The sequence below is a fragment of the Rutidosis leptorrhynchoides genome, chromosome 4 (genome assembly GCF_046630445.1).
Source record: "Rutidosis leptorrhynchoides isolate AG116_Rl617_1_P2 chromosome 4, CSIRO_AGI_Rlap_v1, whole genome shotgun sequence".
NCBI classification, from domain to species: domain Eukaryota; kingdom Viridiplantae; phylum Streptophyta; class Magnoliopsida; order Asterales; family Asteraceae; genus Rutidosis; species Rutidosis leptorrhynchoides.
Genome location: NC_092336.1, coordinates 120,910,821 through 120,982,909, shown reverse-complemented (window position 1 = coordinate 120,982,909; position 72,089 = coordinate 120,910,821). Strand labels below are relative to the sequence as shown.

Below are 72,089 nucleotides of genomic sequence, written 5' to 3'. Positions count from 1 at the left end.
CCTTCGTTCGACATGGCAATTATGTAATCTCTAATGATTTAGAGATCATGTAATCAAGTGCCAACAATAAATCAAATGAGTATAATATTCTATTGACTCATTAAATTCATAATTACATCCGAAGAAAATATATATGCAAATATATTTTCATAAAGATTGTAATTAAAACTTCTATCGTACAAACTGTTAATGATGAGAATATTTAAACGGGTGGGTAGTACCCGAGGAATATTTAGAATTCACATTAATAAGTTACATTGTACATTCTTCGAATCTGATTCAACGATCATATACTATCCTACTTACAACTATCGATATACGTATCCGTTCATCACAGAATAACCATTTTCATTCAAATTTCATATTCGGATTTTGACCTATCAGAATCCAACAAGTGGCATAAAGAAGAAAACATTGGATAAAATAAAATTTGTTAGAAACAGACGAATTAACTAAATTGTAATATTGTTAGGAATCCACGCTAACTGTTCCGGCTAACTGTTCCCAGCTAACTGATTAACATTTAATTTATCGCAATTTTACATTCTCGCAATTTTATTTATCGTCATTTAATTTCTGTTATTTACTTTTACGCACTATAAATAACGGGACACGTATGCAAGGTTTTGATTTATCATATCGACCCATCTATATATATATTTCGGAACAACCGTAGACACTCTATATGTGAAGGTGGGAGTTGGCTATACAGGGTTGGAGTTGATTCCAAAATATATATATACTTTGAGTTGTGATCGACACCGAGACCGGTACACGGGTCACGATACGTATTATTTAATTCGAATATTATATATTAAATTATATATGAATCATTGAACCATCGGACTATTGGACTGCTAACTTTGGACAATTAAAATGAATTAAATTAAAATATTGATTATAACATATGAAACTAAATAATTCTTCAAGCTTGCCACTTGATTTCATCTTAAACCTCATTTGTATCTCGACAATTACAATGCGTGTTCAAATCATTCATGATTCTTGAAAACCCCTCAATCGAGAGGATGAACCAACCGCGTTTTATCTACGGAAGAAAAGACTTATGCTCCTGTAAGACTCTCGGAGACTGAGTCAACATTTAACACGCAGCAGTGTTAATTTCTTTAGTGTTATTATTACCCAAAATAACTTTGCAATCCCTTTTCAAATTAGCCAATTTTGTCACAGCTCCAGCAAGTTAACCTCGACTTCTCAGAAAGGTTAGTTTCGATATATATACACGTTATTCTTTCGCTGTCATTACCGGAGAATCTTTTATATTCCATCATCAGCGTTTAACCATCTAAAAACACAATTCTCCTGGAACCACCTTAGTTTGATAACCGATGACCCAGATCCGTTAACTTTGAGAATGCTGACGAAGCAGCATGTTGTAGATGGTCTTAATAGCCAAAAGTTGATGATAAAGAACGGAGTATTGGAAACACTCAATAAAAAAAAATTAGTATTAAAAAGCGGATTATGCGAAACTATGAAGTAAGCCGTGGACAAATCACAAAGAATAAGTTTGACTTCAAAGAATTTAAAAGATTCAGTGCCTGCGGAAATCCTTAGTACATACCCTACTCCTTACTCTAAAACCTTTGCTGACACTATTCTTCATCATCATCCTTCGGCATTTGAAGTTCCAAGATATTATCATATCTTTCATTATAAATATCCTCAATGTTTCTGAAGATATTTTTATAACTATTCTTATCGGAAATCATCTATCTTCTCGCGCTATATGTATCATATCATAAAAGAAACTGTGTTAGTTTCTAAATTCTGAAACCTTCAAATTTAAAATATGAATGTTTTGAAAGTAGTGTTAGGAACTGATGCATGAATTAGTATAATATAATGAAACTTGATCAACTTCATTATATTACAGTAAGTCATGTTAAGTTTCTAATGGAATGTGATGATCCACAGTACCATCATCATATGCCATGTTACACGGCTCATACATTCTATCCAATCTCTAAACATATCAAGAAAATATTCTTTTGATGATTCGGTCTTTTCCAAGATATTCTGGTAATTTAACAAATCAAAACTGTGTCATTACCATTACCTTCTAAGAGAATTAGCTATGTTCATTCTGAATTTCATACCTACGAATTCCGGACTATTACAAAAGATGCTTAGTTGAAGAGGGGGGAAAAGAAAAAGAATGAAGCTCTGAAATAAAAATGGTAGTAAAAATCGCAGCAACTAGGGAAGAACATTAACTGTGGATAACAATGATTATAGAAAACAAAAGCAAGGACATCGAAGTATAAGGAAAGATATAAAACCCAACAACCACCCAGAAACTACAAACCATGTATATCAATACGTATTGCAACGCAATGACACGGGAGAATTAGAAACAATATAATTCCAAGGAAATCATAAAAGTGAATAGATTCTTCTGGCGGCAGATGAAAAAGAAGAATAAAGGATATGAAAGTTAGAAGTATGATAAGAATTAGGATTGGATGAAGCATATTAAGGAATAAGTAGAGAAATAAGGAATAGAAGGTGTGGAGAATAAGAAAACGAAGGGGGTGAATTTATAGAAAAATGTTCGACAGAGAAATCGAAACAGATTGCCACATTAAATCAGAGAAGATCCTGATCACCGAAGAACCAAATCTTATTACGTAAGATTTTCTTTAGATCCCTTAAATTCCGGAAATTAATCCTAATCACGTCATCGGTAAAAACAATTCCATATTACTCATTTCACTCTTTTTGTGATAGCTTCACTCGTATGCTTCACATGATCGAATCGTTTTATCCATATCTTCCGATAATGATAAAACTCTATTATTACCTCATATTCGTCATGAAAACATTCCTATTGTTAATTATGACAACCTCTACCAAATTTCGGGGACGAAATTTCTTTAACGGGTGGGTATTGTAACGACCCGGAAATTTCCGACCAAATTTAAACCCTAATCTCTATATGTTTCCGACACGATAAGCAAAAACCCTAATGCTGAGTCTAGAAAGTTTGAAATCTACATTCGAATAATCAATTACCCTTTGACCATGCCTGACGATTCACGAACAATTATGTGAATTAGATATATAATATTTTACATGAATGTATTTTGTTTTCATTAACAAGACTAAATGATAATATAATCAGATATTTTGTATTACGGCTTTAAAATATAATTGTTATATTAATGATATTATTATTTCCATTACTATTATTAACATTAATAATAATATCATTACTTGTCAAATTGTTAATTTTAGTATATATATATATATATATATATATATATATATATATATATATATATATATATATATATATATATATATATGTATGAAAATTTATACAATTAATATCTTATGGTTACTAATATTTTTATATGATTAATTTTATAACAAAATTTTGATTTAGGTTATCATTAGAATTACTATCATTATTATATTTATAATTATCATTATCATTAAAAATCATTAGTAAAATTATAAATACTATGATAGAAATAATACAATTTATCATTATTATTAATAATATCACTCTTAATTATTGTTAATAATTACTATTATCATTGTTATTTATATAATTATTATCTTTATTAGTATTATTAGTATACTTAATTATTTATTTATATTAATCATATAGAATACAGATTTATACAATTAAACATCGAATATATATGGGTTTGGATTTATCTGTTTAGCTATATCCTTTAGAATCGGATAAAATCACAGATTCAAACAAATCTGTAACAATCATATACAATATACAGGCTTATCTTTATTTATTTATTTATTTTTTATTATTCTGTCATTGTATCTGATTAACTCAAAATCCATTATATAATAAATCGATTTTTGAGTTAGGATATTCATACAACATCCTTTCATCGACTAACAGCTATACACTAATCTTAGCAGATATAATTCACTCGAATTTAAAGGAATAAACCAAAAACAACCACGGTGCCTCTGTTCTTGAACGTTTCCGGTAACAACACAATTCTAAATGAAATTTCAAAATCCTTAAATACAATTTTGTTAGGAACTGATCAATCAATCTATCTGCAAAAGCTCAATATCAAATTCTTTATATCCAATTCCAATTTCGAGGATCAAACCTTAATTACAAAAGTCAATTAAATTGTTTTTGAGAGAAATTGGAATTCGTTTTTAGTATTCAAGATAAATTGATGGGTGATAAAGGTTCTAGATGTGAATTAAAACCTACTTCGTATTATAGGATTGGTCTAAAACGATCTCTAGTTCAAAAGCACGGTTTATTTTTTTTGTTTTATGTCGCTACTGCAGTAGCAGTTTACTTATATATATATATTTTTTTTCTGTTTTCTTTTTAATACAAACATTTGATGTTGATTAATTATGATTATTTATGGTATCTAAATTAGTGTTGTGATGGTTTAAAGAGTTTGGGTCGATTTTGGTATTGAAAGGAAGGAGATGAAGAAAAACAGAAAAGTGTCGATATATAATTAAGTAGGTGGACATAAAATCAGTAAAAAATGAATTGGAGGGATGGTTAAGCGAGTGTGTTGGGTTTCGAGAGATCTCGAGTTCAATCCTTGCTAGTGGAATTCTTTTTGAGATAACCTTATAAGGTAGTTAATTATCATCCATTATTTTTATTATTAATATTTATATAGTTATTATTATTATTATTATAAAAATTATTAACCCTAAAACTTATTTATGACTTAAATGAATTATAAATATCATTATTATTAATATTATCATAAGTATTAGTATTAGTAATAATATTAGTAGTATCATTATCATAAGATATTATTAACATTATTAAAAACATCATTTTTAATATTATTATCATTATTATTATTATCTTAATATTATTATAACAATTAGTTATGTAAAACTATATTTAATACATATAACATAACTATATTTTTATATATATTCAAAATACATAAAATGAATATAAACACATAAGTCATTAATATAAAAATTGACATCACCAATAAAGATATAAATACGTAAATTTGTTCTATTTCAATTATGTGTTTTAATAGATATACAAATGATATAGGTTCGTGAACCCGAGGCCAACCCTACATTTGATCAATGATGTTATATGTATTTTTACTACAAAATACATTAGGTGAGTATATAGATCCCTTTTAAACTCTAAATATTTTTGGGCTGAGAATACATGCGCTGCTTTTATAAATGATTTACGTTATGGACACAAGTAACTGAAAAATATATTCTACGTTGAGTTGTACCACTGGCATACTTCCCTGTAGCTTGGTAACTATTATTTACAGCGGTATTGTAAACGCGAATCCTGTTGATAGATCTATCGGGCCTGACAACCCCAACCGGACTGGACTACCAGTATTCAACGGTTGCACAGTACTTCGTTTTTGTGACTACACTTAGTACGGTGTAGTAAGATTTCATATTAAAGGGAATATGCGACGTGATTAAATGTTAAGTATGGTTACCAAGTGCTCAACCACTTAGAATATTTTTATTAAATGATTATATACGAAATCTTGTGGTCCATTGTTATAACGCTGCTAGCATCAAACCTATATATCTCACCAACTATATGTTGACGTTTTAAAGCATGTTATTCTCAGGTCTTGAAAGAAATCTTCCGCTGTGCATTAACTCATATTAAAGATATTATTTGGAGTCGATCATCGCAATGGGACCAACTGTTGAAGACTTCGTCCGGGAGGATTAGGACGGGTTGTTAAAGTAACCATCTTCCCCTTTCCCTTGCCCTTACCTTGGTTGGCGGGTCCTTTCCTCTTAGCCGCCTTTGGCTTAGAAGTGTTATTGTTTTTGGACCCGCCTTCATTGATCGTAAACACGGGTGAAGCCCTTTTACCCATGCTTGCTTCTGCCGTCTTAAGCATGGCATGTAATTCGCCAATGATTTTATCTCAACCATTCATGTTGTAATTCATTACAAATGTGTCAAAACTTTTTGACAATGAGTTGAGAATAAGGTCCGTGGCTAATTCATTAGATACGTTGCAATTTAGACGGTTTTCTCAATCAATAAGGCTTTTCATCTTAAGGACATAAGATGAAACGGATTGGGAGTTGTCCATCCGACATGCATGTAGTGCTCGGACAGTTTCAAAGCACTCGACACGAGCTTGTTGAAGGAACATCTCCTTCAACTGTGTGATCATGTCATATGCACTATGATGCTTAAAATTCTTTTGGAGTTCGGGTATCATAGTCCCAAGCATGAGGCAAGAAACTTGCAACGAATCGGTGCAATATTTCTCCCAATAAGCCATGCCTTCCGTATCATCCTCGTCTGGTTGATCGGGAATGGAGTTTTCCAACACATACGCCCTATCCTCTAGTTTGAGGACTATTCTTAGATTGCGGAACCAATCCATGAAGTTCATATGGTTGAGTTTTTCCTTTTCGAGGATTGACCTCAACGATAGGTTATTAAAGTTGATAGGTGCGTTAGGAATGTTGTTGTTATTGGTGGCCATCTACAAAATTTAACAAAGTTGTATAAGTATTATTTTTAATTTAACAATCAATACCCTTTAAATCCAATTGATATTTATTAAATTTTAGAATCCAACGGTAAACCAAATTTCGGTTAGGTGACCTTTATCCCGTCATTTGATTTAGCTAGGTAGTCATTATATGACAATTGCAATCCTTTTGCAATTTTTAAGTTATGGGATCATGCAATCCTTTTGCATGGCATATTATCCCATCAACGCCTATTTGTTCATCATGCTTCGGTGACCCTAAGTTCATGATTTCCAAATCAAGTCGTCCTACTTGTGTAAACGTGTAAACTTAACATACAAGTGGTTAGGTGACCTTTATCCCACAAGCATGCGAATTTCACCTTAATCATATTAGTTTATTCATGATGGTTAGGTGACCTTTAACCCATCATGAGTTCCCTAATATGTCTAAGTGTCATACAAAAGGATGGCGTTTAACTTGTTTACCTTGTTGTTAAAGGGATTTTAAGTTTTCATTATTTCTAGTTTAAGAAAACTTTTATGCCATACACCAACATGCATTTAGTGTATGGTTCACTTGAAATCCATTTTCATGTCTTGTAATTTTAGCCAATTACATGATATAAACCATTTTATATATATGATCCTTATCATGTTCTTAATGTACTTTTAGCCATTTCAATTTAACCGATTAAATTGTGGTTTGGTAAATTTTATGTTGTTAATAATTTAACCAATTAAATTTTAGTTTTGCTTGTTGTTAACTTGTGTGATAACTTGTTGTAGTAACATACACAATCCACAATCATACAAGAAATTAAAACAACCACGCATGCAAAACAAATGTTCACAATCAAGCCTTTTGGTAGACATTTTGTTTAGCCGAAAACAAAATGCCACCGGTCAATGGGTAAAACACAAAGTAAGAGGTTTTAACCTCCCACTTAACCTTGCATCCACATGCTTCTTGTGTTCTTCCTTGTGATCTTCATGCATCTTCATTTTGTTACAAAATATATCCTAATACATTTTGTCTAGAAAATGAAAATACAACCTAATCTACTTTACATACCAAATATAAAATAAATTACATAACCAAATGAATGAATATTACAACCAAATGAATAAATTAATTATTACATACCAAATGAATAATACATATCATTCAAACACACATGCATTCAAACATAAGGTCAAGGCATTGATTGTGAACTACAACATATGAACAAACATGACCAATTTGCAAGTTCTAAACCCTCTTGGAACCTCCAAGAATTCGGCCAACCTTACAAACCCACCCAAACCCGAACATTTTTACATTCCATATTCATGCATGTGCATGGAATGCAAATATAGTGGGTTTAAAGACCATAAAAGAAGCATAATCCATAGACTTCGGCTCTAGATACCATTGATGGAATTCAATGAGTTCATAAAACATGTCAATAAGTTTAACATAGATACAAAACCAACTTGTACTTGTTAAGAAAGCGGAAGCAAGATTATCAATAAAACAAGTTTATATGATTAACCATTTATAATGAATTCCATATAGTCATCAAGCCATGAATGTATGCTTACATAAAATAGCAAGGAAGTAAGATTATACCTCCTATATGATGAGTTAAGAGCTGAATTTGGACAGCAGCAAGTTTGGAAAGATGATGATGAAAGCAAGCTCCAAAACTATGAAACATCAAGAGATAATACCCCAAGCCAACCTCCAACACCTAGTACTTTGGTTAGGATTTAATGATACTTGATTATCACTTGAAAAACCAAGCTTTTGAACCCTTTTTTTCTGCTCAAAATCACGACAGCAGTAGGCTCCAATAAGGCAGTTTTTTTGCTTGGTTTTATCTATGGAATATGTCTAATTGCATGTCTTGAAAGAGCACTAGATGTATATCTCTAAGTACATAGGAACTAACCATGCTTTTGACCAACAAAGAGCATGCTTACACCCACTTCCAAAGCCATTAGCAATGTTATAATATAGTTTATAAAAGGAAAAACTAATTTTATAAAATCAGTTTTTATAAACTTGATTTTATAAAACACATTTTATAAACTTGTATATTATTAGTTATGTATATTTTATAAAACCAATTTTATAAAATGTAACATAACTTAATCAATTATTTAACCTATAAATAATTAAATCTTTGTTATATAAATTATTCCATAACTTATATTACACATATCAAGTAATATCATTTAAGAAACTTTTTCCTTAAAATTCAAGTGTCGCGTATTTAATCAACGATCCATTCGCTAGGATTAAATACGAATAAGGTGTCGGTAAGCTTGTTATTGGATATGACCCGACTTGGATCATAACATGTTAGCCACATTAATTTAATATGTCTCTCGGGCACACGAAATACTTTCAAAATCGATCTAAAACTCCACTGCCCTAGTTGGCGGTAATCCAGGAAATTCTTCTGGGAAGACATCGGAAAATTCATTCACAATTCGTACATCCTCCATGCTCTTTACCTCGGTTTCTAACGTTTTCACATGTGCTAGAACAACAAGACATCCTTTCTTCATGATCTTTTGCACCTTCATGTAACTAATGAGATTCAGTTTTGAGCTACGTCTCTCTCCGTAAATAATCAGTGGCTCACCATCTCCTTGTGGTATACGGAGAGCTTTGTCTCCACAAATAATGTCGGCCCTTACCTTGGTCAACCAATCCATACCGACAATCACGTCAAAACTTCCCAATTTGATGGGTATCAAGTCAATCTCGAAATCTAAACCAGCTATGTTGATAATAGCTCCTCGGCCAATTTGGTCAACTTTCTCAAGTTTCCCATTGGCTACCTCAACAAGCATACTCTCTTTTAAAGGAACTAACGACCAATTTATCTTAGACCAAAAATGTCTACATACATAACTTCTATCGACACCAGTATCAAATAGGACAGAAGCTAATAGATTGTTGATAGTGAATATACATGTGACCAAGTCGGGGTTCTCACGGGCATCCTTTGCGTTTACATTGAAAGCTCTTCCACGCGGTGGTCCGCCGTCCTTTCGCTTGTTGGGACACTCATTTCTGAAGTGGCCCGTCTGTCCGCATTCATAGCACTTTCTCGGTCCAGTAGGGTTTGTCTTCACATTCAGGGTGGTGATCTTGCAGTCTTTGCCAATATGCCCAGTCCTTTTACATTTTTCGTAGACCACGTTGCAGTACCCGGTGTGATGCTTGTAGCATCTCTTGCACTGCGGCAGACTACCCTTGTAGTTAGAGTTTGAGCTAGTGTTTAGGTTGGGGTTCCTCCCATCGTTGTGCCTCTTAGCGGGGGTTTGATCATAGGCTCTCCCCTTGTTGTTGTCCCACTTACGCTTCTCACTGTTAACCCCCGATTCGGATTTTGCCTTTTCCGGTTCATCGCTGATAATTTGGTTCATTAAGGTGTGCGCCACGCGCATTGCTTCTGGGTAATTAGGTGGCTTAGAAGAGGTGACATTTCCCTTAATGGTCTTAGGAAGTCCCCACAAATACCTTTCCATACGCTTAAACTCTGGGGTAACCATGGTAGGACACATCAGGGCTAATTCCAGATACCTACGATTGTAACCATCGAGATCGTTTCCCACAACCTTCAACTGCCAAAACTCGGCCTCCATTTTCTGTATCTATGTCCTGGGGCAATATTCCTCAATCATGGCCCCTTTGAATTCCTCCCATGGGGTAGCATATGCCTCATCAATACCCTTTGCTTAAGCCAGTGTGTTCTACCAGGTTAGTGCGCCATCTGATAGCGTACAAGAGGCATACTTGGTTTTGTTCGTCTCTAAGCAGTTGCTAACTCGGAACACAGATTCTAATTTCTCAAACCACCTAGTCAATCCTACTGGCCCCTCAGTACCACTAAAGTTGTGGGGCTTGCAGCTTTGAAACTCTTTGTATGTGCACCCGTTACGAATGGGCTGGTTAACTGGTAGAGATTGGGGGTTCATTTCCGCTAAAGCTGCAGCTACTCGTTCAGTGATCATTTCTTCGATCTGTGCTGCTGTGGGCGTTGATCTTCCGTTTGCCATTGATGTTCTAAACAAAATTTTTGACTTAAGTCAAAATCCAGCATTCAATAATAATACAGTATATGGTAACCAATATGGAATTAAAACAGCACATGTTAATTAAGTAATGCAACTAGATACAGATACCACGAAATCATCATACAGTTAAATAGAACACCGTGCAAGAATTAAACAACACAAAGTTTCATTCATTAATAATAAGTTGCATACATCCGCATAGGTTCGTACACTACATAAGTAATACATGAAACTACAAACGAGATTACATAATGAAATCTACTACAAATGTCCTATGGTGAAGGTGGGCGTAGGATGTCCATTATGTGGGACATCTGGTCCTCGAGCTCAGTTACCCGAGCATGGAGGATCTCCACTTCCCTCATCAGTTCCTCGACAGAGGGAGATGGTGGGACAGGCGGTGCGAATGGTACAGGTGGTGCCGGTGGCGCAGATGGTCTAGCACTAGAAGTAGATGGTGCATAACGGTAAGCCTTATGCATGAAAGGATCAACAGGGTAAGGCACAACCCGCTTACGGGCGGTGACCCTAGTCCTCAGTCCGTGTGTGTTAACGAATGGTCGACCTCCGTTAATCCCTGGAATAACGGTACCATCGAAACGATACCGCTTCTTCAGTGGGGTGGAGGGTGGCTGCACGGGTGCCTCATCAGGGTCCTCATCGGAATCCTCGTCGCTGGAGTCGTTGGAGGATGAGTCGTCGGATGATGAGTCATCGGAATCATCTGGGGGTGGCTGCACGGGTGGCTCTGCTCAGCCGGCTGTCATCAGTTGGTATCTGAAAGGCGGGATCGGCACGACACGTCCATCAGGAAGGCGTCTGCACCAATGGTTATGCTCATTACGGAACGGACCCTCCCCATCCTCCCTGGGAATCACAGCACCACCGGAATGGTGATGTGGCTCCGAGGGTCCTGGGGCAAGTGGAGTTGGAATCTCCTGTAGGTCCTCGGCTCCGTCTGAGGTGATCACTGGGTTGGGTGCATGGCTACTGGCTCCAGAGGACGAAGTGCCAGAGTCACTGGATGGTGTCGATGACGGGATATGAGAATCGAAAACAATGGCAGGCGAGGTGGCAGATGAGTCTGAGTCGCTCTCCAAAATGACAACGAGCGGGATATCCGACATCTGAACAAGGAAAAATAACTTTTTCCATGTCAGTAAGTCATAAAGCAAGCACGTATTAGGCAAAGTAACTACGACAGTCTAGATCATCTATAGTAGTAAGTAGCATGGCAATAACGACAAGTATCATGCAATCGAAAGCAGATAGTATTATGCAGTAGTGAAAGCAAGTAACAGTATATGGCTTATAGCAGTAAAAGTAAACAGCAGCATGCAACAAGTTCCGCAGAAACAAGTAAACTAGCAAGTTGTAGATTAGTCCTATTAGTGAATCCTACTCGGTCCGGTCCAGACTCACTAATGCAACCTAATTCCCTACAACCAATGCTCTGATACCAAATGTGACGTCCCGTACTAAATCAATGTGTACGGACCATCATCAACAGGATCATTACAAGGTCAAACACTATATGTTGTTTCAAAAAGAGTTTCCATTCATGATAAAAGGTGACGTTTTAACCAACGTCAAATGTTTAACATCCGAAAGTATGCTTCTACGAATAGCAAGCAAAAATAATAGTACGTGACCCATAGGTCATTACAAATACATTGTTTCAAAAATAACATTGTTTGAATGCAAATTAAACGTTTCATGCGGTGACATCTCTAATAAGCGCAGCGGGAGTCTACAAAGCATGACAACTACAGCGGAAGCAAGCAAACCTTAAGCACCTGAGAAAAATATGCTTAAAAACGTCAACACAAAGGTTGGTGAGCTATAGTTTAAGTATAACAGTAATGTAAGGTAGGCTACGAGATTTCAGTACTTCAAACAGCGTTTCAAAATAGTATGAAAAGTATATGTTCAACCGTGGGCACTTGGTAACTAACTTAACGTTTATAACCCCCTAAAAGTACACTTGGCGAGTGCGTATGTTTACGAAGTATTAAATACTCATTAAATGCTAGTGCTACTAGCCCGAGTGGGGATTTCAAACCCTATGGATCCATATCTAAGATTCGCGTTCACCGGTTCAAAAACCAATGACTAAACGTTACCAAGCTAAGGGGAAAGTTTATGCCGTTGTATAACCCACATATATATATATATATATATATATATATATATATATATATATATATATATATATATATATATATATATATATATATATAAAGTTTAAGTACTCATGCCTAGTATGTAAAACGTAAAAAAAAACGAATGTATTCTCAGTCCCAAAATAGTTAAAGTAAAAAGGGATGCTATAACTCACAGGGGAAAGTAGTAAAAGTCAATACGCGGAAATAGTAAGCAAGTGGTTGGTCCGGAAGGTCCTCAACCTAAGTCAAAAGTTACTAAGTCAGTAAATTGTTCCTAAAGGTTTAAAAGTATGTAAATTAGGTCTTAAGTATCATCATCATTCATCATTTATCAAAAAGGGTAAAGTAAGTTTTCAATCAAAACTAGGGTTTGAAATAAGGGCTGACTTCGTTCAGTCTCCACGACCTCTATACAAACTAAAATGGGGTGAGACCAGTGGCCATGGTTCTGTATGTGAGTCCCCTAGGTACTGACCAATTTACAGAACCAAACTCGTCTTCGTTTGACCATGGTGATGGTTTAAGTGCGAGTAGGTCAGAAATTTCAGCACAACGTTAATAGGGTGTAGTGACTTTCGGGAGGCCATAGATCCTAAACTATAACTCGGATTAAGACGAGGTCTAAATGGAAAATCATCTAATCGAACTAAACTAACTAAAAATCAACTTTCTAGTAGCCCAGGTGGTATGATCAGTTCCAGAAAACAGAAATAAAGGTGTTCCGGTGGGTTCTTGGTGCTCATCACGGTTCTCATCCTTGATGCGTATAGCTTCAAGTGTACAACTCGTTGATGGGCTTGCATCATCTTAACCAAGGTTTGACCATTATAACACTAGTGTAAGTCTAAGATAAGTAGCACAACTCAATTAAGGGTTGTAAGTAGTTTGATGAACCAAAGTTACATCAAGATCTTAGATCCGACACATACATGAGTTCTAATACTAATATTAAGCTACAAACTTGAAGGTAAACTAATTAAACAAGTTCTTAAGTTGTAGAACTTAGATCTTAGCTAGATCTTAAAGATCTTAGACTAGAAAGTTTAGATCTAGTATTCTTAAGTTAGATCCTAAGTTACAAAACTTGGATCTACACTTTAATGAAACCATAAGTTATGAAACTTAGATTTTCAACTTGTAAAGTGTATGTAAGCTTGTAAGCTCTTATTTACAACAAAATTAGAAGACCATAAGCTATAGAAACTTAAATCTATCATAAGTATATGAAGTTATAACTAGAAAGTTACACTTCCATGTTCTTGAACTTACAAAGTTAACTTTAGTTTCAAGAAGTATGAGATCAAGTTTTAACTAGTAATACTTGACCATGAATAACCAATCACGAATTTAAATTAAATAAAATGAAGAAATAAACTAGGTCTACAAGTATTAAGTTCATGTTTGTTTCATACTTAAGAAGATTCAAATCAAAGTTTGGATCTTAGGATTTAAGTCTACAAAACATGAACACAAAGAAGATCATCAAGTTTATGAACTTTAGATCTTGAAAACATTTAAGTATAGGACCATAAACTAACAAGTTTAGGTTCTTGTTCTTGACTTCATCAAACAAAGATGAAAGTAACAAGATCTCATGAAGATACAAGCTAGGTAACTTGATCTTTAACAACAACAAACAACAATAATCAAACAAGTAGCAAAACAAGAAGAATGATGATGTATTATTTCGGTTTTTAGAGGAGAAAAGAAGAAGAATTTAAAGCTTGTTACTTACAAGTTTGAGAGAGAATATTGAGAGAAAATGAAGTGTTGTATATATGTGTGTGTAAAGGAAGTGAAATACAAGTAAATAAGTAACAAAGTTTAAAAAAAAAAAGAACTCCCTTGCCATCCCCAAATGCCGACGGTCACAAGGCACAAAAGAGGAAGTCAACTAGCAACTTTCTTGTGTTGCAGCTTGGTGTATGCTAGGATAAGTAATAAGGTTAAATGTATGGAGAAAGATGCTAGCATGCTTGAAGTGTTTTGTCTCCAAATTAAGTTAATTAACCCTGATTATTCTTAATGTAATACTAGCATGAAAGATGGGCTCACTAGTCCATTAAGTGTGTAGGGTGGGCTTACTAGTCCACGTAATAAAAGACCAAGTCCAAGTAACCAACAAATAAATAAAAGGCCCAAGTAATTAACTACTAACATTAGTTAATTAAAAATGATTAATATTAATTAAACATGAATGTAAATAATATTCAAAAATATTATTCGTGAAAAGTACGTGTGTCACAAAGACAAGTCGGGCATTGGAAAGTCAATTACGATAACAAGTAAATGTATAAAAAAAATACATTTATTAAAACGCAAGTATTAATAATAAATATTAATAATTATATGTTGGAAAATTTTGGGTTGTTACAATTAATATTAGGTATGATGAATCCTAGGGTTATTAGTATTATTATTATTATTATCATTATCAATTATTGTTATTATTACTAGTATTATAAATATTAATACTATAATTATTACTAATATATGTATTATTATTATTATTAATATTATTAGGATTATTATTAGTATTATGGTGAAAGTAATAAAAGTTACTATTACTTATATTAATATCAGTATTAGTATTATTGTTAATATAAATATTTGTATTATTATTATTATTATAATTATAATTAATATTACTATGAACATAATAAAATTTATTGTTATTTCATTAATACTAGTATTAGAATCATTTTATAATTATTAGAATGAGTATTCATTATTAACTTAAGTATTATTAAAATTATCATTTGTAATAAAATTGTTATAATTAAATATTAGGTATTATTATCGAAATTATTATTCTCATTACAATTATTATTAAGTTTATCATTTTTATTTAAAACTACTGTTTATTATTAAAACTATCATTTATATTAATAGAATTATTAATAATATTATCATTAATATTAGTACTATTATTATTATAACTACTTCTGATAAAATTATACTAGTATTATTATAACTACTGTCATGATAAGCAAAAGATATATATATATATATATATATATATATATATATATATATATATATATATATATATATATATATATATCAATATATTTAATACATATAACCTAACAAAATTAATATTCTTAAGTATTTAAAATATATAAAATGAATATATAAGCACATATATATATTATTAATATAAAAATAACATAATTAATAAAATTATATCTATATAATTTTGGTCAATTACAGTTATGTTTATTAATAAATATCCAAATGATATAGGTTCGTGAATCCGAGGCCAACCCTACATTGTTCAGTTGTTCAATGTCGTCATATGTATTTTTACTACAAAATATAGTATTGTGAGTTTCATTTGCTCCCTTTTTAAATGCTTTTGCAATATATATTTTTGGGACTGAGAATACATGCGCTGTTTTTATAAATGCTTTACGAAATAGACACAAGTACTCAAAACTACATTATATGGTTGGATTATCTAATCGAATATCACCCCTTTTAGCTTGGTAACCTAAGAATTAGGGAACAGACACCCTAATTGACGCGAATCCTAAAGGTAGATCTACGGGCACTAACTCCTCCCATACTGGAAAATGGTATGCTTTAGTACTTCGAGTTTATATTATACAGATGGATTTCTGTTTTGGGGATATTTTATATGCATCTTGTTAATGTCGGTTACCAGGTGTTCAATCCATATGAATGAATTTTATAGCAGTGAGCAGACCTGCACCTTGAAATGAAAATGAAATCTTGTGGTCTATTAAAATAATGGAAATGATTGTTTATGATAAACTAATGAACTCTCCAACCTTTTGGTTGACACTTTAAAGCATGTTTTTTCTCAGGTATGAAAGAAATCTTCCGCTGTGCCTTTGCTCATATTAAAGATAGTACTTGGAGTCATTCATGACATATTTCAAAAGACGTTGCATTCCAGTCATCGAGTTCTTCAAGATTATTACTAAGTCAATTATAGTTGGATATATTATAAAATGGTATGCATGTCGTCAACTTTTGATGAAATGAAAGTTTGTCTTTTAAAAACGAATACAATGTTTGTAAAATGTACCATATAGAGGTCAAGAACCTCGCGATGTAATCAACTATTATGAATCGTTTGTAATCGATATGGACTTCGTCCAGATGGATTAGTGTAGCGACCCGACCAAATCGTCATTGACGGCGCCGTCTACTTAGGTCCCGTTACGTGGTCATAAGTCTTTAAAACAACGTTTGACCAAAAGATATGTCGCATTCATTTCAAATGTAAAGGTTGTTCAAGTTTACAAGAATAGTTCCACCACAAGTTACGATACAAAGTTTTAAGTACAAATGAAACTTATGCGACACAATTTAAAAGTATCCAAAAGACGCTCCATGTATGCATATATACTCGACATCCAATGCAAGTATCAAAATAATGAGCGGAAGCATGTATCATGTATCGTTCAAGGACCTGAGAAAAACATAGAAATCTGTCAACGAAAACGTTGGTGAAATCATAGGTTTAAGTAAGTAAGTACAAGTGAACCACAAGATTTGCATCAATGAAATAATAGTAATACATTCCAAAAGTTTGTTTCACGAGCACCCAATTATCAATGCTTAACGTTTCCTTCCATTGAACCCCATCACTTAGTGCTAGAACATACACTGTTTCTCGAAAATATATTTCATTCGTAAACGGTAGCGAACCGTTTGAATGAGGGTTTGTCAAACCCATATGGATCCATACAACATAAGTTCTCGCTTACACCCGGCAAGTGTAACTAATGATAATCGAATTGAGGATTTTGTTCTAAACTCGTATGTAGAATGTTTGTTTTCCTGTACTTGTGTTCACTTAGTAAAAGAAATGTTTATGTTTTCTCATCCCAAATGTAAGTTCAAAAGAGTAAAAGTGGGACTATGATCTCACCTTGAGTGCACGAGTAGTAAAGTACTTCAACAAGTAAACGTGTGCAAAGAACAATGCTAGTCTTGACCTAAACAATAGGTTGTATCAATAACGGTAAACACGATAGGTCAAATATGTTCAATTAGTCCTATGGCTCGTTAAGACTCGATCATAATAGCATGTGAATCAAATTGTCATGTTTCATGCAAGGTACAAGTATAAAAACATGTTAGAACGATTGCACAAATATTTGGTTAAGTTTGATTAAAAGTCAAACTTTGGTCGGTCAAAGTCAACAAAAGTCAACACGTTCGGGTCGGGTTCCGAACTATTTTTCTGAGGTTTTTATTCATATATAAGCATGTTAGAACAAGTCTCATGTGAATCGGAGGTCCGTAGTATGCCAAACATTTTTCGTATTTTGGACATGGAGGTCAGAACCTGACCCCCTTATATGTCGCGCCGCGATATGAAACGGTCGCGCCGCGGCAAAGGCCGGGTGCTGGTGCCTGGCCAGTCCCAAATGTTCAAGTCTCAATCCAAAACCTTTTTGTGCATAAAACACAAACCGCTAACACTTAGGACTCGCACCTTATATCGTTGGAAAGCTCTTTTGACGTAGAATGCAACTAAACACAATTCATCAATCAAAAACCTCATTTGTAACAACCGAGTTTTCAAACCAAGTGATCATTCAATGCACACATTAATGCTTCAAACTCACCAATGCACATTTAATGATTTAGGCATTCAATGCATACATATGACATGCCATTTTGTAGGTAATTGAGCATACAATACAACTAACAACTTACTAACAACAAATCATGGCAATCAATGCATCAAATAATCATTTCAAGTTCATTAAACCCTAGCTCAATTCCACCAAAAATCACTAATCAAGTTTATGGAGTTTTCTCAAGCAACCTACACATCAATTTGAAGCTAGTGATACTAGGAACACAATTAAAACATGAACTTTTAACATCTAACAACATATGATCATCCAAAATTCAAGAACAACACACCAAAATTCAAGTTCATGCTAGTTATACTAAAACAACGAGATCGAGCATACAAATTACATACACGACATCACAATGAGCCATAGACACTAACTAACACCATTTCAAGCCAAAAACACGAATTTAGAGAAATCTAGAGTTTTAGAAATGTTACCCAAACGAGATGAAGTTGGTACCAAAATGAAGAGGATGAAGAGAGGATCACGAATATGTAATTTATTTTGTTGTAAGCCTCCTAGATCGAATTTAGATGATGATTGAATGAATTTAGTTTTGGGTGTGTGTTCTTGCTAGAGAGAAAGAGAGAGATGGAGATGAAAGTGAATGGGTGAAAGGGGTTTGACCCTTTGACCTAGTCAAGGGTTTGATCCCTTGTCAAGTTTAGTCCCTCAACTTTCGTTCGGGTGCGGGAATTACCTAAACGAGATAATTTAAAACGCGTATCAACGGGAGATGTTATAAACATATAACGGACTTTATATTAGTATAACGGAAAAGTAAATGAAAAAAGGCGGGATGTTACATTACCTACTCCTTAAAAGAAATTTCGTCCCGAAATTTAAGTAGGCGTAGTAGTCGTTGTTTCTTCCTCGAGATCTTGCGTTTCTGAATTCACAAATAGATGAGGATACTTCCTTCGCATTTGATCTTGTCTTTCCCAAGTAAACTCGGGTCCCCTTTTGGCGTTCCAACGGACTTTAACAATCGGGATTCGGCTTTGTTTCAATGTCTTGACGGAGGTGTCCACAATTTCAACCGGTTCCTCCACAAAATGAAGTTTGTCATCAATAGTAAGTTCTTCGAGAGGGATGATGATATCGGGTTCGGCAAGACACTTTTTCAAGTTAGATACATGGAAGGTAGGATGAACGGAGTTCAATTGAGGCGGAAGATCTAAACGATAAGCAACGGTTCCAATACGCTCCAAGATTTCGAAAGGACCAATATACCGGGGATTTAGCTTCCCGCGTTTCCCAAAACGGATTACACCCTTCCAAGGTGCGACTTTTAACATTACTCGGTCTCCGACTTGAAATTCAAGATCGTTGCGTCGTTTGTCGGTATAGCTCTTTTGACGACTTCGGGCCGTCCTAAGCCTATCTCGGATTTTAACGATTTTCTCGGTGGTTTCGTGAATGAGTTCGGGTCCGGTGATTTGCACGTCGCCTACCTCAGCCCAACAAAGAGGTGAACGACATTTTCGGCCGTATAGTGCTTCAAAAGGTGCGGCTTTAATACTCGCGTGATAACTATTGTTGTAAGAGAACTCGGCGAGAGGTAAGTGCTTGTCCCAAGCTTTTCCGAAATCAACCACGCAAGCTCGTAACATGTCCTCTAAGGTTTGAATCGTACGTTCGCTTTGTCCATCGGTTTGAGGATGATATGCGGTGCTCATGTCTAAACGCGTTCCCAACGCTTCTTGCAATGTACGCCAAAATCTAGAAACGAAACGGCCATCTCGGTCGGAGATAATCGATAAAGGTACACCGTGTCGGGCTACGATTTCCTTAATGTAAAGTTGTGCAAGTTTCTCCATTTTGTCCGTTTCTTTCATGGCAAGGAAGTGTGCGGATTTGGTGAGACGGTCAACAATAACCCAAATGGTATCATAACCGCCCGTTGTTTTTGGTAGTTTGGTGATAAAATCCATCGTTATTCTTTCCCACTTCCATTGCGGGATCTCGGGTTGTTGAAGTAGTCCGGACGGTCTTTGGTGTTCGGCTTTGACTTTGGAACATGTCAAACACTTGGAAACATAAGTAGCTACGTCCCTTTTGATGTTCGGCCACCAATATAGCTGTTTAAGGTCGTGGTACATCTTATTGGCACCGGGGTGAATCGAGTATCGTGACTTATGGGCTTCATCTAAAATAAGGCTTCGTAGGTCCCCATAACTAGGCACCCAAATCCTTCCGGCGTAATATCGGAGTCCGGTCTCCCTAATTTCGAATCGAGAGACGAGAATGTTCAAGAGCTCGTGTGAAAGGTTTTCATCCTTGAGAGCCTCATCTTGGGCTACCCGAATTTGGCTATTAAGGTTTGTGTGGATGGTGATGTTTAAGGCTCGGACACGAAGAGGCACCGCTCTTTCTTTTCGACTTAAGGCATCGGCTACTACATTTGCCTTCCCGGGATGGTAACGAAGCTCGCAATCGTAATCGTTTAAGGTTTCAATCCACCTTCGTTGTCTCATGTTTAGTTGCTTTTGATCGAAAATGTGTTGAAGGCTTTTGTGATCGGTAAAGATAGTACTCTTGGTTCCATAAAGATAGTGTCTCCACATTTTAAGTGCAAAGACAACGGCTCCGAGTTCGAGATCATGTGTCGTATAGTTTCGTTCATGAATTTTGAGTTGTCGAGAAGCATAAGCAATGACTTTCGTTCGTTGCATCAATACACACCCAAAACCATGTTTCGAGGCATCACAATATACAACAAAGTCATCATTGCCTTCGGGAAGTGACAAGATAGGAGCGGTGGTTAGCTTCGTTTTCAAGATTTGGAATGCGGATTCATGTTCGGTCGCCCAAATGAATTTCTTTCCCTTGTGAGTCAATGCAGTTAGAGGACGTGCAACCAAAGAGAAGTTTTCGATGAATCTACGGTAGTACCCGGCGAGACCCAAGAATTGACGAATGTGAGTAGGAGTAGTAGGAGTATCCCATTTACTAATGGCTTCGATTTTCGTGGGATCGACTTTAATACCTTGATCACTTACAACATGACCAAGAAATTGAACTTCCTTCAACCAAAATTCACACTTGGAGAATTTGGCATAAAGTCGTTCTTGTCTCAAGAGTTCAAGCACAAGTCGGAGATGTTGTTCGTGCTCTTCTTCATTTTTAGAATAGATCAATATATCATCGATGAACACAATAACGAATTTATCGAGATACGGTTTGCACACGCGGTTCATAAGATCCATGAACACCGCCGGGGCGTTAGTGAGACCAAATGGCATGACGAGGAATTCATAACTACCATAACGAGTCCGGAAAGCGGTTTTGGAGACATCTTCCCCCTTAACCCTTAATTGATGATAACCCGAGCGGAGATCGATTTTCGAATATACACAAGACCCTTGTAGTTGATCAAAGAGGTCATCGATGCGAGGAAGAGGATATCGGTTCTTAACCGTCAATTTATTTAGTTCACGATAATCAATGCACATTCGTAGGGATCCGTCTTTCTTTTTAACAAACAAAATCGGAGCGCCCCAAGGTGAATGGCTAGGTTGGATAAAACCTCGATCAAGTAGTTCTTGGATTTGACTTTGCAATTCTTGCATTTCAGATGGAGCGAGTCTATATGGTGCACGTGCTACGGGTGCGGCTCCCGGAATAAGATCGATTTGGAATTCAACCGGTCGATGCGGCGGAAGACCCGGCAATTCGTCGGGAAATACATCGGAATAGTCACTAACAATTGGCACATCATCGATGTGCTTCTCATCGGACTCGACTTTCTTAACGTGAGCAAGGATCGCAAAACAACCCTTACGGAGTAGTTTTCTAACTTTAACACACGAAACGAGGTTGAGTCCGGTGCAACTCTTATCGCCATAGACGATCAAAGGTTCACCATTCTCGATAGGAATTCGGATTGCGTTAAGATCACAAAGAATGTGAGATTTCGTTTTGACTAACCAATTCATACCGATTATTACATCAAAGCTTCCTAGTTCCATGGGTATCAAATCAATTTCAAATTCCTTACCCAAAATGTTTATCGTACACCCCCGGTAATATGTGTCGGCACTTAATAGTTTCCCGTTAGCCACTTCAATGGTATAAGTGGTATCTAATGGAAGAGGTGGAGTGCTAAAAGAATGAGTCAAAGTCTTGGATACAAAGCATTTATCGGCACCTGAATCGAATAAGCAAGAGACATGAGAATTGTTGAGAAGAAACGTACCCGTGACTAGTTCAGTGTCATCCCGGGCTTCCTCAGTGTTGATGTTAAAAGCTCGGCCGCGCGTATTGGGGTTATCTTTCTTCTTTGGGCATGCATTTCTATAATGACCCGTTTGGCCACATTCGTAACAAGTGCCCGTCTTTGGTGCATTGGGCCACTTTCGAGCGACGGGAGTGGCACTTTTACAATCGTTGGCCTTATGACCAACTCCTTGGCACCGGTGGCAAATTATCTTACTACATTCGCCAAAGTGATGTTTGTTGCATTTGTTGCAAAGAGGTAGGTTCCCGGCATAACCCTTCTTACCGTCGGAGGTGTAAGGCTTCTTAGCAAAGTTGTTGTTGTTTGATTGGGAGGGTTCCCATTTTCTTTTGTTGCCGCCCGATTTATCCTCGGCCTTAGGTGCCGGAACTACGATTTCGTCAACCGTTTCTATCAGTTGGCGAGCCATGTTCATAGCGGCTTGATGAGTAGTGGGTTTGGATGACATCACCCCTTGTTTGATGCTTTTTGGAAGACCGAGCATGTAGAGCTCAATCCTTTGAGATTCGGGGTTAACAAGATTAGGGCACATCAAGGATAGTTCGGCGAAGCGTTGATTATAAGCTTTAAGATCGTTTCCGACCGCTTTCAAAGCTCTTAGTTCTTCCTCAAGCTTTCGGGTTTCTTCGCACGGAAAATATTCAACAATCATCTTTTCCTTTAGATCGGCCCAAGAGAGGGCATGAGCTTCATCGGTACCCACCGATTGAACATAGGTGTTCCACCATGTTAGAGCAATTCCGGAGAAAGTGTGAGTGGAGTATTTGACCTTGTCTTGGTCCCGACAACCGCTTATGCTAAAGACGGCTTCCGTTTGCTCAAACCATCGGGTGAGCACGACCGGTCCCCCGGTTCCATCAAAAGTGTGAGGTTTGCACCCCATGAAAGCTTTATAGGAGCATCCCTCGTTTGAGTTTCCGGCTCCATTGTTGTTGTTGTTGTTGTTGTTGTTGTGGTTGTTATTATTATTGTTGTTGGATGAGTGACCGGCCATGGCCGCATCTACGGCGGTAGCTATCATCCGTTCGAGAGCTTGTTCGGGAGTTTCATTGCGGCGTACACGACGAGGAGCCATTGTTCCTTCAAGACACAAGAATATCATTGATTAGTATTCTCAATAATACTAACCGTGATATAGAATAAAGATAAAGAGAAGTTTTTCCTCGACTCGCCTTAAATTCTTTATGTCATAATGTCGGAACGTTCATATGAGTCACCGTAATATAATCCCGGAAATTATATTACCCTGATTCATATGTGCATTCGACATCATTTCATATAGTCAAGGTGGCGCGTCAACCAAATTAAACAACGTGAGATTAAGATGAACTAAGAGTAGATATGAGTAGAAGCGTTCGAGTATAAATGCACAAGTAGTCAAGTAATTCCTACTTCAAGTCTATATGCCGGTTGTAGTCTAGACTCACCAATGTACCCTATGACTCGGGGTTGACACTAATGAACTCTAAATCCCTACAACCAACGCTCTGATACCATCTGTAGCGACCCGACCAAATCGTCATTGACGGCGCCGTCTACTTAGGTCCCGTTACGTGGTCATAAGTCTTTAAAACAACGTTTGACCAAAAGATATGTCGCATTCATTTCAAATGTAAAGGTTGTTCAAGTTTACAAGAATAGTTCCACCACAAGTTACGATACAAAGTTTTAAGTACAAATGAAACTTATGCGACACAATTTAAAAGTATCCAAAAGACGCTCCATGTATGCATATATACTCGACATCCAATGCAAGTATCAAAATAATGAGCGGAAGCATGTATCATGTATCGTTCAAGGACCTGAGAAAAACATAGAAATCTGTCAACGAAAACGTTGGTGAAATCATAGGTTTAAGTAAGTAAGTACAAGTGAACCACAAGATTTGCATCAATGAAATAATAGTAATACATTCCAAAAGTTTGTTTCACGAGCACCCAATTATCAATGCTTAACGTTTCCTTCCATTGAACCCCATCACTTAGTGCTAGAACATACACTGTTTCTCGAAAATATATTTCATTCGTAAACGGTAGCGAACCGTTTGAATGAGGGTTTGTCAAACCCATATGGATCCATACAACATAAGTTCTCGCTTACACCCGGCAAGTGTAACTAATGATAATCGAATTGAGGATTTTGTTCTAAACTCGTATGTAGAATGTTTGTTTTCCTGTACTTGTGTTCACTTAGTAAAAGAAATGTTTATGTTTTCTCATCCCAAATGTAAGTTCAAAAGAGTAAAAGTGGGACTATGATCTCACCTTGAGTGCACGAGTAGTAAAGTACTTCAACAAGTAAACGTGTGCAAAGAACAATGCTAGTCTTGACCTAAACAATAGGTTGTATCAATAACGGTAAACACGATAGGTCAAAGATGTTCAATTAGTCCTATGGCTCGTTAAGACTCGATCATAATAGCATGTGAATCAAATTGTCATGTTTCATGAAAGGTACAAGTATAAAAACATGTTAGAACGATTGCACAAATATTTGGTTAAGTTTGATTAAAAGTCAAACTTTGGTCGGTCAAAGTCAACGAAAGTCAACACATTCGGGTCGGGTTCCGAACTATTTTTCTGAGGTTTTTATTCATATATAAGCATGTTAGAACAAGTCTCATGTGAATCGGAGGTCCGTAGTATGCCAAACATTTTTCGTATTTTGGACATGGAGGTCAGAACCTGACCCCCTTATATGTCGCGCCGCGATATGAAACGGCCGCGCCGCGGCAAAGGCCGGGTGCTGGTGCCTGGCCAGTCCCAAATGTTCAAGTCTCAATCCAAAACCTTTTTGTGCATAAAACACAAACCGCTAACACTTAGGACTCGCACCTTATATCGTTGGAAAGCTCTTTTGACGTAGAATGCAACTAAACACAATTCATCAATCAAAAACCTCATTTGTAACAACCGAGTTTTCAAACCAAGTGATCATTCAATGCACACATTAATGCTTCAAACTCACCAATGCACATTTAATGATTTAGGCATTCAATGCATACATATGACATGCCATTTTGTAGGTAATTGAGCATACAATACAACTAACAACTTACTAACAACAAATCATGGCAATCAATGCATCAAATAATCATTTCAAGTTCATTAAACCCTAGCTCAATTCCACCAAAAATCACTAATCAAGTTTATGGAGTTTTCTCAAGCAACCTACACATCAATTTGAAGCTAGTGATACTAGGAACACAATTAAAACATGAACTTTTAACATCTAACAACATATGATCATCCAAAATTCAAGAACAACACACCAAAATTCAAGTTCATGCTAGTTATACTAAAACAACGAGATCGAGCATACAAATTACATACACGACATCACAATGAGCCATAGACACTAACTAACACCATTTCAAGCCAAAAACACGAATTTAGAGAAATCTAGAGTTTTAGAAATGTTACCCAAACGAGATGAAGTTGGTACCAAAATGAATAGGATGAAGAGAGGATCACGAATATGTAATTTATTTTGTTGTAAGCCTCCTAGATCGAATTTAGATGATGATTGAATGAATTTGGTTTTGGGTGTGTGTTCTTGCTAGAGAGAAAGAGAGAGATGGAGATGAAAGTGAATGGGTGAAAGGGGTTTGACCCTTTGACCTAGTCAAGGGTTTGATCCCTTGTCAAGTTTAGTCCCTCAACTTTCGTTCGGGTGCGGGAATTACCTAAACGAGATAATTTAAAACGCGTATCAACGGAAGATGTTATAAACATATAACGGACTTTATATTAGTATAACGGAAAAGTAAATGGAAAAAGGCGGGATGTTACAATTAGGACGGGTCATTAGAGTTGGTATCAGAGTGGTGGTCTTAGCGAACCAGGTCTTGCATTAGTGTGTCTAACTGATAGTTGCTTAGATGCATTAGTGAGTCTGGACTTTGACCGTGTCTGCATGTCAAAAGTTTTGCTTATCATTTCTAGTCGGAAATTACCTGCTTATCATCCTTAGGAAATTACCTGCTTATCATTCCTAGTCTTGACACGTCTTACTGCATTGACTGCATGAATTGTGTATAGACAAAATTCAGATCTTAGCGTATCTGTTACTGTAGACTTTATCTAACACGTTTCCGTAATTTTCTCCGTAATCTACGGGATCTTCTGTACTATACATAGATATTCTATGTAATTAGAATATCATCCGATATCCGAAAATCATTTCATAAAATCCTTTACCTAACCGTGCAAGATGAATTCCGCAACCAGTTCAAGTTCGTCGGATTCCGATAACTATTCCGATATGGATTTTCACTCGAGCTCCGAAAGCAGTGTAACTGGAATGGATCAACCGATTAGCCATCATCTATTCTGGATGAATTGGGGCTGGGTTTGTAGCCTCCTCAATCATTGGAGACAAGAATAAGGTGATCCTTTTCATCCACCACATTGCCCTCTTGGCGAAGAACCTGAAGCACTTACCGACGAACCTGTCCGAAACACCATTTTCTCTCTCATTTCCAGAGTATCTCGTTACGATTATATAATATACCAAATTCTAGATCATATTTATCCGCTCGTCCGAACCGACAATCACCCCAGTGTAATAGAAGAAGTCAACGAGCTTCGTGCTCGGGTAGTGGCTTTGGAGAATATGGTGCAAAGGTTACAAACACCAGCAGCAGCACCAGCAGCATAACCAGTTCCACCATCATCAATGCCAACAGTACCATTACCACCACCAACAACAACCGCATAGCAAACCTCAACTTCACAATCTATCACACGAACATCAACGTCATACGCACCATAGATACCATGGAGTACCAACAACAATGAACGATGAAGTATTAATTCATAACTTAATTGAAAAAATATTCTGCGAAGATTATGTGGTTTCTAAAAGTTTTAGAGATTATTTATTCTAGCTCAAACCGAAAATCAAATGAGTTTAATATCATATTGACTCATTAAATCCATAATTACCTCTGAAGAAAATATATATGTATATATATTTTCATAAATATTGTAATTAAAAATTCTTTCGTACAAACTGTTAATGATGAAAATATTTTAACGAGTAGGTAATACCCGAGGAATATTTAGATTTCACATTAATAAGTTACACTGTACATTCTTCGAATCTGATTCAACAGTCATTTACTATCCTACTTACATCCACAGATATACGTATCCGTTCACCGTAGAATAACCATTTTCACTCAATTTCATTTTTGATTTTGACTTATCAGAATCCAACAAGTGGCATAATGAAGAAAACACTGGACAAAATAAAATTTGTTAGAAACAAACAAATTAACTACGAGAAAAAAAAATTTGTTAAGAATCTACGCTAACTGTTCCTATCTAATTGTTCCTAGCTAACTGATTACATTTTATTTATCGCAATTTTATTTATCATCATTTAATTTCTGTTATTTATTTTACGCACTTTATTTATCGTCATTTAAATACTGTTATTTACGCATTTTAAATATCGGGACACGTATACAAAGTTTTGACATATCATATCGACGCATCTATATATATTATTTGGAATAACCATAGACACTCTATACGCGATAATGATCGAGTTAGCTATACAGAGTTGAGGTTGATTCTACAATAATATATATACTTTGAGTTGTGATCGAGTCTGAGACATGTATACGGGTCACGATATGTATCAATTAATTCGAATATTATATATTAAACTGTATATGTATATGAATTATTGAATTACTAAATGTGGACTACAAACTGTGGACTACCAACATTGGACAATTAAAATGAATTAAAATATTGATTTTAACATATGAAACTAAATAATTCTTCAAGTTTGCCACTTGATTTCATCTTAAACCTCATTTGTATCTCGATGATTACAATCTGCTTTCAAACCTTTCATGATTCTTGAAAACACCTCAATCGAGAGGATGAACCAACCGCACTTCATCTACGGAAGGAAAGATGCAGGCATATAGTTATGCACCTGAAAACTTTTGGAACCTGAGTAAACGTTTAACACGTATCTGTGCTAACTCCTTTGGCGTTGTTATTACCGAAAATAACTTTACAATCCCTTTCCAAATTAGCCAATTTTGTCACAGCTCCAGCAAATCAACTTCGACTTTTCATTAGAATAAACTCTATTATAACTTTGATATATAAGTTTGCCTTTCTTCATCATTACCGAAGAACCGATTATATCCCACCACATTAGCAGTAAACTTAACAACAACTTCATTACTCGTTGATTTAAGTCTCTCCGAAAAACCATTATATATGTTCATTAAAACCCTATCATATACTCATCCGCACCTTGTAACAAGAATTGCCATACCAATTACTAGAAATCAGCAATCAGTATTTTGAATCTCGCAGTGTTTCTACATCAACAGTTATATGTATACATATAACATTTATCTATTAGAATTATGATCTTCCACTCCGAAATTCTGATAAGCGTATTATGCGAAATTATGAAGGAGGCTGTGGACAAATCACAAGGACTAAATTTGAACATAAAGAATCTTGATGATTCTGATTCTGATGAAATCTTTAGCGAATATCTTGCTCCTTAATCGCTCTAAATCATCATGAATGAACTTCTTCATCACAATTTGATTCTAAAATTATAATATATCATCGTATCTTTCATTATAAATATCCTCGATATTTCTGAAGATATTTTCATAAGTATTCTTATTTGAAATCATTTATCTCTTCGTGCTATCTATATTACATCATAAAGGAAACTAATTTAGTTTCTAAATTTCTTTAAAATTTGAGTTTGAATTATGAATGATTTTGAAGTAGTGTTGAAAATTGATGCATGAGTTAGTATAATATAATGACACTTGATCAACGTGATTATATTACAGTAAGTCATGCTGAGTTTCTAAATGGAACGTTATGATTCACAGACATAACGTAATCATATGCCATGTTGCACGACTCTTACATTCTATTTAATCTATAAAAATATCGAGAACATATCTTTCTGATAGTTCTATCTTTTCTCTTGAATTCTGATGATTTAACGAATTAAGAACGTGCTATTACCATCTCTCTCTTAGAACATTAGCTATGTTCACTTGAAACACTATACCTACAAATTCTGGACCATTATTTGTTGTACTTAGAGTCGATAAGAGAATAAAAAGGCAAAGAGCTCTGAAATATAAGGGAGAATATAAAGCCCGATAACAATACATAAATTACAAACCGTGTATGTCAATGTTTATCGCAATATAAAGACACGATAGAATTAAGAATAGTATCACCTCAAGGTAATAGTAGAAGTAAACAGATTTTTCGGGTGGAAGGTTGAAAAGAAGGATGACGAAAATGATAATTAGGAAAAATATCAAGGATTAGAACTGGATTAAGCATTTTCACAATCTTTTGAATGCATGAACTAAGAAAGAAAGTATAGGAATGGTGAGAATAATGGAACGGAAGAATTTAAGTTATAATGGAAATATCAAACAGAGTAATCGAGACAGATCACCGTATTTAATTATAGAGATCTAAATTTCTTTACTCGCCGAAGGATCAAATCTTTTAGATTTCGAAGATTTTCTTTAAATCCCTTGAATTCCGGAATCCAACTTTGACTACATCAAAAGTCAAGAAAATTCTTATTTTTCTCAGTTCAATCTTTTGTGACAGCTTCACTCATACTCTTCGAGTAATCGAATTGTCTTATTCATATTACCCAACAAAGATAAAACTCTATTTATCAACTCATATTCGTCATGAAAACATTTTTATTGTTAGCCATGACAATCCCAATCAAATTTCGGGACAAAATTTCTTTAACGAGTAGGTACTGTGACGACCCGAAAATTTCTGACCAAATTTAAACTTAATATTTATATGTTTCCGACATGATAAGCAAAGTTTGTTATGTTAAGTCTCAAAAATTTTGAACTGTTGTCATACATTCAATTAACCGTTGACTATGCCCGACGATTCATGAACCTTTAATTGTAAGCTGAAATGTATATATAGATAATTATATATGTAAATAATTATACATAATAAATTAAATATATTAATAAACTATTATGTGGTTTAGTTATTATGAAAGATAATTTAAAACAATTAAAACTTGTTATTTTGAATGTATAAGGTATATTGAATATAAAGGATTTCGAACATAATTGGTCAACGTTAACAATGTATTAAATGTATAAATTTTGGGTTTAATTGTTTCAATATATATAATTAATATGTTTATCTAAGTAATAAAATTTGATATCTAAAAACATAATTATATATAGTAGTTTGAATATATATATATATATATATATATATATATATATATATATATATATATATATATATATATATAATATATATACATAATTATTACTATATGTATATTGTTTGAAACAACCCAACCCGTATTCTATACGATAATTTTTTTTTTGTAATGATACACATTTACGCGCCAATTAAATATGTAAACCATTCCACACGTTTCGTTAAAACATACAACAAGTTTAGTGTTTACAAAAGGCACAAAGGCCATTAACGAATGTGATACAAGTTTAACCAATACAAAAATGATAGTTTTAAACCAAACAATACATCGAGCATGGTTTGGGACTAAACTACCCAAAACGCTAGGCCAACTTCCAAAAGCTCCAACATAACATCATCAAGGGACACCTAGTGCCCAACAACCCCCTTGCCCTTGTCCACGCCTGCATCTAAAAAGATAAACAACGAGAGGGGTAAGCTAATGCTTAGTGAGTGCAACAATTATACGTTTACATATACAGCCTACTTAGTTGCAATCACTTACGCATTTACCGCATACATGCTAGCATTATAAGTAATCATACCATCACAAGTATAACACTAAACCTTCCACCATACGAGCTAGCATAACAATAGCATATAGTTTAAACAATATAATATGCTACAATCCACACACACAACCACGGTTAACCAAACGAACGAGGGAACGGTGTTTAAAGACCGTCGGAGTTCATAACAACCATTAGTGCACTTAACACTTCGTACACTAACCCCACGGGTGGCATCTTAACACGTCGATACTTCACCCCGGGTGGTGCCTTAACACTTCGACACTTCACCCCGAGTGGTGTCTTAGAACATCGACACTTCACTCGTTACATCTCTCGGAGTGGCATCTTAACACATCGATACTTCACTCCCAAGTGGTGTCTTAACACATCGACACTTCACTCGCCACGTGAGGAGTGGTGTCTTAATACGTCGACACTTCACAACTCAACTACACAAATAAATACATCATATATGCACACATATAATTATTCCACTCACCTTAACACTTCGGTGATGATTATGCACTTCCGAAACTTCAAGGCAACGTACCTAATACATAAGTACACATTTAATTACACAACTAGTGGAACTTACCACACTACATAACACTTGAGCATTTAATGACCCATTTGCATTAAATAGCTCACCTACCTCAAACCGCCCATAAATGGCCAAGACTCATATTAAATCACTAAAGCTAGTGATTTAAGTCTACTAACATTAATTAATCGCAACTTAGGGTAATTCATACCCATTTCACCCAAACTAGGTCAACATTACCCCTTTTGACCCATTTTAACACTCTTTCAACATTAAACAAGTGTTTTAAAGCTTAACAACACCATTAATACCTACAAATCTTAAATCATAAGGACAAACCCTAGGTTATAGCTATTTAAGATTTCCTTTCACCCACATAACCCAAGTTCACCCATTTTAACCTCAAATGGGTCATACAAGTCTCTAGTAACCAAAACCCTAGCCATTAACCAATTAAAACTCAAAACTTAGAGTTAGAACTTACCGAGACTATCAACGGGTAGCTAGAGACAAGAGGAACAACTTTAATTCTTGCTCCAAAGATCAACCCTCAATCCTTCACTCTCAAATCTCACCTTCAATTCAATTGGGTTTTAAGTTTTGGGAGAGAAAATAGAAAGAAAAGGGAAAAGAAATTAAATGAAATGGGTGTGTGGCTGGGATTTAATGCTCCCATCAGATTTATACGCCAAATTACCAATTTTCCCCTTAAAGTCATTTAATTTGAGCTAAAACCGGAGTCTGTCCTGCAGTATTGCCGCGGCGCGGCTCAACTCGTCGCGGCGCGACATACAACGGGAAAATCAACCCTCCTTAACTCACTTTCTGATCCTGGTTTGCTTGCTATGCCGTGGCGCAGACCCATTTGTCGCGGCGCGGACTAAGGCTGCATCTGAACAGTTCGACCATCTTAAACAAGTTTCGACTTAATTCAATTTTGTACATTCCAAACCCGCTTCCTATTCTCACCTAACCTTCAACTATAGTCTCGCAAGACTTAACGCTATCAAAACCCACATATAGTCTTGCTTATGCACACCTTATCAAGTATACAGTTATATATATCTATACACATATTCATACATTTACGCATAAGCTAACGAGTTATAAACGTACAAACGATTAAGTATGTACCTTTCGATACGTACGGGAAAAACGGGATGTTACAACTCTCTCCCACTTGAATCGGAGCGCTTCCTCGCGATCCAAGCCGCATGACAAGCCGGAAGATAGACCAAGACAAAATCTTCGGATTCCCATGTAAACTCGGAACCCTTTCGATGTCGCCATTGCACCTTGAAAGTTCTAATTTCCTTGTTTCGCAACATCTTAACCTTCTCATCAAGGATTGCAACCGGTTCTTTCGCATACTCTAGCTTGTTATTCAATGTAATCTCATCTAAAGGCGCCCAAGTTGAGTCATCCGCAAGACACTTACGAAGATGGGAAACATGAAACGTTGATAGTTAAAGCTAAGGGGTATAAAATACTATTAAATTTTACCAGGAAATACTATTAAATACGATACAATTTTACACAAGATATTTATTTATTTATTGAATGGATATACTTAAACCTTGCTACAACACATATAGGCAGTGTACCTAATCATACAGTAGTGTAGTTTTTAGTAAGTCCGGTTCGTTCCACAGGGAAAATCTTTAAACAAAGCTTAACGCTATATTAGTTTACTTTTATAAAAATACAAATATATATATAAGTAATATTATTATTATAAAGGGGGATTTTTACCGTTTAATGACCGATTTGTCGATTTTAATTCTTTAGTCGCAGTTAAAACCAAATGTAAAATATTAAATAAAAGACTTAATTTAAAGCGTAAAGTAAATAACGATAATGAAATTGCGAATAATAAAAAATGCGATAAAATAAACTTGCAATAATTAAAAAGTGCAATTAAATACAATAACAATAAAAGTGCGATAATTAGAAGTGCAATTAAATATAAAATAAAGGAAATTAAATATGAAATAAAAGAATTATGCTTATTTAAACTTCCGTAATCATGATGTTTGACAGTGTTGATTTTAGTTTTATGCCCATGGGTTAATTGTTCTTTGTCCTGGATTATTTAATATGTCCATACGGATTTGTCCATAACAGTCCATCAGTCATAAATATAAAGAGCGAAAGACTTCGTCAAATTATTCTTATTCCCGAAGTCAAATATTCCAACTAATTGGGGATTCGAATTGTAACAAGGTTTTAATACTTTGTTTAATGAATACACCAGGTTATCGACTGCGTGTAAACCAAGGTTTTACTACTTTGTTAACAATTACACCAATTACCCTTGAATGTAATTCACCCCTGTTTCAACAAGTCTATTAACTATTAATCCAGTTCCGTGTCCGGTAAAATGAATAATTATTGGTATTTATAGATATCCCGCCCACCGTACCCAGTCAAGCGTATGTGGTTATATATAAATACGTCAAATTATAAGTTTGTATATTAAATTAACAATGTATTGTTTAGTTAATATAAAACCCATTAATAGCCCATAGTCTAATTTCCACAAGTGTCGTTCTTTTATCCAAACCCCAATTATGGTACAAAGCCCAATTACCCAATTTTAATGTTTTTAGCCCAACATCATGATTACTTCAGATTAAATAAGCATAATAATAACTTAGCTACGAGACATTAAATTAAAAAGGTTGAACATAACTTACAATGATTAAAAATAGCGTAGTGTTACACGGACAGAATTTTGACTTACACCCTTACAACATTCGCTAACATACCCTTATTATTAGGATTTAAAATTAAAATTAAAATTAAAATATAAATTATATATATATATATATATATTTACGTATATATTGAGAGAGAGATATATTGGATGGATTTTGCGATCAAACTGCGTTTGCTTTTATAGGGAATTGAGTCCAGGGGAACTCTGCGACTCGCGGCATTTTTTGCCTTCAAACTCCGCGAGTCGCGGAGTTTGAAATTCCAGCTCAACAGCTTTGGCTTCTTTCTTGCCGACGATTTTAAATATTAATATAATATATATATAATTTTTAAGAATTATTTATATATTATATTATATTCATGTGCATAGTTGACTTGTAATTTTTAGTCCGTTGCGTCGAGCGTTGAGAGTTGACTCTGGTCCCGGTTCCGGATTTTCGAACGTCCTTGCGTACAATTTTATATCTTGTACTTTGCGTTTTGAATCTTGTACTCTTGTAATTTCGAGACGTTTCTTATCAATAATTGGAACCTCTTTGATTGTATTTTGTATTTTTGAGCTTTTTGGTCGTTTGCGTCTTCAATTCGTCGAATCTGTCTTTTGTCTTCACCTTTTATTATTTAAACGAATATCACTTGTAAATAGAATAATTGCAACTAAAAGCTTGTCTTTCTTGAGGAATAATACTATGAAATATATGTTCGTTTTTAGCATTATCAAATATTCCCACACTTGAGCGTTGCTTGTCCTCAAGCAATATAGTCTTGAAATACTAGAATCACTTCTTTATTCTTCACACTTTGTACATCAGTGATTTCTATACGGCGGTATAAACAATGGTAGTAACGATATGGTTTACAGTCCCACATGACTATAAAAATTTAGATCCATTAAGGAAACTGGATCTTTATGAAAACATTTGATCTTTTGAAAATTAAATCTAGTTTTTACCCTAGATAAGTTTTCCGGAATAACCCTTTACCGGTGTTTGCAAATTATTTTTGTGGGTTTGGTGGGTTTCAGATTTGAAAATTTTAGCTCAAAACTTGCGGTTTTGTGTCACCCACTTGCTAACCTTATATTAGGAAAGCAACACGTCCAGTATACTTGCTCCGTATATTACCTTTTGGTAAACTACCGTCTCGTTGTAAAGGAAAGCGTTGAACAAGCAACTGTTAAGGCAATGTCCCCTGACATGCTTTTAATTATGGTCTATAACGTGTCAGACGCAATTACTATCCTTGGTAGGAGCAATAGTAAAGCTCACCCTTTTAATTTGTCGGTCTGGCACAAGGTCCTGTCTTTGACCATGCTATGCAACGACCGTTCTTACGGTTGACACCCGATTTGGTTCAGGTGACCTGATGAATTCCAGGTGAATTACTAGGATTTTACGTTCAATGGTAATGAACGCATTGAAAATGGGTTTTCAGAAGACAAATCGGTTTGTAATTTTGATCAAAATATTTTCTCGTTCAAGCTCGAGTTTAGATATCATTGAATTCCATGAGTTTGTAATTCTCAATCTTTAAGGTCAATCCCTAGGATTGAGTAATATCTGGCTTAAAAGCTGATTTTTGATCTTTTAAGGAGATTATCCTTTCTGGGGATCTGATTCATTAGTCTTATCCAGCTAATTTGCATGGTGCCCCCCCATTGTACGAGATAAATCCTTCTCATGGTTAGGATAAATCTGACCACTTGGCGACCCTGTTTAATGCTGAGGTCCGTGAATTTCCTGCTGATTTTAGTGATGACTTTTCTAGGTTTTTCGTCAACCTACAGCTGGTCTGGACGACAACTTCATGACCTAAATCAAGAAGTGCGTTTCTTTTTTGGAAGACTTTACTTCCTTTTAATGATGGAATTGATTCATCGTGTAGATCCATCTCTTCTTTTTGATGCTGATTTTGATTTTCCTTTAACAAATTGTAACTTATTATCTTCGCATCTGGATTCGTTTCTTACTCCATCCAATCTTTCTCTGATTACTGATACTATTTCACTTGGAAGTGTGTCATTATTACATTTAGTGATCAAAGCGTGTAGCATTAGACCATGGTTTAGTTCACAGGAAGTCTTCATTTCGTAAAAACCTAAAAAAAATAAAAATTCAGAATGGGGAGAGAAGACTAGTTCTTTAGGGTCTGCTAGGGAAAGACCATTCGAGTTCCATTTTCGAGAACTACACGAAAACAGAAAATTTAACTCTAACAGAAATACATAAACCCCCTATACTTGGTTGAAATTGTGATTAACATTATTTTCAATTGAATCATCAACAACTTGTATATCTTTGACTTTTACTTCAATCCATTTGTTGATTTCCTCCGTAACTTTCACAAATTCAACTAACATTGCCTTTTCTTTTGACGATAAATTGGATATTAATCGGTTATATAACTTAAAGTTTCCTTTAATCTTAGCATCGTGAATCCGTTTATAAAGTTTCTTCATTGAACTGTTAAAAATGGGTTCATCTAATTTCGTATCATCAACGGCATTCTTTGTGATTGGATCATCATTAAGTATTTCTTCATCTTCCCCACACTTATGCGTTTTTATTGGTCTAACAGTTTTGGTTGGTGGAGATCTAAACTTTCGGTTCACAAAGGTGATCGATGTATCACCATCCCTAAGTGTCATTCTACCTTCTCTTACATCAATGAATGCCTCGGTGGTTGCTAAAAATGGGCGACCTAGAATTAGAGGAATATCAAGGTTTTCCTCCATATTAATCACTATGAAGTTTGCAACAAAGGTCAAACTTCCCACGTTAACAAGTAAATTATTTGCTATTCCAACCGGGTGTTTAATGGTTTGGTCAAATGATTGAACACCTATTTTGGTTGGTTTTAATTTACCCATGCCTAATCTTTTGTATAAGGAAAGAGGCATATTATTTGCACTTGCTCCTAAATCTGCGAGTCCATTATATACAGCACCATCATTAAGTAAGCAAGAAATGATAAATTCACCCGGGTCTCCTGCTTTAGTAAGTCGAGTTGGTTTGTAAACCTTTTTCGGGTGTTCTTTCCTTGGTTCTTTCACTTCTATTTGAATTTCTTGTTCACATTTTTCTTCGTTTCTTGGAATGGGAGGTTTGTATAAGAATTCTTCTTCATCACTCAAATTTGAATCCTCCTTATATTCTAATTTTGATTTTTCATATGTTGTTGATAACATATTTATGTTTTCATTTTGAAGGTTTTCTTTGGTGGTGAAATTATGATTAACTTCATTGTCAACTTCCATCGGACCATGTATGTAATGTTTAATTCTGTGACCATTAACTTTAAATTCAATCCCATTTGAATTTATTAATTTTATCGTTCCGTATGGGAAAACTCTTTTGACTATGAATGGTCCAGACCATCTTGATTTCAATTTTCCAGGAAATAGCTTGAATCGTGAATTGAAAAGAAGAACTCTGTCTCCTTCTTTAAATTCTTTTGAACTTCTGATTCTTTTATCATGCCATTTCTTCGTTCTTTCTTTATAGATTAACGAATTTTCGTATGCTTCATGTCTTAATTCTTCTAATTCGTTTAGTTGACTTAATCGTAGACGTCCGGCTTCATGTAAATCAAGATTACATGTCTTCAAAGCCCAAAATGCTTTGTGTTAAATTTCTACTGGAAGATGACATGCTTTTTCGTAGATGAGTTTAAAAGGTGTGGTTCCAATTGGAGTTTTGTAGGCTGTTCTAAAAGCCCAGAGTGCATCCTCCAATTTAATGGACCATTCCTTCTGATTTGATCCTACGGTTTTCTCTAGAATACGTTTTAAAGCTCGGTTGGTATTTTCAACTTGTCCACTTGTTTGCGGATGATATGCGGTGGAGATTTTATGAGTTACTCCATATCTTTTAAGAACTTTCTCAAGTTGATTATTACAGAAATGAGTACCCCGATCACTTATTAAAGCTTTCGGTGTTCCAAACCTTGCAAAAAGACGTTTTAAAAAGTTGACTACAACTCGTGCATCGTTAGTTGGGATAGCTTATGCTTCCGCCCATTTAGATACATAATCAATGGCAACGAGAATATAGAGATTATTATGAGATTTTGGAAATGGATCCATAAAGTCAATACCCCAAATGTCAAATACTTCACATACTTGTATGACATTTTGTGGCATTTCATCACGTTGACTTATTTTTCCGGCCCTTTGACAAGCATCACAGGATTTGCAAAGAAGGTGTGCGTCTTTGTAAATTGTAGGCCAATAGAATCCAGCATCATAAACTTTTCTTGCTGTTAGTTGAGGCCCATAATGCCCTCCTGTTGGTCCGGTGTGACAATGGTTTAAAATTTTACTAGCTTCATCTCCGAATACACATCGGCGTATTATTCCATCGGGACAACTTTTAAACAGATGTGGATCTTCCCAAAAATAGTGTTTTATATCACTAAAGAATTTCTTTCGTTTTTGGTACGATAATCCTTTCTTAAGGAATCCACAAACTAAGTAGTTTGCATAGTCTGCAAACCATGGAATTTCATTATAATCTATCTTCAATAGATATTCATCAGAAAAGTTGTCTTGTATGGCCGATTCATTTAGAACTTCTAATTCGGGATTTTCAAGACGAGAAAGATGATCAGCGGCGAGATTTTCTGCTCCTCTTTTATCTCGGATTTCAATATTGAACTCTTGTAAGAGTAAGATCCAGCGGATTAATCTTGGTTTAGCATCTTGTTTCGAAAATAGGTATCTAAGAGCAGAATGGTCGGTATAGACCACCGTTTTAGCTAGAACGAGATATGATCGAAATTTGTCAAAAGCAAAGACAATAGCAAGGAGTTCTTTTTCAGTAGTTGTGTAATTCGTTTGTGCTCCTTGTAACGTCTTACTAGCATAATATATAGGTTGAAATCGTTTTTCAATCCTTTGTCCTAAAACGGCTCCCATTGCAAAATCACTTGCATCGCACATTAATTCAAACGGTAGATTCCAATTTGGTGTTATCATGATCGGCGCATTAGTGAGTTTCTCTTTAAGAATATTAATAGATTTGATACATTCATCTGAAAAGATGAATAGAGCATCCTTTTCTAGGAGTTTATTCATAGGAGTGGCAATTTTAGAAAAATCTTTTATGAAACGTCGGTAAAAACCGGCATGCCCTTGAAAACTCCTAACTCCTCTAACATTGGTGGGATGTGGAAGTTTAGCAATTACATCTACTTTAGCTCTATCCACTTCAATTCCTTCTTTTGAAATTTTATGTCAAAGAACGATGCCTTCTTTAACCATGAAATGGCATTTCTCCCAATTAAGTACTAGATTTGATTGTTCGCATCTAATAAGCATTCGTTCCAGATTAACTAGACATGATTCAAATGTATCACCGAAGACTGAAAAGTCATCCATGAAAACTTCCATGCATTCTTCTATCATGTCGTGAAAAATCGCCATCATGCACCTTTGAAAGGTTGCAGGGGCGTTGCAAAGTCCAAATGGCATGCGTTTGTAAGTAAAAGTACCATAAGGGCACGTGAATGTGGTTTTCTCTTGGTCCTCGGGTGCTATTGGAATTTGAAAATATCCGGAAAATCCATCAAGAAAGCAATAGTAACTATTTCCGGCTAATCTTTCCAACATTTGATCAATGAAAGGTAAGGGAAAGTGATCTTTTCTGGTGACGTCATTTAATTTTCTATAATCAATACACACACGCCATCCTGTTACAGTCCTAGTAGGAATAAGCTCATTTTTCTCATTTGTAATGACAGTCATGCCACCCTTCTTAGGCACGCATTGAACTGGGCTTACCCATGGACTATCAGAAATTGGTTAAATTAGACCTGCGTCTAGCAGTTTAATAATTTCTTTTTTAACTACATCTTGCATATTAGGATTTAGTCTTCGTTGGCGTTGCACATACGTTTTATGACCTTCTTCCATAAGGATTTTATGTATGCAATACGAAGGACTTATTCCTTTAATATCATGAATCTTCCATGCAATGGCTGGTTTATGAGCTTTCAACACAGAAATGAGTTGCGATTTCTCATTTTCAGTAAGAGAAGACGATATTATTACAGGTAATTCAGATTCACCATGTAAATAAGCGTATTCCAAATGGTTTGGAAGTGGCTTTAGCTCTAATTTCGGAGGTTCTTCTATCGATGATTTATATCGATATCTGTCTTCTTCTTTTAGCATTTGAATTTCTTCTGTTGTTGGTTCATATCCATTAGCTATAAGTGTAGCTAACATTTCAGCTTCATCAATTTGTTCTGTTCCTTCTCCTAAAGAACATTCTCCTGTTCCTTGTAATTCTGGAAATTCTTCTAATAATTCTGCATGTGAATCTATAGTTTGAATATAATAACATGTATCATCTGCTGATTATGGTTGTTGCATTGCTCTATCAACTGAAAAGGTAACACTCTCGTCCTCTATACTTAGGGTCAGTTTCTTACCGAACACGTCTATCATTGCTTTAGCCGTGTTTAAGAATGGTCTTCCTAATATGAGAGGAACTTGAGAATCTTCTTCCATGTCCAGAACAACAAAATCTACTGGAAATACTAAAGTACCAACTTTAACTAGCATATTCTCCATTATCCCTCTAGGATATTTTATTGATCTATCGGCTAGTTGTATGCTTATTCTTGTTGGTTTCAATTCTCCAAGGTCTAGTTTAGCGTATAGTGAATACGGCATTAAATTTATACTAGCACCTAAGTCTGCCAATGCTTCTATTGAACTAAGACTACCCAGAAAATATGGAATTGTGAAACTTCCTGGATCAGATAATTTTTCTGGTATCTTATTCAACAGCACTGCTGAACAATTAGCATTCATAGTAACAGCCGAGAGTTCTTCCATTTTCTTTCTATTTGAGATCAGATCTTTCAAGAATTTAGCGTATCTAGGCATTCCTGAAATCACATCAATGAAAGGAAGATTTACATTTATCTGTTTAAACATATCCAAGAATTTGGATTGCTCGGCTTCAAGTTTCTCTTTCTTCATTTTACTCGGGTAAGGAAGTGGTGGTTGGTATGGTTTAACATAAGGTTTAGCCTTAACTGTGTTATCTTCATTAACCTTTTCAACTACCGGTTCTTTTTCCTTATCTTGATCAGGTTGTGGTTCTTGTGGAGTAGGAATAGCTTCATCAGAAATTACAGGTATTTCAGGTGGTTTAAGTGTTGTACCACTTCTTGTGGTAATGGCTTTAACTGTTTCATTCCGGGGGTTTGCATTTGTATCACTAGGTAGACTTCCCGGTTTTCTTTCACCTATTAATCTTTATAGGTTACTTCCTTCTTGTTCCAGATTTTGAATAGAAGCTTGTTGATTTCTAAATGATTGAGCATTTTGTTCATTGGTTTGTTTTTGAGATGTGAAAAACTGCGTTTGAGTTTCAACTAGCTTCGTCATCATATCTTCTAAATTCGGCTTTTTATCATCGGTTTGTGGTGGTTTGTTTTGAAAATTAGGTTTTTGCTGATTGTAAGTATTGTTGGATACTTGTTGATTGCTAGGACCTTGTTGGTTGTTGTATGGAATATTTCGGTTATAGTTCTGGTTTTGATTGTAAATCGGTCTTGGCGGTTGATAATTATTCTGATAATTATTTCCAGGCCTTTGGTTTATGTATGAAATATTCTCTCTTTGTTCCATTGTTAATTCAATACTGAGACAATCTTTTGTCAAATGTGGTCCTCCACACTGCTCACAACTAATTCGTATTGAGTGAATATCCTTAGTCATCTTTTCCATTCGTCTCTCCACAGCATCTATCTTTGCGAAAATGGAATCTAAGTCATGGCTAGAATCGGCTCTAGCTGCTTTAGATGATCTAACGATATCTTTTTCTTGGTGCCACTCATGTGAGTGGGAAGCGGTGTTATCAATAATTTTATAAGCATTAGTTTCTATTTTCTTCATAATAGAACCACCAGCTGCTATATCTATGTCTTTCCTTGTAGTGATGTCGCATCCTTGGTAGAATATTTGTACTATTTGACAGGTTTCTAAACCATGTTGCGGACATCCTCTTAATAACTTTCCAAATCTTGTCCACGCCTCATATAGAGTTTCATTTGGCTTCTGTGTGAACGTAGCAATTTCTCCTTGAAGTCTTACGGCTTTAGATGCCGGAAAGAATTGTTTAAGAAATTTTTCAACTAAAACGTCCCATGTATCAATCGCCCCTTCAGGTAACGATTCCAACCAATCTTTGGCTTCTCCCTTTAAAGTCCAGGGAAATAACATGAGATATATCTGTTCATCCTCAACTTCTCGGATTTTAAATAGTGTGCAGATCCTATTAAAGGTACGAAGATGTTCATTTGGATCTTCCTTCGGTGCACCACTAAATTGGCATTGATTAGTCACCATGTGTAGAATTTGTCCTTTGATTTCATAATCTGGCGCATTAATGTCTGGATGAGTAATTGCGTGACCTTGGCCAGTGCGTTTAGCTTTCATTCGGTCTTCCATACTTAAAGGTTCCAGATTCTCCATAATTGAATTTGTTGAATCGGAATCACTAGAGGATTCTGATTTAATGGTTCGTTCCTCAACAATCTCTGTTTGAATGATTGGTGGTTCCGGAGGAAAGTTTAGTGGTTCAGGATCTATGAATCGTCCCTGAATATTCTCCGGATTCTCAATTGTGAGGTCGGGTTCAAAAAATGGATTATCGGAAATTTGAATTGGAGTACTTGGTCGACTGGATGAAGATTCTAAAGAAAAATCAACGGCGGTAATATTTGCTAAATGTCTTGATCTAGTTACAGGTGGTGAACGTCTTGCTCGATGCATTCACTGAATATCCTATTAGTTTTTAAAAAGGAAAGAAAAATTATATAAGTTATCCAATTAATAGACTTTTTTGATTTTGCCCACGTTTCGAATAGCCAAAAGATGCAGCAGAGGGGCAAGATTCGTTTGGTCTCAATATAATTAAGGACTGTTTGGCTCCAATAACCCGGTCCACGTACAAATCCAACTATTACTACGAACCAGAAAATTTTGATGTCTATCAATTTAACCACTTAAAATAAATTTTCGTAATTTTAAGAAATTTAGATAAGAAGTAGAATAAAAATCCATGTCCTAAAACTAGAATAGCGAGAAATAAGAAAGAAAAAGAGTGCGTCGAAAAAAATCGAAAAATAAAAATAAGAAAGAAAAAGAGTGACTTATAGAACTTAAAAACACTAGACTAACCCAACCTTATTACTATCACTAACTTAAAATTATAATCGCAAATTGAGATTACTAATTGGAATGATAATTGATACATAGGTAAAAGGTGTCTAAAAATATTAAAGCTTACAAGAAAAATTATATCCCAAATGGCAATAACTTAAAAAGAAACTAAAACTTAAAAAGGCGTCGCAAATTTCTAAAGCACCTATATCTTAGTCCAAAGAAAAAGTACTTAAGGGATTTTACGGCTGAAATGTCCCGTTCTTATTGATTAAAAACGTTCCATATTAATTGATTTCGTTGCGAGGTTTTGACCTCTATATGAGACATTTTTCAAAGACTGCATTCATTTTTAAAACAAACCATAACCTTTATTTCATAAATAAAGGTTTAAAAAGCTTTACGTAGATTATCAAATAATGATAATCTAAAATATCCTGTTTACACACGACCATTACATAATGGTTTACAATACAAATATGTTACATCGAAATCAGTTTCTTGAATGCAGTTTTTACACAATATCATACAAACATGGACTCCAAAATCTTGTCCTTATTTTAGTATGCAACAGCGGAAGCTCTTAATATTCACCTGAGAATAAACATGCTTTAAACGTCAACAAAAATGTTGGTGAGTTATAGGTTTAACCTATATATATCAAATCGTAACAATAGACCACAAGATTTCATATTTCAATACACATCCCATACATAGAGATAAAAATCATTCATATGGTGAACACCTGGTAACCGACAATAACAAGATGCATATATAAGAATATCCCCATCATTCCGGGACACCCTTCGGATATGATATAAATTTCGAAGTACTAAAGCATCCGGTACTTTGGATGGGGTTTGTTAGGCCCAATAGATCTATCTTTAGGATTCGCGTCAATTAGGGTGTCTGTTCCCTAATTCTTAGATTACCAGACTTAATAAAAAGGGGCATATTCGATTTCGATAATTCAACCATAGAATGTAGTTTCACGTACTTGTGTCTATTTTGTAAATCATTTATAAAACCTGCATGTATTCTCATCCCAAAAATATTAGATTTTAAAAGTGGGACTATAACTCACTTTCACAGATTTTTACTTCGTCGGGAAGTAAGACTTGGCCACTGTTGATTCACGAACCTATAACAATATATACATATATATTAAAGTATGTTCAAAATATATTTACAACACTTTTAATATATTTTGATGTTTTAAGTTTATTAAGTCAGCTGTCCTCGTTAGTAACCTATAACTAGTTGTCCACAGTTATATGTACAGAAATAAATCGATAAATATTATCTTGAATCAATCCACGACCCAGTGTATACGTATCTCAGTATTGATCACAACTCAAACTATATATATTTTGGAATCAACCTCAACCCTGTATAGTTAACTCCAACATTCACATATAGAGTGTCTATGGTTGTTCCGAAATATATATAGATGTGTCGACATGATAGGTTGAAACATTGTATACGTGTCTATGGTATCTCAAGATTACATAATATACAATACAAGTTGATTAAGTTATGGTTAGAATAGATTTGTTACCAATTTTCACGTAGCTAAAATGAGAAAAATTATCCAATCTTGTTTTACCCATAACTTCTTCATTTTAAATCCGTTTTGAGTGAATCAAATTGCTATGATTTCATATTGAACTCTATTTTATGAATCTAAACAGAAAAAGTATAGGTTTATAGTCGGAAAAATAAGTTACAAGTCATTTTTGTAAAGGTAGTCATTTCAGTCGAAAGAACGACGTCTAGATGACCATTTTAGAAAACATACTTCCACTTTGAGTTTAACCATAATTTTTGGATATAGTTTCATGTTCATAATAAAAATCATTTTCTCAGAATAACAACTTTTAAATCAAAGTTTATCATAGTTTTTAATTAACTAACCCAAAACAGCCCGCGGTGTTACTACGACGGCGTAAATCCGGTTTTACGGTGTTTTTTCGTGTTTCCAGGTTTTAAATCATTAAGTTAGCATATCATATAGATATAGAACATGTGTTTAGTTGATTTTAAAAGTCAAGTTAGAAGGATTAACTTTTGTTTGCGAACAAGTTTAGAATTAACTAAACTATGTTCTAGTGATTACAAGTTTAAACCTTCGAATAAGATAGCTTTATATGTATGAATCGAATGATGTTATGAACATCATTACTACCTTAATTTCCTTGGATAAACCTACTGGAAAAGAGAAAAATGGATCTAGCTTCAATGGATCCTTGGATGGCTCGAAGTTCTTGAAGCAGAATCATGACACGAAAACAAGTTCAAGTAAGATCATCACTTGAAATAAGATTGTTATAGTTATAGAAATTGAACCAAAGTTTGAATATGATTATTACCTTGTATTAGAATGATAACCTACTGTAAGAAACAAAGATTTCTTGAGGTTGGATGATCACCTTACAAGATTGGAAGTGAGCTAGCAAACTTGAAAGTATTCATGATTTTATGAAACTAGAACTTTTGGAATTTATGAAGAACACTTAGAACTTGAAGATAGAACTTGAGAGAGATCAATTAGATGAAGAAAATTGAAGAATGAAAGTGTTTGTAGGTGTTTTTGGTCGTTGGTGTATGGATTAGATATAAAGGATATGTAATTTTGTTTTCATGTAAATAAGTCATGAATGATTACTCATATTTTTGTAATTTTATGAGATATTTCATGCTAGTTGCCAAATGATGGTTCCCACATGTGTTAGGTGACTCACATGGGCTGCTAAGAGCTGATCATTGGAGTGTATATACCAATAGTACATACATCTAAAAGCTGTGTATTGTACGAGTACGAATACGGGTGCATACGAGTAGAATTGTTGATGAAACTGAACGAGGATGTAATTGTAAGAATTTTTGTTAAGTATAAGTATTTTGATAAGTGTATTGAAGTCTTTCAAAAGTGTATAAATACATATTAAAACACTACATGTATATACATTTTAACTGAGTCGTTAAGTCATCGTTAGTCGTTACATGTAAGTGTTGTTTTGAAACCTTTAGGTTAACGATCTTGTTAAATGTTGTTAACCCAATGTTTATAATATCAAATGAGATTTTAAATTATTATATTATCATGATATTATCATGTATGAATATCTCTTAATATGATATATATACATTAAATGTCTTTACAACGATAATCGTTACATATATGTCTCGTTTAAAAATCATTAAGTTAGTAGTCTTGTTTTTACATATGTAGTTCATTGTTAATATACTTTATGATATGTTTTCTTATCATAGTATCATGTTAACTATATATATATATATCCATATATATGTCATCATATAGTTTTTACAAGTTTTAACGTTCGTGAATCACCGATCAACTTGGGTGGTCAATTGTCTATATGAAACATATTTCAATTAATCAAGTCTTAACAAGTTTAATTGCTTAACATGTTGGAAACATTTAATCATGTAAATATCAATCTCAATTAATATATATAAACATGGAAAAGTTCGGGTCACTACAGTACCTACCCGTTAAATAAATTTCGTCCCGAAATTTTAAGCTGTTGAAGGTGTTGACGAATCTTCTGGAAATAGATGCGGGTATTTCTTCTTCATCTGATCTTCACGCTCCCAGGTGAACTCGGGTCCTCTACGAGCATTCCATCGAACCTTAACAATTGGTATCTTGTTTTGCTTAAGTCTTTTAACCTCACGATCCATTATTTCGACGGGTTCTTCGATGAATTGAAGTTTTTCGTTGATTTGGATTTCATCTAACGGAATAGTGAGATCTTCTTTAGCAAAACATTTCTTTAAATTCGAGACGTGGAAAGTGTTATGTACAGCCGCGAGTTGTTGAGGTAACTCTAGTCGGTAAGCTACTGGTCCGACACGATCAATAATCTTGAATGGTCCAATATACCTTGGATTTAATTTCCCTCGTTTACCAAATCGAACAACGCCTTTCCAAGGTGCAACTTTAAGCATGACCATCTCTCCAATTTCAAATTCTATATCTTTTCTTTTAATGTCAGCGTAGCTCTTTTGTCGACTTTGGGCGGTTTTCAACCGTTGTTGAATTTGGATGATCTTCTCGGTAGTTTCTTGTATAATCTCCGGATCCGTAATCTGTCTATCCCCCACTTCACTCCAACAAATCGGAGACCTGCACTTTCTACCATAAAGTGCTTCAAACGGCGCCATCTCAATGCTTGAATGGTAGCTGTTGTTGTAGGAAAATTCTGCTAACGGTAGATGTCGATCCCAACTGTTTCCGAAATCAATAACACATGCTCGTAGCATGTCTTCAAGCGTTTGTATCGTCCTTTCGCTCTGCCCATCAGTTTGTAGATGATAGGCAGTACTCATGTCTAGACGAGTTCCTAATGCTTGCTGTAATGTCTGCCAGAATCTTGAAATAAATCTGCCATCCCTATCAGAGATAATAGAGATTGGTATTCCATGTCTGGAGACGACTTCCTTCAAATACAGTCGTGCTAACTTCTCCATCTTGTCATCTTCTCTTATTGGTAGGAAGTGTGCTGATTTGGTGAGACGATCAACTATTACCCAAATAGTATCAAAACCACTTGCAGTCCTTGGCAATTTAGTGATGAAATCCATGGTAATGTTTTCCCATTTCCATTCCAGGATTTCGGGTTATTGAAGTAGACCTGATGGTTTCTGATGCTCAGTTTTGACCTTAGAACACGTCAAACATTCTCCTACGTATTTAGCAACATCGGCTTTCATACCCGGCCACCAAAAATGTTTCTTGAGATCCTTGTACATCTTCCCCGTTCCAGGATGTATTGAGTATCTGGTTTTATGAGCTTCTCTAAGTACCATTTCTCTCATATCTCCAAATTTTGGTACCCAAATCCTTTCAGCCCTATACCGGGTTCCGTCTTCCCGAATATTAAGATGCTTCTCCGATCCTTTGGGTATTTCATCCTTTAAATTTCCCTCTTTTAAAACTCCTTGTTGCGCCTCCTTTATTTGAGTAGTAATGTTATTATGAATCATTATATTCATAGATTTTACTCGAATGGGTTCTCTGTCCTTCCTGCTCAAGGCATCGGCTACCACATTTGCCTTCCCCGGGTGGTAACGAATCTCAAAGTCGTAATCATTCAATAATTCAATCCACCTACGCTGCCTCATATTCAGTTGTTTCTGATTAAATATGTGTTGAAGACTTTTGTGGTCGGTATATATAATACTTTTGACCCCATATAAGTAGTGCCTCCAAGTCTTTAATGCAAAAACAACCGCGCCTAATTCCAAATCATGCGTCGTATAATTTTGTTCGTGAATCTTCAATTGTCTAGACGCATAAGCAATCACCTTCGTTCGTTGCATTAATACACAACCGAGACCTTGCTTTGATGCATCACAATAAATCACAAAATCATCATTCCCTTCAGGCAATGACAATATAGGTGCCGTAGTTAGCTTTTTCTTCAATAACTGAAACGCTTTCTCTTGTTCATCATTCCATTCAAATTTCTTCCCTTTATGCGTTAATGCAGTCAAGGGTTTTGCTATTCTGGAAAAGTCTTGGATGAACCTTCTGTAGTAACCAGCTAGTCCTAAAAACTGGCGTATGTGTTTCGGAGTTTTCGGGGTTTCCCACTTTTCAACAGTTTCTATCTTTGCCGGATCCACCTTAATACCTTCTTTGTTCACTATGTGACCGAGGAATTGAACTTCTTCCAACCAAAATGCACACTTTGAAAACTTAGCGTACAATTCTTCCTTCCTCAATACTTCTTACACCTTTCTCAAATGTTCACCGTGTTCTTGGTCATTCTTTGAGTAAATAAGTATGTCATCAATGAAAACAATGACAAACTTGTCAAGGTATGGTCCACACACTCGGTTCATAAGGTCCATGAACACAGCTGGTGCATTAGTTAAACCAAACGGCATGACCATAAACTCGTAATGACCGTAACGTGTTCTGAAAGCAGTCTTTGGAATATCATCTTCTTTCACCCGCATTTGATGATACCCGGAACGTAAGTCAATCTTTGAATAAACAGACGAGCCTTGTAGTTGATCAAATAAGTCGTCGATTCTCGGTAGTGGGTAGCGGTTCTTGATGGTAAGTTTGTTCAACTCTCGGTAGTCGATACACAACCTGAATGTACCATCTTTCTTCTTGACAAACAAAACAGGAGCTCCCCACGGTGATGTGCTTGGTCGAATGAAACCACGCTCTAAAAGTTCTTGTAATTGGCTTTGCAGTTCTTTCATCTCGCTGGGTGCGAGTCTGTAAGGAGCACGAGCTATTGGTGCAGCTCCTGGTACAAGATCTATTTGAAATTCAACGGATCGATGTGGGGGTAATCCCGGTAATTCTTTCGGAAATACATCGGGAAATTCTTTTGCAATGGGAACATCATTGATGCTCTTTTCTTCAGTTTGTACTTTCTCGACGTGTGCTAGAACAGCATAGCAACCTTTTCTTATCAGTTTTTGTGCCTTCAAATTACTAATAAGATGTAGCTTCGTGTTGCCCTTTTCTCCGTACACCATTAAGGGTTTTCCTTTTTCTCGTATAATGCGAATTGCATTTTTGTAACAAACGATCTCCGCTTTCACTTCTTTCAACCAGTCCATATCGATTATCACATCAAAACTCCCTAACTCTACTGGTATCAAATCAATCTTAAATGTTTCGCTAACCAGTTTAATTTCTCGATTCCGACATATATTATCTGCTGAAATTAATTTACCATTTGCTAATTCGAGTAAAAATTTACTATCCAAAGGCGTCAATGGACAACTTAATTTAGCACAAAAATCTCTACTCATATAGCTTCTATCCGCACCCGAATCAAATAAAACGTAAGCAGATTTATTGTCAATAAGAAACGTACCCGTAACAAGCTCCGGGTCTTCCTGTGCCTCTACCGCATTAATATTGAAAACTCTTCCACGGCCTTGTCCATTCGTGTTCTCCTGGTTCGGGCAATTTCTAATAATGTGGCCTGGTTTTTCACATTTATAACAAAATACATTGGCATAACTTGCTCCGACACTACTTGCTCCGCCATTACTCGTTCCGACACCATTTGTTCCTTTCGTTCTATTAACCCCTGGTCCGTAGACCTCACACTTCGCCGCGCTATGACCATTTCTTTTACACTTGTTGCAAAATTTGGTGCAGAACCCCGAGTGATTCTTTTCACACCTTTGGCATAGCTGCTTCTGATTGTTGTTGTTGTTGCGGTTATTATTGTTGTTGGGATGATTGTTGTAGTTGCTGTTGTTGTTGTTGTTGTTGTTGTTGGGCCGTTTGTTGTAGTTGCGATTGATGTTGCGATTGTTGGGATAATTGTTGCGATTATTGTTGTAATTGCTGTTGTTGTTGTATTGGTGATTCTTATCACCGTTTTCCTCCCACTTTCTTTTGACTTGCTTCACATTGGCCTCTTCAGCAGTCTGTTCTTTAATTCTTTCTTCAATCTGGTTCACTAGTTTGTGAGCCATTCTACATGCCTGTTGTATGGAGGCGGGCTCGTGTGAACTTATATCTTCTTGGATTCTTTCCGGTAATCCTTTCACAAACGCGTCGATCTTCTCTTCCTCATCTTCGAATGCTCCCGGACACAATAGGCACAATTCTGTGAATCGTCTTTCGTACGTGGTAATATCAAATCCTTGGGTTCGTAACCCTCTAAGTTCTGTCTTGAGCTTATTGACCTCGGTTCTGGGACGGTACTTCTCGTTCATCAAGTGCTTGAATGCTGACCACGGTAGTGCGTACGCATCATCTTGTCCCACTTGCTCTAGATAGGTATTCCACCATGTTAACGCAGAACCTGTGAAGGTATGCGTAGCGTACTTCACTTTGTCCTCTTCAGTACACTTACTTATGGCAAACACCGATTCAACCTTCTCGGTCCACCGTTTCAATCCGATCGGTCCTTCGGTTCCATCAAATTCCAAAGGTTTGCAGGCAGTGAATTCTTTGTAGGTGCATCCTACACGATTTCCTGTACTGCTAGATCCAAGGTTATTGTTGGTATGTAGCGCAGCCTGTACTGCGGCTATGTTTGAAGCTAGAAAAGTACGGAATTCCTCTTCATTCATATTCAGGGTGTGTCGAGTAGTCGCTGCCATTTCCTTCAAAATAGTTAAATGGAACAAGTTAATCATACAGAATATTAAGAGTAGTTAATAGTATTTCGTAGCATAATATGAACTCATTTATAAAAGCTTTTTCTTCATATTAGCGTTTTATAAGTTTAAATTCGGGTAGTACCTACCCGTTAAGTTCATACTTAGTAGCTAATATACAATTCAACTACTACAATTCTATATGAAAAACTGATTATAATAATATTTCGCGTTCAAACTTTTATACAATATTTTACAAACTTACAATACCGCTTATTTTACATAAAGCATGAAATATAGCACACAATAACTTTGATACAAGATAGTTGTGAAGACAATTCTAGCTAGTACACAAGTCGTTCAGCAAAGGCAATAAAGACACGTAATTCATACGTCCAGAAACAAGTCATGCATTCTGGTTTTACTAGGACTACTTCCCATCCTTGGTCTTGTGCAACATAACCGTTATGGCCGTTGATAAGACAGCGTGTTGTAACGTCATCAAAGGGACGAGGGTTACGTAATGTCCAACAGTCCCGTAATAATCTAAAAACCTCATTTCTTACCCCAATTACCGACTCCGTCACTTGTGGAAACGTTTTGTTTAATAGTTGTAGCCCGATGTTCTTGTTCTCACTTTGGTGAGAAGCGAACATTACTAATCCGTAAGCATAACATGCTTCTTTATGTTGCATGTTAGCCGCTTTTTCTAAATCACGAAGTCCAATATTCGGATATATTGAGTCAAAATAATTTCTTAACCCGTTGCGTAAAATAGCATTTGGGTTCCCCGCAATATATGCGTCAAAGTAAACACATCGTAACTTATGGGTTTCCCAATGTGATATCCCCCATCTTTCAAACGAAAGTCTCTTATAAACCAAGACATTCTTGGAACGTTCTTCGAATGTCTTACAAACTGATCTCGCCTTAAATAGTTGTGCCGAAGAATTCTGGCCGACTCTAGACAAGATTTCATCAATCATGTCTCCGGGTAGGTCTCTTAAAATATTGGGTTGTCTATCCATTTTGTGTTTTTAAACTGTAAAATAGACAAGAGTTAGATTCATAAAAAAATACTTATTAATACAAGCAATTTTTACATATATCATAAAGCATAAGAACACTATATTACATATATTACACCACACGAATACAACTATCTTATTCCGACTCGCTCGTTTCTTCTTCTTCAGTTTTGGTTCGTTTTGCCAAGTTTCTAGGGATATATGATGTTCCCCTAATACGAGCCGTCGTTGTCCACATTGGTTTAGAAAAACCTGGTGGTTTAGAGGTTCCCGGGTCATTGTTACAACTTAAGGACTTCGGGGGTTGACGATACATATAAAGTTCATCGGGGTTGGAATTAGATTTCTCTATTTTTATGCCCTTTCCCTTATTATTTTCTTTTGCCTTTTTAAATTCAGTTTGGGTAATTTCTATAACATCATCGGAATTCTCGTCGGAATCCGATTCATCGGAGAATTGGTAATCCTCCCAATATTTTGCTTCCTTGGCGGAAACACCATTGACCATAATTAACTTTGGTCGGTTGGTTGAGGATTTTCTTTTACTTAACCGTTTTATTATTTCCCCCACCGGTTCTATTTCTTCATCCGGTTCCGATTCTTCTTCCGGTTTCGATTCTTCTTCCGGTTCCGACTCTTCTTCCGGTTCCTCTTCGGGAACTTGTGAATCAGTCCACAAATCATTCCAATTTACATTTGACTCTTCATTATTATTAGGTGAGTCAATGGGACTTGTTCTAGAGGTAGACATCTATCACATAATATCAAACACGTTAAGAGATTAATATATCACATAATATTCATATGTTAAAAATATATAGTTTCCAACAAAAATGTTAAGCAATCATTTTTAAAGAAAACACGGTCGAAGTCCAGACTCACTAATGCATCCTAACAAACTCGATAAGACACACTAATGCAAATTTTCTGGTTCTCTAAGACCAACGCTCTGATACCAACTGAAATGTCCCGTTCTTATTGATTAAAAACGTTCCATATTAATTGATTTCGTTGCGAGGTTTTGACCTCTATATGAGACGTTTTTCAAAGACTGCATTCATTTTTAAAACAAACCATAACCTTTATTTCATAAATAAAGGTTTAAAAAGCTTTACGTAGATTATCAAATAATGATAATCTAAAATATCCTGTTTACACACGACCATTACATAATGGTTTACAATACAAATATGTTACATCGAAAACAGTTTCTTGAATGCAGTTTTTACACAATATCATACAAACATGGACTCCAAATCTTGTCCTTATTTTAGTATGCAACAGCGGAAGCTCTTAATATTCACCTGAGAATAAACATGCTTTAAACGTCAACAAAAATGTTGGTGAGTTATAGGTTTAACCTATATATATCAAATCGTAACAATAGACCACAAGATTTCATATTTCAATACACATCCCATACATAGAGATAAAAATCATTCATATGGTGAACACCTGGTAACCGACAATAACAAGATGCATATATAAGAATATCCCCATCATTCTGGGACACCCTTCGGATATGATATAAATTTCGAAGTACTAAAGCATCCGGTACTTTGGATGGGGTTTGTTAGGCCCAATAGATCTATCTTTAGGATTCGCGTCAATTAGGGTGTCTGTTCCCTAATTCTTAGATTACCAGACTTAATAAAAAGGGGCATATTCGATTTCGATAATTCAACCATAGAATGTAGTTTCACGTACTTGTGTCTATTTTGTAAATCATTTATAAAACCTGCATGTATTCTCATCCCAAAAATATTAGATTTTAAAAGTGGGACTATAACTCACTTTCACAGATTTTTACTTCGTCGGGAAGTAAGACTTGGCCACTGTTGATTCACGAACCTATAACAATATATACATATATATTAAAGTATGTTCAAAATATATTTACAACACTTTTAATATATTTTGATGTTTTAAGTTTATTAAGTCAGCTGTCCTCGTTAGTAACTTATAACTAGTTGTCCACAGTTAGATGTACAGAAATAAATCGATAAATATTATCTTGAATCAATCCATGACCCAGTGTATACGTATCTCAGTATTGATCACAACTCAAACTATATATATTTTGGAATCAACCTCAACCCTGTATAGCTAACTCCAACATTCACATATAGAGTGTCTATGGTTGTTCCGAAATATATATAGATGTGTCGACATGATAGGTCGAAACATTGTATACGTGTCTATGGTATCTCAAGATTACATAATATACAATACAAGTTGATTAAGTTATGGTTAGAATAGATTTGTTACCAATTTTCACGTAGCTAAAATGAGAAAAATTATCCAATCTTGTTTTACCCATAACTTCTTCATTTTAAATCCGTTTTGAGTGAATCAAATTGCTATGATTTCATATTGAACTCTATTTTATGAATCTAAACAGAAAAAGTATAGGTTTATAGTTGGAAAAATAAGTTACAAGTCATTTTTGTAAAGGTAGTCATTTCAGTCGAAAGAACGACGTCTAGATGACCATTTTAGAAAACATACTTCCACTTTGAGTTTAACCATAATTTTTGGATATAGTTTCATGTTCATAATAAAAATCATTTTCTCAGAATAACAACTTTTAAATCAAAGTTTATCATAGTTTTTAATTAACTAACCCAAAACAGCCCGCGGTGTTACTACGACGGCGTAAATCCGGTTTTACGGTGTTTTTTCGTGTTTCCAGGTTTTAAATCATTAAGTTAGCATATCATATAGATATAGAACATGTGTTTAGTTGATTTTAAAAGTCAAGTTAGAAGGATTAACTTTTGTTTGCGAACAAGTTTAGAATTAACTAAACTATGTTCTAGTGATTACAAGTTTAAACCTTCGAATAAGATAGCTTTATATGTATGAATCGAATGATGTTATGAACATCATTACTACCTTAATTTCCTTGGATAAACCTACTGGAAAAGAGAAAAATGGATCTAGCTTCAATGGATCCTTGGATGGCTCGAAGTTCTTGAAGCAGAATCATGACACGAAAACAAGTTCAAGTAAGATCATCACTTGAAATAAGATTGTTATAGTTATAGAAATTGAACCAAAGTTTGAATATGATTATTACCTTGTATTAGAATTATAACCTACTGTAAGAAACAAAGATTTCTTGAGGTTGGATGATCACCTTACAAGATTGGAAGTGAGCTAGCAAACTTGAAAGTATTCTTGATTTTATGAAACTAGAACTTTTGGAATTTATGAAGAACTCTTAGAACTTGAAGATAGAACTTGAGAGAGATCAATTAGATGAAGAAAATTGAAGAATGAAAGTGTTTGTAGGTGTTTTTGGTCGTTGGTGTATGGATTAGATATAAAGGATATGTAATTTTGTTTTCATGTAAATAAGTCATGAATGATTACTCATATTTTTGTAATTTTATGAGATATTTCATGCTAGTTGCCAAATGATGGTTCCCACATGTGTTAGGTGACTCACATGGGCTGCTAAGAGCTGATCATTGGAGTGTATATACCAATAGTACATACATCTAAAAGCTGTGTATTGTACGAGTACGAATACGGGTGCATACGAGTAGAATTGTTGATGAAACTGAACGAGGATGTAATTGTAAGCATTTTTGTTAAGTAGAAGTATTTTGATAAGTGTATTGAAGTCTTTAAAAAGTGTATAAATACATATTAAAACACTACATGTATATACATTTTAACTGAGTCGTTAAGTCATCGTTAGTCGTTACATGTAAGTGTTGTTTTGAAACCTTTAGGTTAACGATCTTGTTAAATGTTGTTAACCCAATGTTTATAATATCAAATGAGATTTTAAATTATTATATTATCATGATATTATCATGTATGAATATCTCTTAATATGATATATATACATTAAATGTCTTTACAACGATAATCGTTACATATATGTCTCGTTTAAAAATCATTAAGTTAGTAGTCTTGTTTTTACATATGTAGTTCATTGTTAATATACTTTATGATATGTTTTCTTATCATAGTATCATGTTAACTATATATATATATCCATATATATGTCATCATATAGTTTTTACAAGTTTTAACGTTCGTGAATCACCGATCAACTTGGGTGGTCAATTGTCTATATGAAACATATTTCAATTAATCAAGTCTTAACAAGTTTGATTGCTTAACATGTTGGAAACATTTAATCATGTAAATATCAATCTCAATTAATATATATAAACATGGAAAAGTTCGGGTCACTACAACGGCAAGGCCTAAAAATCTAGAAGTTCGGGTCCAAGCAGCAAACTCCGCGACTCGCGGGGTTTCAAAATTCAACTCAGGCACAGTTTTTAAATTCGACGTTTTTTTTTATATTTTCTGTTTAAATATTTAAATAAATATTTATAAAAACTAAATAAAAACTTATGTTTTAAAAACTAAAATAAAAATAGAAATACTTTATAATTTTAAAAATATCTTAAAAATAGATTTATATATATATTAATTTTTTTTTCAGTTTTTAATTTTATGTTCTAAATAAACATAAAATATTTAAATAAAACTTATATTTTTATAAAATAAAAATAAAGAAACTTTATAAAACTTAAATATTTAATAAACTCTTAAAAATATTTAAATTTTTGTTTTCTTTTTATATGTTTTCGAATATTTAAAACGTATTTTTACAAAAACGTATTTTTATAAAAGTAAACTAAAAATAAAAATATTTTTTTTTAAAAAAAAATTTAGCGTTACGCTTCCGGCTTTTAAGCTAGATTGTTCCCCGGCAGCGGCACCAAAAATACTTGATAGTTAAAGCTAAGGGGTATAAAATACTATTAAATTTTACAAGGAAATACTATTAAATACAATACAATTTTACACAAGATATTTATTTATTTATTGAATGGATATACTTAAACCTTGCTACAACACTTATAGGCAGTGTACCTAATCGTACAGTAGTGTAGTTTTTAGTAAGTCCGGTTCGTTCCACAGGGAAAATCTTTAAACAAAGCTTAATGCTATATTAGTTTACTTTTATAAAAATACAAATATATATATAAGTAATATTATTATTATAAAGGGGGATTTTTACCGTTTAATGACCGGTTTGTCGATTTTAATTCTTTAGTCGCAGTTAAAACCAAATGTAAAATATTAAATAAAAGACTTAATTTAAAGCGTAAAGTAAATAACGATAATGAAATTGCGAATAATAAAAATGCGATAAAATAAACTTGCGATAATTAAAAAGTGCAATTAAATACAATAACAATAAAAGTGCGATAATTAGAAGTGCAATTAAATATAAAATAAAGGAAATTAAATATGAAATAAAAGAATTATGCTTATTTAAACTTCCGTAATCATGATGTTTGACGTGTTGATTTTAGTTTTATGCCCATGGGTTAATTGTTCTTTGTCCTGGATTATTTAATATGTCCATACGGATTTATCCATAATAGTCCATCAGTCATAAATATAAAGAGCGAAACCCTTCGTCAAATTATTCTTATTCCCGAAGTCAAATATTCCAACTAATTGGGGATTCGAATTGTAACAAGGTTTTAATACTTTGTTTAATGAATACACCAGGTTATCGACTGCGTGTAAACCAAGGTTTTACTACTTTGTTAACAATTACACCAATTACCCTTGAATGTAATTCACCCCTGTTTCAACAAGTCTATTAACTATTAATCCAGTTCTGTGTCCGGTAAAATGAATAATTATTGGTATTTATAGATATCCCGCCCACCGTACCCAGTCAAGCGTATGTGGTTATATATAAATACGTCAAATTATAAGTTTGTATATTAAATTAACAAGGTATTGTTTAGTTAATATAAAACCCATTAATAGCCCATAGTCTAATTTCCACAAGTGTCGTTCTTTTATCCAAACCCCAATTATGGTACAAAGCCCAATTACCCAATTTTAATATTTTTAGCCCAACATCATGATTACTTCGGATTAAATAAGCATAATAATAACTTAGCTACGAGACATTAAATTAAAAAGGTTGAACATAACTTTCAATGATTAAAAAAAGCGTAGCGTTACACGGACAGAATTTCGACTTACACCCTTACAACATTCGCTAACATACCCTTATTATTAGGATTTAAAATTAAAATTAAAATTAAAATATAAATTATATATATATATTTACGTATATATTGAGAGAGAGATATATTGGATGGATTTTGCGATCAAACTGCGTTTGCTTTTATAGGGAATTGAGTCCAGGGGAACTCCGCGACTCGCGGCATTTTTTGCCTTCAAACTCCGCGAGTCGCGGAGTTTGAAATTCCAGCTCAACAGCTTTGGCTTCTTTCTTGCCGACGATTTTAAATATTAATATAATATATATATAATTTTTAAGAATTATTTATATATTATATTATATTCATGTGCATAGTTGACTTGTAATTTTTAGTCCGTTGCGTAGAGCGTTGACTCTGGTCCCGGTTCCGGATTTTCGAACGTCCTTGCGTACAATTTTATATCTTGTACTTTGCGTTTTGAATCTTGTACTCTTGTAATTTCGAGACGTTTCTTATCAATAATTGGAACCTCTTTGATTGTATTTTGTATTTTTGAGCTTTTTGGTCGTTTGCGTCTTCAATTCGTCGAATCTGTCTTTTGTCTTCACCTTTTATTATTTAAATGAATATCACTTTTAAATAGAACAATTGCAACTAAAAGCTTGTCTTTCTTGAGGAATAATACTATGAAATATATGTTTGTTTTTAGCATTATCAAACGTGTTATGGATTCCCGCAAGTTTTTCGGGTAACTCTAGTCGATAAGCTACCTCACCAACACGTGTCGAAACCTTGAAAGGACCAATAAACCGAGGAGCTAACTTTCCTCCCTTTCGAAACCGAATAACACCCTTCCACGGAGAAACCTTAAGCATCACCATGTCACCTTCTTGAAACTCAACCATTCTCCTACCTTTATCGGCATAAGACTTTTGTCGATCTTGCGCCGCTTTAAGTCGAGCCCGAATCATCTCAATTTTACTATTCGTCTCCAAAACCAAATCGGAACTCCCGATTTCCTTTTGTCCCACTTCACCCCAACAAATCGGGGTTCGACACCTACGCCCATAAAGCATCTCATATGGCGGCATCCCGATACTAGTATGATAACTATTATTGTACGAGAATTCCACCAAAGGAAAATGCTCATCCCAACTACCACCGAAATCAATAATGCACGCTCGTAACATATCTTCTAAAGTTTGATTCGTACGTTCGGTTTGACCGTCCGTTTGAGGATGATACGCCGTGCTCATTTTCAGTTGAGTACCCATATCTTCGTGAAACTTGTTCCAAAATCGGGACGTAAAACGAGTATCTCGATCCGAAACAATAGATATAGGAACCCCATGTATTGATATCACCTCCTTGATAAACAACTTGGATAAAGTCTCCGATGATATCGTTTCTCGAATGGGAAGAAACAAAGCACTTTTCGTCAATCGATCAACTATCACCCAAATCGTATCATATTGGGTTCTCGCCGTCTTCGGTAACTTAGTAATGAAGTCCATGGTAATGTGCTCCCATTTCCATTTCGGGACTTCCAAGGGTTGTAACTTACCGTACGGATTTTGGTGTTCGGCTTTAACTTACAAACACATGACGCATTGTTCAACATACTTAACCACATCACGCTTCAAACCGGGCCACCAATAATCTTTCTTCAAATCATAGTACATCTTTGTTGCACCCGGATGAATGGAGTACCTTGACTTATGTGCTTCATCAAGTAGCACTTGTCGGTTACCACCCATCTTAGGTACCCACACTCTTCCTTGAAATGACAACAAACCACGCGAGCCCATAGTAATGAACTCCGTTTGCCCCACAATCCGCTCTTCATGCTTGTTGTGAACATACGCTTCTATTTGAATCTCACCAAGCTTTACAAGGAAATCATTAGTAATAATCATGCGTAACGATCCTACTTGTATCGCCGGATGTTAACTCTTTAGACTCATTGCATCCGCGACCACGTTCGCCTTTCCCGGATGGTAAAGTATCTCACAATCATAATCCTTTACCACATCCATCCACCTACGTTGACGATAATTCAAATCTCGTTGAGTAAAGAGATGTTTCAAACTCTTATGGTCCGAATAAATTGTACACTTGACATCATACAAGTAGTGGTGCCAAATTTTCAACGCATGAACCACCGCCGCCAATTCAAGATCGTGAGTCGGGTATCTCTTTTCGTGTTCCTTTAATTGTCGAGAGGCGTAAGCGATGACTTTACCTCTTTGCATCAAAACACACCCGAGCCCATTTAAAGAAGCATCACAATAAACCGTCATGTCTTCTACCCCTTCCGGTAACACTAACACCGGAGCTTGACACAATTTCTCTTTTAACAGTTGAAAAGTAATTTCTTGCTCGTTCTCCCAATTGAATCTTACGTTCTTCCTCGTCAATTTAGTCAAAGGAGAAGCAATCTTAGAAAAGTCTTGGATGAACTGACGATAATATCCAGCCAATCCGAGAAAACTCTGAATTTCCGTAGGCGTAGTCGGTTGTCCCCAACTCTTCACCGTTTCTATCTTCCCCGGGTCTACTTGAATTCCTTCTTAATTCACAATATGGCCAAGGAATTGAACTTCCCTTAGCCAAAATTCACATTTGGAGAATTTTGCATACAACTTCTCCTTCCGCAATGTCTTCAACACTTTACGCAAGTGGTGCTCATGTTCCTTCATACTCTTAGAATAAACAAGTATGTCGTCGATGAACACAATTACCGACTTGTCCAACATAGGTTGGCACACTCGGTTCATTAGATCCATGAATGCCGCCGGTGCATTCGTAAGACCAAAAGGCATAACTACAAACTCAAAATGCCCATAACGCGTTCGAAAATCCGTTTTCTCTATGTCTTCCTCACGGACCCGCACTTGATGATAGCCGGACCGTAAGTCAATCTTAGAAAAATACGTTGCACCTTGAAGTTGGTCAAACAAATCGTCAATCCTAGGTAATGGATAGCGATTCTTGATCGTCACTTTGTTCAACTCCCGATAATCGATGCACATCCGCATACTTCCATCTTTCTTTTTCACAAACAAGACCGGAGCACCCCATGGCGAGGAGCTCGGTCGAATGAAACCCTTTTCAAGCAACTCTTGGGTTTGATTTAACAATTCTTGCATTTCCGTCGGCGCTAAATGATAAGGAGTTTTAGCAATGGGAGTAGCTCCCGGAACCAACTCAATGCGAAATTCTACTTGTCTTTCCGCCGGAACACCCAGTAACTCATTCGTAAAAACGTCTTCAAACTCATTAACCACCTGAATTTTACGAATGGGTGGTGGCTCATCACGAGTATCAACTACATGAGCGAGATAACATACGCCACCACTCTTGAAAAAATGTCGTGCCCGTGCATAAGTGCATAATGGTACGAGTCTTCTTCGTTTATCACCATGAATAATCAACTCTCCCCCACTTGGGGTTCTCACACGAATGAACTTATCATGGCATGCAATATCGGCTCTATTACGATCGAGCCAATCCATGCCAACAACAATATCAAACTCACCCAAAGTCATCGGAATGAGATCGATTTTAAACGTTTCGGTACCAAACACAACATTACAATCTTTACACACATCAACCCCTAGCACCGTCTTACCATCCGCTATTTCAACTTCTACCGGATGACTTAACTTAGTTAGCGGTTTGTTAAGCTTAGACACAAATCGAGGCAATACAAAAGACAAATTAGCACTGCTATCAAATAATATCTTTGCCGGATTAGAGTTAACCATGAAAGTACCTGAGACAACTTCATTGGAATGCCTGGCCTCATCATTGGTCATCAAATAATTCCGCCCCTTAGCCGTGCCCGCCGCTTTCTCTAACCTCTTAACATGATCACCCCGCAAGTCGGGACACTCCGGCCTCTTATGCCCTTCTTTACCGCAATTAAAACAAGTGAGCTTGGTTGTGGTTGATTGTTTCGGGTACTCACGAGCCATGTGCCCCCTTTGCCCACAATTGTAGCAAGCATAAGTAAAATCACCGGAAGCACCCTTCTTAACACTACCAACACTCTCGGAGCCCTTCTTGTGCTTCTTGTTAGAAAAGTTCGAATGACTATTAGCTTCAAACTTCTTTTTGCCGAAGGTAAAGCCACTCTTTCTCAAGATGAGCGAATCGAACCCTTTGGCCATATCAAACAACTTATCAAAACTCTTCACCACGTTCACACTAATTTTTTCTTGATAGTTGTCATTCAAGATTCGGTAAAAGTCTTCCTTCAACATCTTATCATTCCCGACATACTCCGGGAAAAATTGAGTTTTTGACAAGTAAACGGATTTAAGAGTATTCAAATCCATCGACCCTTGCTTCAAGGAATGCAACTCGTCCTTAAGCCTAGTAAGATCGGCCGAAGTTCGGTACTCTTGGAAGAACTCCGTTTTGAACTCATACCAAGTAAAATCCATGCATTGTTCTTCGCCATAAACTTGGATTTTTACATCCCACTATAGCTTCGCATCACCACTTAGCATGCTACAACCATACCTTGTCTTTTTATCAATCGGGCATTCACAAGTTCGAAAAGCCCCCTCCATATCGGAGATCCACCGGGCACTCTTTAACGGGTCTCTTTCGCCCTCAAAAGTAGGAGGTTGAGCATCTTTAAAATTCTTATAGAAAAAGTCTTGTCTCCCGACATTGTCCCCTTGAAGGACAACTTTAATTTGCTCCTTTATCAACACATATTCGTCATGAAAACATTTTTATTGTTAGCCATGACGATCCCAATCAAATTTCGGGACGAAATTTCTTTAACGGGTAGGTACTGTGACGACCCGAAAATTTCTGACCAAATTTAAACTTAATCTTTATATGTTTCCGACATGATAAGCAAAGTTTGTTATGTTAAGTCTCAAAAAGTTTGAACTATTGTCATACATTCAATTAACCGTTGACTATGCCCGACGATTCACGAACCTTTAATTGTAAGCTAAAATGTATATATAGATAATTATATATGTAAATAATTATACATAATAAATTAAATATATTAATGAACTATTATGTGGTTTAGTTATTATGAAAGATAATTTAAAACAATTAAAACTTGTTATTTTGAATATATAAGGTATATTGAATATAAAGGATTTCGAACATAATTGGTCAACGTTAACAATGTATTAAATGTATAAATTTTGGGTTTAATTGTTTCAATATATATAATTAATATGTTTATCTAAGTAATAAAATTTGATATCTAAAAACATAATTATATATAGTAGTTTGAATATATATATATATATATATATATATATATATATATATATATATATATATATATATATATAATTTCTATACATAATTATTACTATATGTATATTGTTTGAAACAACCCAACCCGTATTCCATACGATAAATTTTTTGTTGTTGTAATGATACACATTTACGCGCCAATTAAATATGTAAACCATTCCACACGTTTCGTTAAAACATACAACAAGTTTAGTGTTTATAAAAGGCACAAAGGCCATTAACGAATGTGATACAAGTTTGACCAATACAAAAATGATAGTTTTAAACCAAACAACACATCGAGCATGGTTTGGGACTAAACTACCCAAAACGCTAGGCCAACTTCCAAAAGCTCCAACATAACATCATCAAGGGACACCTAGTGCCCAACAACCCCCTTGCCCTTGTCCACTCCTGCATCTAAAAAGATAAACAACGAGAGGGGTAAGCTAATGCTTAGTGAGTGCAACAATTATACATTTACATATACAACCTACTTACTTGCAATCACTTACGCATTTACCGCATACATGCTAGCATTATAAGTAATCATACCATTACAAGTATAACACTAAGCCTTCCACCATACGAGCTAGCATAACAATAGCATATAGTTTAAACAATATAATATGCTACAATCCACACACACAACCATGGTTAACCAAACGAATGAGGGAACGGTGTTTAAAGACCGTCGGAGTTCATAACAACCATTAGTGCACTTAACACTTCGTACACTAACCCCACGGGTGGCATCTTAACACATCGATACTTCACCCCGGGTGGTGCCTTAACACTTCGACACTTCACCCCGAGTGGTGTCTTAGCACATCGACACTTCACTCGTTACATCTCTCGGAGTGGCATCTTAACACATCGATACTTCACTCCCGAGTGGTGTCTTAACACATCGACACTTCACTCGCCACGTGAGGAGTGGTGTCTTAACACGTCGACACTTCACAACTCAACTACACAAATAAATACATCATATATGCACGCATATAATTATTCCACTCACCTTAACACTTCGGTGATGATTATGCACTTCCGAAACTTCAAGGCAACGTACCTAATATGAAATGTCCCGTTCTTATTGATTAAAAACGTTCCATATTAATTGATTTCGTTGCGAGGTTTTGACCTCTATATGAGACGTTTTTCAAAGACTGCATTCATTTTTAAACAAACCATAACCTTTATTTCATCAATAAAGGTTTAAAAAGCTTTACGTAGATTATCAAATAATGATAATCTAAAATATCCTGTTTACACACGACCATTACATAATGGTTTACAATACAAATATGTTACAACAAAATAAGTTTTTTGAATGCAGTTTTTACACAATATCATACAAGCATGGACTCCAAATCTTGTCCTTATTTAAGTATGCGACAGCGGAAGCTCTTAATAATCACCTGAGAATAAACATGCTTAAAACGTCAACAAAAATGTTGGTGAGTTATAGGTTTAACCTATATATATCAAATCGTAACAATAGACCACAAGATTTCATATTTCAATACACATCCCATACATAGAGATAAAAATCATTCATATGGTGAATACCTGGTAACCGACAATAACAAGATGCATATATAAGAATATCCCCATCATTCCGGGACACCCTTCGGATATGATATAAATTTCGAAGTACTAAAGCATCCGGTACTTTGGATGGGGTTTGTTAGGCCCAATAGATCTATCTTTAGGATTCGCGTCAATTAGGGTGTCTGTTCCCTAATTCTTAGATTACCAGACTTAATAAAAAGGGGCATATTCGATTTCGATAATTCAACCATAGAATGTAGTTTCACGTACTTGTGTCTATTTTGTAAATCATTTATAAAACCTGCATGTATTCTCATCCCAAAAATATTAGATTTTAAAAGTGGGACTATAACTCACTTTCACAGATTTTTACTTCGTCGGGAAGTAAGACTTGGCCACTGGTTGATTCACGAACCTATAACAATATATACATATATATCAAAGTATGTTCAAAATATATTTACAACACTTTTAATATATTTTGATGTTTTAAGTTTATTAAGTCAGCTGTCCTCGTTAGTAACCTACAACTAGTTGTCCACAGTTAGATGTACAGAAATAAATCGATAAATATTATCTTGAATCAATCCACGACCCAGTGTATACGTATCTCAGTATTGATCACAACTCAAACTATATATATTTTGGAATCAACCTCAACCCTGTATAGCTAACTCCAACATTCACATATAGAGTGTCTATGGTTGTTCCGAAATATATATAGATGTGTCGACATGATAGGTCGAAACATTGTATACGTGTCTATGGTATCTCAAGATTACATAATATATAATACAAGTTGATTAAGTTATGGTTGGAATAGATTTGTTACCAATTTTCACGTAGCTAAAATGAGAAAAATTATCCAATCTTGTTTTACCCATAACTTCTTCATTTTAAATCCGTTTTGAGTGAATCAAATTGCTATGGTTTCATATTGAACTCTATTTTATGAATCTAAACAAAAAAAGTATAGGTTTCTAGTCGGAAAAATAAGTTACAAGTCGTTTTTGTAAAGGTAGTCATTTCAGTCGAAAGAACGACGTCTAGATGACCATTTTAGAAAACATACTTCCACTTTGAGTTTAACCATAATTTTTGGATATAGTTTCATGTTCATAATAAAAATCATTTTCTCAGAATAACAACTTTTAAATCAAAGTTTATCATAGTTTTTAATTAACTAACCCAAAACATCCCGCGGTGTTACTACGACGGCGTAAATCCGGTTTTACGGTGTTTTTCGTGTTTCCAGGTTTTAAATCATTAAGTTAGCATATCATATAGATATAGAACATGTGTTTATTTGATTTTAAAAGTCAAGTTAGAAGGATTAACTTTTGTTTGCGAACAAGTTTAGAATTAACTAAACTATGTTCTAGTGATTACAAGTTTAAACCTTCAAATAAGATAGCTTTATATGTATGAATCGAATGATGTTATGAACATCATTAATACCTTAAGTTCCTTGGATGAACCTACTGGAAAAGATAAAAATGGATCTAGCTTCAATGGATCCTTGGATGGCTCAAAGTTCTTGAAGCAAAATCATGACACGAAAACAAGTTCAAGTAAGATCATCACTTGAAATAAGATTGTTATAGTTATAGAAATTGAACCAAAGTTTGAATATGATTATTACCTTGTATTAGAATGATAACCTACTGTAAGAAACAAAGATTTCTTGAGGTTGGATGATCACCTTACAAGATTGGAAGTGAGCTAGCAAACTTGAAAGTATTCTTGATTTTATGAAACTAGAACTTTTGGAATTTATGAAGAACACTTAGAACTTGAAGATAGAACTTGAGAGAGTTCAATTAGATGAAGAAAATTGAAGAATGAAAGTGTTTGTAGGTGTTTTTGGTCGTTGGTGTATGGATTAGATATAAAGGATATGTAATTTTGTTTTCATGTAAATAAGTCATGAATGATTACTCATATTTTTGTAATCTTATGAGATATTTCATGCTAGTTGCCAAATGATGGTTCCCACATGTGTTAGGTGACTCACATGGGCTGCTAAGAGCTGATCATTGGAGTGTATATACCAATAGTACATACATCTAAAAGCTGTGTATTGTACGAGTACGAATACGGGTGCATACGAGTAGAATTGTTGATGAAACTGAACGAGAATGTAATTGTAAGCATTTTTGTTAAGTAGAAGTATTTTGATAAGTGTATTGAAGTCTTTCAAAAGTGTATAAATACATATTAAAACACTACATGTATATACATTTTAACTGAGTCGTTAAGTCATCGTTAGTCGTTACATGTAAGTGTTGTTTTGAAACCTTTAGGTTAACGATCTTGTTAAATGTTATTAACCCAATGTTTATAATATCAAAAGAGATTTTAAATTATTACATTATCATGATATTATGATGTACGAATATCTCTTAATATGATATATATACATTAAATGTCGTTACAACGATAAACGTTACATATATGTCTCGTTTCAAAATCATTAAGTTAGTAGTCTTGTTTTTACATATGTAGTTCATTGTTAATATAATTAATGATATGTTTACTTATCATAATATCATGTTAACTATATATATAACCATATATATGTCATCATATAGTTTTTTTACAAGTTTTAACGTTCGTGAATCACCGGTCAACTTGGGTGGTCAATTGTCTATATGAAACCTATTTCAATTAATCAAGTCTTAACAAGTTTGATTGCTTAACATGTTGGAAACATTTAATCATGTAAATATCAATCTCAATTAATATATATAAACATGGAAAAGTTCGGGTCACTACAGTACCTACCCGTTAAATAAATTTCGTCCCGAAATTTTAAGCTGTTGAAGGTGTTGACGAATCTTCTGGAAATAGATGCGGGTATTTCTTCTTCATCTGATCTTCACGCTCCCAGGTGAACTCGGGTCCTCTACGAGCATTCCATCGAACCTTAACAATTGGTATCTTGTTTTGCTTAAGTCTTTTAACCTCACGATCCATTATTTCGACGGGTTCTTCGATGAATTGGAGTTTTTTGTTGATTTGGATTTCATCTAACGGAATAGTGAGATCTTCTTTAGCAAAACATTTCTTCAAATTCGAGACGTGGAAAGTGTTATGTACAGCCGCGAGTTGTTGAGGTAACTCAAGTTGGTAAGCTACTGATCCGACACGATCAATAATCTTGAATGGTCCAATATACCTTGGATTTAATTTCCCTCGTTTACCAAATCGAACAACGCCTTTCCAAGGTGAAACTTTAAGCATGACCATCTCTCCAATTTCAAATTCTATATCTTTTCTTTTAATGTCAGCGTAGCTCTTTTGTCGACTTTGGGCGGTTTTCAACCGTTGTTGAATTTGGATGATCTTCTCGGTAGTTTCTTGTATAATCTCCGGACCCGTAATCTGTCTATCCCCCACCTCACTCCAACAAATCGGAGACCTGCACTTTCTACCATAAAGTGCTTCAAACGGCGCCATCTCAATGCTTGAATGGTAGCTGTTGTTGTAGGAAAATTCTGCTAACGGTAGATGTCGATCCCAAATGTTTCCGAAATCAATAACACATGCTCGTAGCATGTCTTCAAGCGTTTGTATCGTCCTTTCGCTCTGCCCATCAGTTTGTGGATGATAGGCAGTACTCATGTCTAGACGAGTTCCTAATGCTTGCTGTAATGTCTGCCAGAATCTTGAAATAAATCTGCCATCCCTATCAGAGATAATAGAGATTGGTATTCCATGTCTGGAGATGACTTCCTTCAAATACAGTCATGCTAACTTCTCCATCTTGTCATCTTCTCTTATTGGTAGGAAGTGTGCTGATTTGGTGAGACGATCAACTATTACCCAAATAGTATCAAAACCACTTGCAGTCCTTGGCAATTTAGTGATGAAATCCATGGTAATGTTTTCCCATTTCCATTCCGGGATTTCGGGTTGTTGAAGTAGACCTGATGGTTTCTGATGCTCAGCTTTGACCTTAGAACACGTCAAACATTCTCCTACGTATTTAGCAACATCGGCTTTCATACCCGGCCACCAAAAATTTTTCTTGAGATCCTTGTACATCTTCCCCGTTCCAGGATGTATTGAGTATCTGGTTTTATGCGCTTCTCTAAGTACCATTTCTCTCATATCTCCAAATTTTGGTACCCAAATCCTTTCAGCCCTATACCGGGTTCCGTCTTCCCGAATATTAAGATGCTTCTCCGATCCTTTGGGTATTTCATCCTTTAAATTTCCCTCTTTTAAAACTCCTTGTTGCGCCTCCTTTATTTGAGTAGTAATGTTATTATGAATCATTATATTCATAGATTTTACTCGAATGGGTTCTCTATCCTTCCTGCTCAAGGCATCGGCTACCACATTTGCCTTCCCCGGGTGGTAACGAATCTCAAAATCATAATCATTCAATAATTCAATCCACCTACGCTGCCTCATATTCAGTTGTTTCTGATTAAATATGTGTTGAAGACTTTTGTGGTCGGTATATATAATACTTTTGACCCCATATAAGTAGTGCCTCCAAGTCTTTAATGCAAAAACAACCGCGCCTAATTCCAAATCATGCGTCGTATAATTTTGTTCGTGAATCTTCAATTGTCTAGACGCATAAGCAATCACCTTCGTTCGTTGCATTAATACACAACCGAGACCTTGCTTTGATGCGTCACAATAAATCACAAAATCATCATTCCCTTCAGGCAATGACAATATAGGTGCCGTAGTTAGCTTTTTCTTCAATAACTGAAACGCTTTCTCTTGTTCATCATTCCATTCAAATTTCTTCCCTTTATGCGTTAATGCAGTCAAGGGTTTTGCTATTCTGGAAAAGTCTTGGATGAACCTTCTGTAGTAACCAGCTAGTCCTAAAAACTGGCGTATATGTTTCGGAGTTTTTGGGGTTTCCCACTTTTCAACAGTTTCTATCTTTGCCGGATCCACCTTAATACCTTCTTTGTTCACTATGTGACCGAGGAATTGAACTTCTTCCAACCAAAATGCACACTTTGAAAACTTAGCGTACAATTCTTCCTTCCTCAATACTTCTAACACCTTTCTCAAATGTTCACCGTGTTCTTGGTCATTCTTTGAGTAAATAAGTATGTCATCAATGAAAACAATGACAAACTTGTCAAGGAATGGTCCACACACTCGGTTCATAAGGTCCATGAACACAGCTGGTGCATTAGTTAAACCAAACGGCATGACCATAAACTCGTAATGACCGTAACGTGTTCTGAAAGCAGTCTTTGGAATATCATCTTCTTTCACCCGCATTTGATGATACCCGGAACGTAAGTCAATCTTTGAATAAACAGACGAGCCTTGTAGTTGATCAAATAAGTCGTCGATTCTCGGTAGTGGGTAGCGGTTCTTGATGGTAAGTTTGTTCAACTCTCGGTAGTCGATACACAACCTGAATGTACCATCTTTCTTCTTGACAAACAAAACAGGAGCTCCCCACGGTGATGTGCTTGGTCGAATGAAACCACGCTCTAAAAGTTCTTGTAATTGGCTTTGCAGTTCTTTCATCTCGCTGGGTGCGAGTCTGTAAGGAGCATGAGCTATTGGTGCAGCTCCTGGTACAAGATCTATTTGAAATTCAACGGATCGATGTGGGGGTAATCCCGGTAATTCTTTCGGAAATACATCGGGAAATTCTTTTGCAATGGGAACATCATTGATGCTCTTTTCTTCAGTTTGTACTTTCTCAACGTGTGCTAGAACAGCATAGCAACCTTTTCTTATTAGTTTTTGTGCCTTCAAATTACTAATAAGATGTAGCTTCGTGTTGCCCTTTTCTCCGTACACCATTAAGGGTTTTCCTTTTTCTCGTATAATGCGAATTGCATTTTTGTAACAAACGATCTCCGCTTTCACTTCTTTCAACCAGTCCATACCGATTATCACATCAAAACTCCCTAACTCTACTGGTATCAAATCAATCTTAAATGTTTCACTAACCAGTTTAATTTCTCGATTCCGACATATATTATCTGCTGAAATTAATTTACCATTTGCTAATTCGAGTAAAAATTTACTATCCAAAGGCGTCAATGGACAACTTAATTTAGCACAAAAATCTCTACTCATATAGCTTCTATCCGCACCCGAATCAAATAAAACGTAAGCAGATTTATTGTCAATAAGAAACGTACCCGTAACAAGCTCCGGGTCTTCCTGTGCCTCTACCGCATTAATATTGAAAACTCTTCCACGGCCTTGTCCATTCGTGTTCTCCTGGTTCGGGCAATTTCTAATAATGTGGCCTGGTTTTCCACATTTATAACAAACTACATTGGCATAACTTGCTCCGACACTACTTGCTCCGCCATT

The 72,089-nt window shown here is 35.3% G+C and overlaps 1 non-coding gene across 1 annotated transcript; it reads left to right on the top strand.

Annotated features, from left to right (window-relative positions):
• The first annotated feature begins 42,620 nt into the window (after positions 1–42,620).
• Positions 42,621–42,727, top strand: LOC139845958 (small nucleolar RNA R71). The gene has a single exon (XR_011758708.1). It is a non-coding gene; the product is annotated as a small nucleolar RNA R71 (small nucleolar RNA).
• The last annotated feature ends 29,362 nt before the right edge of the window (positions 42,728–72,089 follow it).